Here is a 72,089-nt window from a genome sequence, read left to right on the forward strand (position 1 = left end):
CAATGAGACTCAGTGTGAAACGTACCCGGCCACAATGGGACTCGATGTGAATACCCAACTGATCAGTGGTTGCATAATAGGTGTCGTACCCAGCAGACTATAGTGCGGCTCAGTGTGAGAAAATACATACATATATATAAAGCATACATGAGAGCCCAAAGAAAATCTACGACTCTATCGGAGTGACATAACGTCGGTAAACCTCCGATTATCATTATGGAACTATTATCATGGACATATCTCACCTTGAAAGAACAATAATCATAAGATGAGATCGATATCAATAATAAGATCAATAACCATAAAATGAGATCAATAACCAATAATCATGAGATAAGGATCAACAACATCATAAGAACATCAAGAACTTATGCTTCTAATATTTTAATAGAGGAATCATTATGGACATGCTTTGTGTAAGCTCGATGCAATGGAATCATGTCTTAAGAAAGAAAAGGACAGCCTTAACATAACTCAAGTTGTCCAAGAAATCCAACAATCAGGCTACTTACAACTAGCACGCCAATCCTATAACAAGGAATACATATATAAACTTAGATGGCGCTAATATATCACGTATATCAACCATAACTTGATTCTAAAGTAAAAGAGGCAGCATTTCCCCTTATTCTCCAATCACCTCAACATATACAACAAGCCACAATAACAACAACAAACTTACAAAATTCCTTAAATACTCCTTTCACTGCTCATACAAAGAATATACACCAAAAACCCAAAGTATACCAATATACAATAACAATATACACTTCCTTTCTTCCCAATCAAGGAGCATAATCTCATCAACACACCAACAACATTAGATACCATCCATATACATGGAAATTAGCTCAACAACACAGCCACAACATGCTCAAAGCAGTTCATGAACTCAACAATTACAACACAATACTTTATGACCTTTCCTCCATAACTATTTCATTTTTAAGACTTGCTAAACCTTCAAATCAACTCACATAAGAGATAAGATGAAGAACATACCTTACACTTGAAGAACTTTAGCCACACCAACTTACTCCAAAGCTTATTCACCACAATTTCATCTAGAAGCAAGAACCAACACCTTTTATGAACTAGTTTAGTGTAAATCTTGTTGAATTCTTAATCTAAGAGACTGTAAGTGTTTAGGAGATGTATATGGAGGTTTCTGGAGCTCAAAAGAAGTTTAAATGAAGATAAAATGGAGATAATGGGGTATTTATACCCTAGAAAGTCGGTGGAACCGCCTCACCAATTGGCCTTCGCGATCGCGAAGGTTTGCAAACCTCTGGAAGTCTTTCTTGAAACGCCCATAACTTCATACTCCGATGTCGTATCAACGAACGGTTTGTTGCGTTAGAAACTAGACTCAATGAACTTCAATTTACACTAGTTATGCATTCCATAACTATTCATATTCTAGGAGATACACCTCCCTCAAGTTGGACCAAAAATTCCGTCCGGAATTCTGCCAAGTTTTCCCAAAATTTCGACAAACTTAATTCCTTCATTTTGCTTGATCCCGGAACCCTTAGATACTCTCTTAATACTTGTTAAAGTTCTTTCTTATCCTTATAAGAGTTCCATGACCTCTCCGGCTTACGTTACTTTACTTACGACGCAAAAGTCGCAGAAATTTTTGAGGTGTAACATATTGCTTATCCTCGACATGCTTGGTTATGTATCACGATCACACCTGCTTTCCTATGGGTGAGCTCTTGCTGCAAATCAGGATGACACCACAACTATCTATCCCCATAGACGGCGCCAAATTGTTATTCTGGTGAAATCGGGTTTAACCAAAAAATCAGTTAGAGATTTATTTTCATAAGGGTTTGAAGACAAATGGGACGTATCTAATCCCAATAACTCCTTTTACGAACCCGGAATGGAGAAGTTTAGATCGCGATATATTTTATTGAACAACAGAAATAATATAATAAGATCAAGACAGATAAAACTGATCTGAAAGTAATGATTTCGTATATATGCCCCCTTCTCTTAAGAATAGTTTGATGTTTACAAAAGTATATGTTTACAAGAATGTGTGTGAGAAAGAAGATGATGCTTCTCTTTTCTCCTAAGTCTCCTTATATAAGCCAAAACAAGACTTTTCTATCCCTAACGTTCGGGTGATGTGATGTGATTGTGGCTCAACACGCGCCTCTGCTACGACACACTGATCGAGGCCTGCAGACATGACCCGAGTCAATGGGGGTGGAGACAGTTGTGTAGATACCCCGAACTCTGTGAGCTGGACATGCTTTTGCCCATTGCACCTTCCTTCTTCCCTAAGTTAAGTCTATCCAAGACACTCCCCCACTTTTCGTAATTCCCAAGGTACAGCTGACGTGACCTTTCTACCAACGTATTGTACATACCTGTTTTGGCACTCTGACAAGATTGCTGACGTGACAGGAGTTGGTGAGAGTGGAAGACAGCTGGACAACTCCTCCAGGTTTCCCACGCAACCGGCCACAAGTTTCAAAACCGAATACAATTTTTAACCAATACAATACTGGGAGTAGTCATTACCGTTATCTTAGTAACCTGATAATCAATATTCACTCAGTTTTAAGTGCTATTTACAGTGCCTACACCAAGAATTCAAAAAGCTAAGATGCATCTTTTTCTTTTTTTGGCTTAGAGTAAGATGCAACTTACTACAGCGTAGGTGGATTACTCAATCTAGAAAACACACGTTATATACATACACTCTAGACTATTTGGACCAAAAATAAAAGGCACAACGCAAGTAAAACAACAGGATGCATCTAGGGACTTCTTTTGGAATATGTTGAAATGCCGATATAGACTTTGATAACTAGCATCAATATTCATTTAGCTTTAAGTACTATATAGAGTGCCATACATCAAAAAGTCAAAAAGCTAAGATGCACCTTACTACAGCATAGGTGGATTACTCAAATGTAGAAAACACACGTTATGTACATAAACCTAGACGATTTGGACCTAAAATAGAAGGCAAAACGCAAGCAAAGGGGCCTTCTTTTGGGATGTGTTGAAATGACGATTTAGTCTTTGTTCATATTGGCAGCTGTTGCCATGGATGCTGCGACGCCTCCAGGATGTGTAGCCGGTTCAGCCTTATTTCTTATTTCCGCACCCACCACGCCTTCAGCATCTTCCTTCGTAACTGGCTTGTCCTCTTTAAGTTTGCTCGTTGCATCCTAAAGATAAAAACAACGAAATAGGGAAACTTAGAAACGAACTACACTAATTTTTTATAGTAATACTGGTAGGCTATAATGAAGTTAATAATACAACGTACTTATATATGGTGCTGAAGAAACCTAGTACAATTTTTATATCATCTTGGACTGAAATGAGCATAATTAAGTAAAGGGATACTGACAAATGGAGATTTGTATAGCCGACTTCAACTCAAAAATTTATTGTGTCAAGTCACTCCAAAATATGTATAGCTACTCTTCATAAAAAGGTGAAACTCATAATCTTGAAAATAAGACATATTAGCGGTTGCAATCACGACTTGATAATGTGAATCACCGGTCCAATATACAAGTTAAACTATATAAGTCAAACTCTTCACGGATGACAAAGAGTTATAATATGTTGACAACTTAAATATTTTCACACTATCACATTATTGACAATCATTTATTTAACGTGGAACTGATAACACGCTAGAGTATACGACTTTAGTCCATTAATCACATATGAGATAGTAATACTTACTGTGAGAACATCACTGAGCTTGGTCTTCTGCTCGTCTCGCGTGGTTCGGGTGTTGATGGCGGCTGCATGTTGAGCTTCCGCTCCTACACCTCCTGGCACTACATGTCCTAGTCCCGTGGCTCTCACCTCTGCTGCCTGTATCGCTGCAGCGTCGCTCTCGTCCACTGGTTTGTCACCTGCTGAAAGAGCAGCCAACTCCAGTGCTTCGCCTATGGTCACAACATCCGCGTCAACGTTGGGAGTAGGAGATTGTTCAGCTCCCACTTCTTTACCACCAGCACCACTTCCTCTGGTTGATGGATGAGTATATTGTGCAATAACCTAATAGTCCAATGTGAGTAATCGAAATACGTGACAACTACATAAAAGGTGGAAGATTATATACACCTTCCGTCCCAAGGTGTTACTCCCTATGTTTCAATTTATGTTGAACGTTGCTTTTATATCATTTGCAATTAATAGTTTAAGCAACCTTCTTTTGTAATTACTTAAAATTCGAGCAGTCCTACTATCTTAATGACATTTGTTTAAAATAGGAGTATATTTTTTAAATGTCCGAATTGAGACAAAAAAATTGCTATGATTCGATCCTTTTACAAATTCTTCTGAAATGAAAGGAGTATGAAACCTTTACTTTTCATGATTTAAACTACCTTAAACCACTGACCACACATTCTATAATGAATTAGCTTTTGAAAAATTAGAACTTACAGTACTCTTGAGGTAGTTTGTGAATAATTAGATTCAAAAAAAAAAAAAAAGATTGAACTACTATCAGGTTAAATATCACCTATTGAATCGGACCATAAGCAAACATGTCAACAGAAATTATTCCTTCGATTTTATATGACCTCACCTGTCCTTAGTTCCAAAAAGAAATCGTTAATTTGAAAATATGCTACCTTATACTTTTGATTTTACACTTGATGAGAGCTTTTCAATAAAAAAAATGTTATGATAAATTTAAGGCCACAAATTTATAATCATGATTAAAATCATAGGATTTGACAAATTTGTTCCACGTGACGATTCAAATTATGTCACATAAATTAGAATATGAAACTTACAGAGTATATATACCAAGATAATATTACTCATTTACCTCTCCACCAACAGATTCAGTAACTATACGAGTACCCTCAACCAAATCTTCTTGAGATACATCTACACCCTCATTTCTAGCAACATCCGTCATGTCATCTCGTCCAACACCTCCGAACCGCCGGTTCAATGCAGCAGCTGACTGCATAATTGACGCCGGACCGCCTTTCGGAATATGACCGAGCTCTTTGTTCTCAGCTGATTGCATAGTAGCTGCATCTTTAGGCAACATGGGCTTTGAAGCAAGTTTCTCTGAGACTTCAAATACGTCCCCATATTTAATAGGTTGTTGTTCTTGGCTCATACTTTAATTTTGTTTTCCAACAAAGGGAAACGTAACTAGCTAGAGGGAATTATAAGATTAGAACTTATTTGAGAGGAACGCAGCAATATATAATTTGTATTCCCTCCGTCTCAAATTATTTGTCATTATTTGGCTCACACGCTTTTTAAGAAATATTAATTAGAAATATTTGATTTATTTTACTTTTATTTATGGCTAAGTTATAATCTATTCCATTAAATATTTACTTTATTTATATGTCATATCCGCTAATAACAAAATTCTATCAAAAATATGATGGGAAAAAAATAATTGATTATGCCTTGAACTTCTAAAATGATAATAATTTGAAACATTTTTAATAACCAAGATAAATAATTTAAGACCGAAGGAGTAACACTTTTAATTAATTAAATGGTGATGAACCGGTGCTGTAAGATGCAACTGAGGTTGTAAATACACGTGTTGATGGGTTTGGATAAACACTTCGATCTTTTGTGTTACAGGTGCTGGTTTGTAGGTTACAGCCAGCCATTGTTCTCATCTTCAATAAATCATCCCGATTTAATTTATGGAATTATTTTAAAATATACCGTCCAACGTAATATATTATACTCTCCATCCCAAAAAGATTATTTTAATTTGACTTGACACGCAATTTAAGAAATAAAGGAAGACTTTTAAAATATGTGGTTCCAAACAAGACTTAGATATTTATGTAACTGTAATTTATCTCATAAAGTTAAATTATTTCTAAATATAAAAAAGTGTTAATAATTTTGAGACAAACTAATAAGTAAAGTAAAACAATATTTTGGGATGGAGGGACTAGCCGATAATTCCTGAATCGTAATAAACAAGCAACGAGGGAGTTTGAAATTTTTTGTATAAGCTTAATTATTATTTTCAGTACTCTCGGTAAACAATGACAACATAATTTCATACAATTCGATTTGATCTCAGTTCTCACACTAATTAAGGGGGAAAAGACAGTTTAAAATCTTTGTGATACACGGGGAAGAAACAAGTGGGGGAGTATTGTGGGCATATTACCCTTCATATGGACTGGTCTTTAATTTTGTGAAAATTATAGTCCAATATCGTTCGGGCATTTAGTTAAGGAATAATTACTTAGTATAGCTACATCTAAGAGGTAATTATTGATAATAACTATATTTTATTTATTTATATTTAGTAGCTAAAGTGATTTTGTAAATTACCATTCAAAACTATACCAAAATAAATCAAGCGGCTGTGGCTGGAGTGGTTATTTGGTGTGGGCTCTGTCCCTGCCCCCCAGGTTAGAACCGGGCCAACCACATTATTTTCCTACATATTTTTTCTAGCTTCTTCTCCTTGTATCTGTGAGTGTATTTCGTCATATGTATTTGACTCAGATGTATTTGCCTTCTTGACAACTCAAATTCATATGAGATACAAGACACATGAACCAAATACATATGAGATACATGTTGACACCCAATTTTGTCCCTCCTTTATTTTAATTTATTCGGGTTTCTAAATTTACTAACGAGCTAAATACTTTATTTTTCATGATATTTTATTGCTACTACTATTAATATCACTACTTTTATTTTCAACATTATGAGCATTACTTTATCATAAACTTTAAACAGTTAGTCATCGTTTCGTTTTCGGGTTCGGATTCGTTAAATTAATTACTAGACAACACTTTCTAAAATCCTTATTTTTCTACATATTAATTACTATTTATCTTCGCATAATAAATATTGTACTAGTTACTGAATTAGAAACCCGAAAATAATTAAAATAGCGGAGGAAGGACCAACAATTTTCAGCCAAATTAATGGCCCAAAATACAAATACAATATTATTTTCCTACCCAAATAAACAACCCACATTTTTATACCCAACCCACATTTTTCAACCCATATTTAAATTAATGGGCCAGCCCAAACGGACCAGCCCAATTCTAGTTTTTACCCGACCCGGTCCGCTTCCTCTCCTCTTCAACCCATCTTCCCTTTATTCTCTTCCCTCTAACCCTAATCTCTTTCTCTCCCTTTCTTTCTCATCCGCCTCCCTCTTCTCTCCCCTCTCACTCACGTTCTCCCCATGTTCCCTGCCATCCTCTCTGCCTTCCACCACGTCTGTCCCCCATGCTTGTCTCCTTCCTTTCTCCTCCCAACCCTCTCTCCTCACGCCTCTGTCTTCTCTATCTCCCTTGTCCCCCACGCCTATCTCTCCTACGCTCCACTCTGCTCCTCCTTCTCCTTTTCTGAAAACCGAATGGAAAACCCTATAAATGGGTGTGCTAGGAGTTGTCAAAAGGGGGGATTTTGGAACGAGCAAGAAACGGGGTAAGATCGAGAAACGAAATATTGAATCCCAAAACTCCTCCAACGTTCGAATCTCCAACAAGTCTTGACCAGATTTCGATTTTTCTAAAGGTCTTGGATTTTGTTTTAATTTTTTTAGAATCTGATCCTGAACCCTCTTTCTTTTCTTAAATCAGAAAGTGATTAAGTTTATGAGTTTTGTGTTGAGAAGTTAAGTTTTCACAATTCAAATCGACGGTCGTCGCCGCTCGGCAAAAGAACTTTAAATTATAACAAAGACATTTTAATTTTTGACTCGAAGTTTCGAATTCGTCAATACGAGAGTAGATTCGACGCGGTCGACGCCCCATTTCACTGCACCCAACAAAGGTAACTTTCCCTCCTTTAGTGATTTTGTTTGGTTTTTGTTTGGTTATGTTGTTATTTTGTTTACATTTCAGTTAAGCTCGTAGAAGTAGGGTGTTTTTCCTGTTTGTTACTATCAGTGGATTAGCACATCTGTTTGCGATGTATTTATCAATTAGCAAGTATACGATAAAATGTTAGTTTATATGACGCGTTGGTCAAATGATCATGTTTAGCCTAATTGTTGTTGTTTAAAATCAAGTAAGTTAGCTCAGAATCTATGTCGATGACGTTGTTATGAGGAAATCGCATCGTCGATAATGCGTAATATAAATATTCCGCTGAATCTGTTTGAGTATAATGGTAACCGCTTCCTATTCATCATGATGTTTGAAGTGGCTACAGAGATATAAATATCGAAATTTTGTCGCTTATCTTAATGTGCTATGGGAATAGAAGAACATGTGATGTTTTAACATTTAAACTGGAAATTTTCTCAAAGGTATGAATTCAATTCTATTTAAGAAAGAATATCAGGAAAATAGCTTTAGTTTTGACCTTGCGTGATCATATTTTTTTTTGAATCTTTCAAACCTATGTCAATATCCAGCTTCAGTTTTCATTAGCCATTAGTCAGCCGAGAATCATCTTGCATTAAAACTGGATAGTATTTCCTATTGAAACTCAGGAATAAATGTTGTAACTATTGGACCCAAGCTTGAGTTCTTCCCTGTTTGAGGAAAGTAGAAGTTCAATGAACTAGCAGGGAGTTGCTTTCTAAAAGAGAGGGGTTGGTCTGAACTTTGCTCGTTTGTAAATATGTTAACTTGTGCTTAACCTGCCTCCATTTATCTTAAGCATAAAATTGCTAGGAAGGTGTTTGATATTGATAAACAAGTCTTAATTCTCTAAGAATATCCCCAGTATCTGCACATGTTTCTCCTTCAAAAATGCTTGCATAAGCTTGGGTCTGTTTGCTATTGTTATGATCGGCTGAACCTGAAGGTTCTGGAAGTATCTTGACTACCACTTCAGCATGATAACTTGTGCCCCTTTAAGGGTTAAATTAGCCTACTATGAACTGTGATCATTTGTCGTTTATTATGGATGTGATCTTGATAAAACAGGTGCTACTTTTCGAGAGATCAACTATTTGCATTGTCGTCCTTCTCTTTGCTGTTGCCTTTAGTAATTTGGTTGACTTTCAATGCATTTTTCTGCTATTTTTTCAGAATCACAGTTTAGTTTTCTTAGACAATTCGACTAGTTTTATTTCTGCTTAGATTCTTCACTGATGTTTACGTTAATTTCAATGCCTATCTGGTTGGTTGTTTGAGTTAGAATAGGTTAAGGCGTCGAAAATGATTATTAACTAAATAAAACTGTTTGTCGTGCCCTGTTTTGCATATCTTTGTTTCTTTTTTTTGCCTACTATTCGCATTCAGCTTTCCTTGTCCGTTGTAGTGGTTCAATTGTTTGCATACATTTCCCTTGTCTATTCTTTACCCCTTTTTCATTCAATCATATCCCATAAGTTTTTTTTCTTTGCATTTTTATATCTGTTTTAGCTGATCCTATTCGATATAGGAATTTGTTCGTTGCTTCAGTTTGTTTACGTTATGGTGAATGTAATATTTTAAATTTGTTTGGTAGAAGTTCTTTGACTTTCATCTTTACCCTTCATATTTACTTTAATCGAGTTTTCTTTCTGATCCTTTTATCCTCTTTCTTTGCATGAACTGGGAGTTTCGAATCCCAAATATCCTCGAGTTGTTTCGATGACTTTGCTGCCACATTCACGAGACAACGTTGCTTATTGCTGCTATTCTCTGTGACGAGCGCTGCGTCTCTTAGGCAAAATTTGACGTGTTTATGGTTTAAGCCAACTGCTGGTCATGAGCTGCTGATCACGCCTCTATCTTCGTTTTTTTCCTTTCCAAGTTTGAACTGCCTTGGTTATACAGAAGCCTTGTACCTTGGCTGGATGTCCCATTAATTTGTTCCGTTTTGTTTACTTGTTTGTTCTATTTGCATGTGTGATATTTGTCGAATATTAAGACTAATAATCAACTTTAGTCACACTAATTTCATCTATAACTCGCAATTCAGGGAGCTTAATCTAATGGGGATGTAGGTAAAAAAGGATGAAGAAGAGTCATGGTAAACGTTGTTGAGTTTGAAGGCAAAAGGAGGAAGAACTTAAAAAAAAAAAAAAAAGAACCTGGGAGTTCAGTTGGGTCACATTGAAGAAGCACTTTTTCAGCTATCATTTACAAGAACTTAGGATAATTATTAGATTCAATGGAGAGGAGGTTTGTTTAAAATCCCACGGTACATTTTTTTTAAGGATATCAATAGGTTTTAAAATACAAACTTAGTCATTGCCTTTCACTGGTAAGCCTTTTCACTGGTAAGTATTAATCCCCACTCCTCTTAGCTTAAATCAATTACATTATAGGTTAATCCATAATTTTTGCAACTTACCCTTAGCCTAATTAATCATAAAGTCCGGTCGGTTAACCATGGTTAATGGGTCTTAAAGGATGCCTAATACCTTCCCTTTAGACTAATTGAACCCTTACCTAGAATCTTAAGTTTCGCAGACCTTAAACAGAGTTAACTTTAAACATGACTTTAATAAACTTTAGGTGTCCTAATTCACCGTAAATAATTAGGTGGCGACTCCTTAAAATAAAACAAAAAATAGGAATCACCAATATGTCGTACTCCTAATTTAACCTCCGGGTTAAAATGGGGTGTGACAATACATTCAAATACATTGAATATATTCAACTTCGCGGCAGCTCGAATACATTCAAATACATATGACATCAGTAAGGTTGGATACAACTGAACAATATATTCAAATACACTGAAATACATCAAATACAATGAAAATGTCTAATGTAGCTACGAATTGTAAATATGAAAAAGATAGTTATGGCTTTGAGTGTATTTTGAGTGTATTTTAGTGTATTAAGTCATATGTATTTTGCTCATATTGTATCTCATATGTATTTGGCCTGAGTGTATTTTGTCATCCAGATAGAAGACAAGACATATGAGTCAAATACATATGAGATGCATTCATATACAGTGAATACATGTAACTTCGCAGCAGCTCGAATACATTCAAATACAGTGACATCAGATAAGGTTGAATACAACTAAATAATGTATTCAAATACACTGAAATACATCAAATACAGCAAAAATGCCTAATGTAGCTACAAATTATAAATATGAAAAAGGTAGTTATGGATGGTTAATTACTTCTAGAAGACTATATGTGTAAGTTACCTTTTAGTTAATCATTTTTGGCCCAATTGTTGTTTCATCATTTTTTTTGTGCTGATTGTCCTTCTTTTGGGGGTGATCTTTAATCTTTGTCCCTCAAATTGCTGATCTTTAATTTTTCCCTTAGCTTAAAAAGGTGGCCAAAAATATCCCGAGGTTCGGGTTCGAATCCCCGCTCAGTAAAAAAAAAAAATCTCAAGGCAAGGCTATTGTAAAAAGTTTGCCGCTTCTGGCAGACTTTTAAGGCGTAACTACTAATTTTTTTCCTTACTAGGCAAAATATGTTGTCTTCGACATGGGTTTTATGTAACTTCGCCCAAATAGGCATATGTTCATAAAAAATTATGCCTTGCGAAATTATTATTATTTTTTACTCTGCTGGGTTTCGAACCCAGAACCTCAGGGTATTTTCAGCCACCTCTGTAAGCGAAGGGCAAAAATTAAAACCGGACAAAAATTAAAGACCAGTCCGTATGAAGGGCCGATTGCCCTTGTTTCATTACCTGATTTAGCCTGCTTCGTCCATAACATCAACCCTAATCTTTCTTTAGTCACTTTCTGTCCTTCGTCTCTTTCTTTCTGTCCTTCTTCTCTCTCACCACAAGATAAAGTCTCTTTATGTTTTTTACTATTGACAGGAACTCGTTGCTGGCGTTTAAATCTTATATCTGCTTGGGGCTTTTTCTTTACTATTGGAAGTCATCTTAGATATTGGGGCCTTCATCTCTGTTTCTTTTCATATGATTGTTAATTCATATTTGTAGTTATTAACTTCTTCTTCTTTATCTTTTTAATTTCAGGGAATGGCGATAAAAGAAAGCCAATAAATTGAATATTTTTTGTAGAATGGGAAAATCTTTTCAATTTTACGTGAAAATAGATTGTTGACAACTGAAATTGGTGCCAACTGATTCAAACAACTAAGAAATTAATGAAGATAACTTGATTCACCTTTAATTTTATGTATACCAGTGTGATACATTATATAGACCTTTACATTTTATGTATACCAGTGTTATACACTGTTATTTATGATTATACGAAAAATATACATAAGGGTGTATATGAAATGTATAATAACGTATACAAGTGTATATACACCATTTACATCATATTATGCATAGTTATAAATTGCTATTCATGATAGTACAAAATATGTACATAATTCATACACTGCATATACAATGTATATATAATATATGTGGGTGTATATGCAATGTATAATAATGTATAAAAGTATATATACATTATTATATATCATATTATACATATTCTAAAACTGAAAAGTATAAAAAAGAAGAGGATTTCATGGTAGCTAGGGGAAGAAGTTAAAAAAATAACATTAAAATAGATTTGGCTTCATTAAACTCAATATAAACATATTGGCTATTCTAGATGTAAAATTTTATTGGGATACGGGCATTGCAAACTTTTTGCTTGGAATGTACATATGTGTAACTATCCGGGCAATTTGCAGGATTTTCCTTCACTGGCGATGGTCTTTAATTTTTGCCCCTCAAATTGGTGGTCTTTAACTTTTATCCTTCGGTAAAAAAAATTTGGTTTTGGGTTTGAACCCCAGCTCAATTAAATATTTTTAAAAAATTTGCAAGGTAGGGTTTGGATCCACAAGGCACAACTCTGCCTTAAGGCAGAATTTGCATGGGCAGAACTCTGCCTTGCAATTTTTTTTTTATTGAGCTGGGGTTCGAACTCACAACCTCGGAATATTAGGCGAATGACAAAACTTAAAGACCACCAATTTGAAGGACAAAAATTAAAGATCACCCCAAATGAAGGATAATCCGTGCAAAAAAAATGTAACTATCCATAATTTTTGCCCCTCACATCCCTGGTTTTTAATTTTTACCCCTACTTCACATTTAATGAAAATTTGTGAGCCAAGTACCCTTATTCGTTGGTCTACGAAATCAGAGATTCTGGGTTCGAATCATAAAAAAAAAAAAAAAAAAAGGCAAGGTTTCATAGAAACTATCTTATTCGGGCAAAGTTAAATATATAGAAACTAAGCCTTGCCCGGCATAATTTTGTAGAAATTAAGTTATTCGGTATAAATTTATACAAACTATGGCTATTCGGGTAAGGTTACATAGAAACTATGTCTTGTCCGACATAATTCCTATAGAACTATGCCGAAAAAAAAATCATAGTTTCTACGTAACTTTGCCCGAATATGCATAAGTTTTATGAAACCTTGTCATTCAATTTTTTTTAATTTGCTCTACTGGAGTTCGAATCCAAAATATTAAAAATATTTTTGATCACTTATTTATTATTTTAAGTGTCGAAGGACAAAAATTAAAGACCACCAATTTGAGGAGCGAAAATTAAAGACCACCCTAAGATATGGACAGTCGTGCGAATTTCCCTATTGTGGGTTCCAGGACGTGAGAATTTAAGTTGGGCTGGGCTATTATGTGGGGATGAGTGTGGTGAAGGATGACATAAACAGATGGTACATTTGTACTTTAGTCTAGGCAGTCAAAAATATACTTTCTCCGTTTCAATTTATTTGACTGCACACGACATTAAAGAAGGAGCAAAGACTTTTAAAATTTGTGATTCAAAATAAGTCTTGAATATTTGCGTGGCTATAAATCATTTCATAAAGTAAATTTATTTTCAAATTAGGAAAAAAGTCGTTCATTTTGACACGATTAAAAAAAATATGTTCACATAAATTAAAATAGAGGAAGTAAATAGTAGCTACAGTAAGATTCTCTTCGGCCCAATCATATTACTCGATTTCTACTGAAATGATCGAAATGGCCCGCAAAAGCCAAGCTGGCATGTTGACCCTTATTTCTTTTTATTATGCCATTCATTTCAATATATATAACATTTTTTTTTTTAAGTCAATCTTAAAAAGCATGACATTTTTTCATATTTCGTAACAATTTAATTTTAGATATACCCTTCTACCTTTAATGAAATCAATTTTTAGCACACATATTTCTATGAAATTTGTTTTAGATTACAAGTTTTAAAATTTTTTCTTTATTTCTTAAATTTTATGCGTAATCAAATACCTTCGTATAAAATGGGACGGAGAGAGTAATAGAATATGAGTTCTGTATTTGCTTTAGTTCAGATAGAATAGCATGTGTTGACTTGTATTCGCATTACTCACAATAATATCTCTTACTAAGTTATCAAGATCAATTTTAAAGTTTCATTCAATAAGTAATTTTAAGCGATCAAAAATCAAATTAAATTATTGAGGTATATCAAACCTAGTCGATAAAAGAAAAGGAAAATGATAAGAATAAGAAGAAAGAGACAATGAAGAATATTTTTTTTATCTCTTTTGATAGTAAAATAACAATACTTGAGCTAGGAAGATGACATTTGGCACGATCAATTTGTATTACAGGTTTTAATTGTCTTATCCACTATCCTGCCAACTGCAATGCAGATACTCCTCGAGATAAAATTTAGATTCTAAACTCAGGCACTTAAATCGTTCGTAAAGTATATTTAACTAAAGAAATAATTTATTCTTATTTTTATTTTATATTAAAATATATTCCATGCGTTTTTAATTTTTTCTTCAAAAATTAAAAGTCATTAATATTTTGACTAGACAATGGCCAGTAAACGGATAAAGAAAGTGCAAACCTTTAAAATCTAGACAAAAAATGTTACTCCTTGAACCATAATGAGGAATAATATTCTTTTGCCTAGATTTTAAGACGTACTAATGCACCTCGAAGTTATATTTCAGGTTATTTTCATGATTAGAAATACATTTGGAAAGGAAATAGAGTAATGTTACTAATTACTTTTACCCTCATCATCTCATTTTAGAATATGGTTTGAAATATGGTTTGAGAAAAGGTTAATGTGCCACATGGCAACTTCTATGGAAGAAAAATTATAACCTTCTAGATCACAAAAGCTAAACTCGCCATGTGCACGCTTAGCTGTTTCGACGACTAAAATCCACATCAGATCTGGCACATATTGCATTTTAACATGGATTATGTTCGGAGGCGGAACCAGGATTTGACCGTAACGGGGGCACCATTATCTTTAGTACGTCAATTAAAAGCGATAAAATTAGGCATGCAACTCTTAAAAAACTTATTGATTACAATAGCAAAGAACAAACTTCAATATTATCAAATATAATAAATTTGATACTAATATAACAAAAGTACATATTTATAGATGGGTATTATTTCTCCAGGATCATTTTTAAGTGATGTCAAATCGAATACATCTATAAGTTGAGAGGAATTGCCTCTAATGCTAGAACTTGGTTGAGAAGAATTGCCTCTAACACTAGAACTTGGTTGAGAAGAATTCAACTTCGTCAAAAATTTATCCATCTTAATTCACAAGAACAACAACTTCCTAAAAAACATTGAAATAAAGATTTCATTAGTTTTGAGAGTCAATCAAGAACACAAGTAAAATAATATTCTCAATAGGGGAATCACACCCCTCTCTCTCACACTGTTTACCCCTAAAAGAGCAACAATTGAATTTGTACGCGGTTTAAAGGATACGTGACTTAAGCTTAATAACGAATGCAGAGAATTAGCGAGTGCGAGTAAAGAACGAAGTGAAAAAGCAAACAAAAATGGAGAGCCTGAGTTCGATATGGTAAATCCGGTAGGAGAAGATCCTTTTTCAGACTGCTCCTTAGGTCCGATCAGGGAATTCCCTCCTCGGACTGTAGGCGGATAGCTAAATCTTAGAACGGAACAAAAATGATTAAAATATTAGGGCAAAGGTATTTAACGAAGAAGAATTTCTATTAGCCTCTAGAATGTATTATCGAGATTGTGATGCCCTCTAATGGAGCTGATACATGTTTAAATAGTATAAGAGTCCTACTCGAATTAGGAGGCACGAACCTTCACGTGGATGTTAACAGCTGCGATATAGTCGGACACGTCCGTTGGTGGCGCGATCTTCGGCGATAAATCAGGTGAAGATAGCTTTCCGTTGATTTGGGTTTATCCCATTGAACATTCTTCGGGTTCTATCTTACGGACTCATTAGCTTGGCCTTACCTTCGGTTCGATATCACGGACTTACAATAAAACGGACCTTCGCCAAATCGGAGAGAATTAGGTTCTCACCGTACACAGATAGTCCCTCCATTTTCTGGAGTCAAGAAATGGAACCGGGAAATGGATCGAAAAGACCCTGTTATTCTCGTATTGAAACCCCACTATGATCGATCAACCGCATACGATTGGGTAACCGCCCGCGATCGGATAACCACCGGTTGCGAGCCCGAGCATAGTAAATGTTGTGCCATTTCATGCTTTAGTAACGTGCATTCCACAGCTTCTTTGGTCTTCCATATTTTACAGTTACTAGAAGTTACTAGAAGTTTCTAGAAGATGCTAGAAGTCTCTTTAACTTCAATTTCCTCCCTATATAAAGCCATGCATAGCATCACTTCTTCATACTTTATAAAATTTTGGCCTGGCTCTGCTTTAAGATGTCTTCTCCTTCATTGTTGTTAACCGACGCTGTTCACTCTCCTATCTCTCCCACATCCCCTACCGAACCAACTCCCGAACCTTCCGTCATGACTGACCTCGAACTTTAAGCGGCCTAAATCTCTCCGGCTTGGTTCAATTTCGAGGATGATTGTAAGGTTGTTCATCACTACGACCATGTGAGGAAGTTTGCATGCTTGGTTACCGAAGATACAGTACCCAAGGTTAGAATGCGACCTAGGTGCCGATATGGAGATTTTGCCTGTCGAGCAGGGAGTACGGATTGATCACCATATTCTAGGTTATTCCCTCGTGTATACTTACCCATTCGCTATTGGATTTATGCTCCAATTCCTCAAGTGATTGAGGATATGTCCCGACGTTATCGGATTTGTGTAGGGCAAATTGTTCCTCAAGTGTGGCGACTCGTTTATTGCATCTTGTTTCTGGCTGGTATGGCCGGAGTCCCGTTTACTCTAGACCATCTAATCCATATTTACATACCCCGAGTCATTTGTGGGGGTATTATACATCTGATCCCACGGGCCCCTCGGGGCCTGATTGACCCCGAGGATGACTATGACCGAGGATGGTTGCATCGATTCGTCGTTATGAGAACGGCCAAACTGCAATGCGCTAATACCGTTCCTTTATCGGAAGAATGGAATCCCGGACCAATTGCCTTTGAACCCGAGCTCCTGCTGGGGATATTCAAGTGGTTGACCTCCGTGTTGGGCGCTGCCGAACACGTAGGCCGGTCCTGGAGAGACTTAAGCCCGATCGGGTGGAGGGGCAAGAATCATGGCAAATTTCGATCCTTAATATGTATTCTACTTTGTACATACGTTCTCATTATCTTATTTCTCATGTCAGGGCTTCCTGTGAAAGCTTCGAAGGCAAGGGTTGCTCAAACAGTGACCGAGGATGTAGCCGAGGGAAGCACAAATATTTCGGCGAAGGTACCGAAAAGAAGGGTCATAACGGAGGAATTGGCTGACAGTTCGGGAATTGGTGCTAGGGTAAGATCTCGCCGGATTTTTTGAAGTGGGTCCTCCGGGGAAGGTTCGGCACCAATAAGGGAGATTGATGATGATGAGGAGGCTGTGCCCCGGCTAATATTCCCCCAACTCGGACACCTAAGAATTTTCTCGAAGAGATCACCCGTCTTCGAGCGGAGAATGACTGACTGAAAGCAACTTTATCTGGGAGTAGTGAACCCAAGATCGATGAAGCATAGAGCTCAGGGTTTTTAGATTTTGTTTTGTTCAATCCTTTTGACTGATAGTTATAGTTATGTATGGTTGTTTCGATCGGAGTAGGTTTGCTTAGTTTTCCTTTCTGGCTTCAGATTGATGTAAAATTTTATATTCAGATGTTTAATGGACCCATTTTCATGAATGGCAACTCGATTACCATTACCGAACTTGATTTCGATTTATATTACCGAACTTAATTTCTCTCGGAGGCCGACTTGAACGACCTTCCTCAGGAAAGCGCGGGATACATGAAACATCGCATCACGTCACTTCTCTGACACGAAGGATGCGCCGGTTCCCGATTAGTTGCCTCGTGGCACGTGTCACATTATGACCGGTCGGGCAACGCCGAGTGGGAAACGTTTCGTTCCCTCATATATAACTTGGTTCCTTCCTCATTTCTTTCACTTCACCATTTCTTTCACTTCACTTCCTTCCTTCCTTCCTCACTAACAGAATCCTTTTAACAATTCAACTCCACATTTTCCCCAAAAGCTCAAGAACAAACCTTGGTTCTTCGTCTGTTCTTGAAAAACTTTTGCCTATAGCCTCTTGATCTTTATCCCCTTCTTGTTTGTTGCTTTATTCATTTGGTTTCTGAAATATTTTTATAATGAGTTCTGGACAATCGTCGTCATGAGAAAATTCTCCATCTGATTCCCCTCGTGCCCCTGTTGCAAAGGTTAAAGTTCCCTACGAACCCCCGGGACAAGACGCGATGCCATCGGTCTTCAACTTCGACTCTGTACTTGCTTCAGAAAAGCCCCCAAAGGGAGACACTGCTAACCGAGGACATGATGTTCGGTGTTATCCTTCAACTATCACCGATGCTCTTATACCACAAGTTCGGACTGACTGTGGCTGGGAAGTGACTCCGACACCTCCAACTGCCCGCGAGTGGCGATATGGCCCTATGGAGATTGTAATCTCGGGCCCCGATGAAGACATAACCATATATAAGGAGGGGTATTTGAGTGTGTACACTTTCCATTTTACGTTTAATTTTGACCCACCGATTGACGAGGTCATTCTAGATATGTGCCGAACTTATGACTTATGCCTAGGACAAATTGGATCGAATGTTTGGCGCGTTGTTACATGCATTCAATTCTTGGCTAACGAGGTCAATGCTCCGTTTCCGCTTGATCATTTGATTCGGCTTTATTCTCCTCATTTCTTTCGCAGAGGAATCGTGAAACTGCTTAAACGTGCTAAGTACCGTATACTTTCCAGTGTGGACGATAAGGATCGGGGGTGGTTGGTATGCTACGTCCGCGTGAAGATCGAGGAGATTATCCCTCCGAGCCATCGTCCCTTCCCTGAGAAATGGAACATCGGTGTAATCTATTCTAACGTTTTGTCCTGTTGGTTTGTTTCGCGCTATTACTTATGCTTTCATTTTGCCTTGCAGCCCGGAAGTGGATTCCTCGGGTCATTGAAGACCTCGTGGACTAGCTTGAGAGCCTCATGGCTCAGTGCCCCCACGAATTGCGATGCTAGGCCGAACTGTCGAAGGACAGATGGGTGGTGAAAAGTCATGGGGGTGAGTTTTTGTCCGCACTTTCAAATATTATTTTTTTGACTCCATTTTATTTGTAATGAAACGGGACATGACTCAACCGTGAGGTCCTCCTCCTTTCTCTCTGAGAGGAAGTTCAATGTTCGATCCGGCTGACTCCGAACAACTCATAGCCGAGGTGGCTCCAAGTAGGAAGCGTAGTAGGCCTTCCAATCCCTCTACTAAGGCCCTAAAAAGAAGGAAACCGACCACGACTCGAGGTGATCCTTCACGGACGCTGAGAGATGACCAAGACGATGATTTCGTGATTGCCCGCCGGGTACACCAAACTGCTCCTGCTAGTCCCACTATGAACGGCATAGAGATGCCACCGGTAACCATCCCACAAGGATTACCCGACGTTGCCATTCAATAGCCCTCTCGGAGCCCGACCATGATTTCCGGTGATGTCATCTCTATCGATGACGATCACTCCAGGGTAAACCAGCTGCGGAAATTATTGATCTTCCCGGGACCTCTTCCCCTACCAGGGAAGAGCTTGAGCGCATATTGGGTGAGGCCCCGCTGGTAGATGTCGTTAAGGCTGACCTTATGAGTTTTAACCTGCCAATTCCTCAAGGCAGGAGACAGCCTCTGCACAGTACTAATTTCGGTTCTCGGCCTCATCTTGTAGGCACGTTTCCTGCTCCGAGTGTTGATCCAAGGAGGACGAGAAGACAGATGAGGTATGTCCCTATGCCCGAAGACACTCACTTTTTGTCCCGTCCGATTGGTGTGTCTAGCTACCTTCGTCCTTTGGTGTCCTAAGAGAATCGTGAGAAGATGGATGAGGTATCGTGGCTATGTCTTATGAACGAGAGTATGCATGCCAGCAATCAGGTATGTATCAGTTTTTTTTTTATTTTCTCACCGTATACTGATGTCATCAAATGCAGGCCGTGGTGCTGGCTCACGAGGGGTTTCTGCGGGGTTCGAGGGAATGTATAGAGCTACGGAATCAGCTTGATGATGCCCGAGCTCAGCTCGATGCTCAGGGTCGTGAAACCGATATGTTCAAGACCCTGTTGCTGGATGCAGAGAAGAGGCTTGCGGAGTCCCAGGGTGCCTCTGTTCTTAGGGCCGAGCTAACTGCTGTTAAGGCCGATCTTGATGTCGCCTAAGCTGAACTGGAGGTGGAAATAACCGAACTCGCCATTGCCAGGGAAGAGAACCTCCGAGTAGGAAATAAATTAACGTCCTTGGGTGAGAAATATGTCATCCTTCGGGTGGACAAGGATCGTTTAGCCATGGAGGCCGAGGTCTCTTCCGAAGCCTTTGAGGAGCGAGTAGCTGCCATTTCAGAGGTTAGGCAAGAACTTGATGCGATTAAGGCCGAATTTGGCAAGTTAATGGCCGAACATAATGCACGAGGTGAGGCTTTTAGAACGACCCAAAAGGGAGCAGATGATCAGGCTGAGGCTATGAAGGATCTCACCACCCGACTTGACCAAGCCTTGGTCGCTCGTTGCCGTATCCAAGAGCAGGACGTTGTCGATGTAGAAGCACCCACCAACCGTTCTATTCTCAAAGCCGAGCATATAAAGTGGTTGACTCGGGTCCACACCCTCCGTGAGATTCAGGAACAAGGCCTCAAGGGTATTGAGGATAAAATTACTAAGGCCGTAGAACTGGAATATAAGATTCCTTGATTCCACATTTCATGGGGTCATGCTATAGCCCCCTAGTGTTTGACCTTCGAAGAGAGAACACTATCGTTGTCACCGGGGAATCCTCGGTCCCGGCTCGAATCCAGTCTTCAATATTTCAAGTAACACATTGTACGTCGTTGCCTCGTTATAAACCTCATCGGAAAACCCAAATTGGGACAAAATCGGACTAAGGGAAAAAGAGTGCAACACGTGTTTTTCGTTAATATTGGTTCGTCTTCCACAACATGTATGGGTTATTTTTAAGAAACTTGAACGATGAAAAAGTGAAATTCTTACCTTAGCAATAGTATCTCTTTAGGTGTGCCACATTCCAATTGTTCGGTATCTGTTGTCCGTCCATCGTCTCTAGCTGATAAGACTCTTTTCCCGTTTCCGGGTGACCTTGTACGGTCCTTCCCAATTTGGCCCGAGTTTCTCCTCGTTGGGTTTTTTCGTATGTAATGTCACCTTTCTGAGGACTGAGTCCCCTATTTAGAAGTGTCGGAGGTTGGTCCTTTGGTTATAATATCTGCCCATTCGTTGTTTTTGGGCTGCCAGACGGACTAAAATGGCCTCGCGCAGTTCTTCTGTCAAATCCAACTTTATAGCCATCGCTTCGTCATTTGCTTTCCTCGTGGCATATTGGAATCTGAAGCTGGGCTTGCCTACCTCTACTGGGATTAGAGGCTCTGTGCCGTACACAAGAGAAAACGGTGTTTCGCCGGTACTTAACTTCAGGGTTGTTCTATACGCCCATAGTATTTCGAGGAGGAGTTCCCTCCATCTACCCTTGGACTCATCGAGGCGCTTTCCCAGGCTCTGAATGATAGTTTTGTTCGTGGATTCCGCCTGTCCGTTCGTACTTAGGTGATACAGAGTCGACACTATTTTCTTTATCTTCAATCCCTCGAGAAAATCGTTTACCTTGGCCCCTACGAATTGATGGCCATTGTCACAAGTGATTTCGGCTGGAATGCCGAAACGACAGACGATGTGGTCATATATGAAATTGATGACTTCTTTCTTTCAGATTTTTTGAAATGCTTGAGCTCTAACCCACTTAGAAAAATAGTCAGTCATAAATAATATAAAATGAGCTTTACATGGTGCCGATGGTAGAGCTCTAACTAAAGCCATTCCCCACTTCATGAAGGGCCATGGGGAAAGTACTTATCACAGCCCAACTAGGGGCCATGACGGGTACTCGGGGCTAACCACCGAGCACCTCTCGTTCTATTACTCATCGTACTCATCCTGCGTTCGTTCATTAATCTCATACTTATAATCATAGGGAAAACCATTTTTCATTTTGGAAACGTAATTATTTTTATATACACAAGCCATTTGGCTATCAAAATAGTACATATATATATATACAAAGGGGAAAATCGTGAGACCATACTACCTACACATACGTATCTACGAGCCTCTACTAGAGTACTAGACATAGGGACGGGACAGGACCCCGTCATGCCCAAAACATATATATACACAAAATAATAAATCAATGGCACCTCTGGAATAATGGGGTGCTCTCAAAGTCTGCTAGTAGCTCCTACGAGTCCGGATCACCTCCCTGCCTACCTGTGGGCATGAACACATCGTCCAAAGAAAACGAACGTCAGTACGAACATTGTACTGAGTATGTAAGGCATGAATGAAATGAACATAACAGAGAAATCATAAGACATGAGATGAGGATATAACCTGCTTAACTTTTAAGAGTAAGTGCATTTTCATCATATCACATATACCATGAAATCACATATCTCATTATATCACGTTTATCATATCACATATGTCCCCATCATTAACCCGCGTCCGGGTAACCATCATACGCCGCCCACTAGTGGTGGTCATGTCCGACCCTCTAGGCACGGTGTACTCATACGCAACCCACTAGTGGTGGTCATATCCGGCCATTTAGGCACGATGGAACTATAAGCAGCCCGCTCTAGCGGTGACATGTCCGGCCATCTAGGCACGGTGGAATCACATCATCACATATATCTCATAACTTATCATGAACTTTTCATAGAGCATGCATTAGAATTTAAAGAAAATCTAAGAAAATCATATCATATTCGTAGCATGAACTTCATAAAAAAATAATCGTATGATAGGCTTATAATCTCTAAACTTAGGCTCATCATTACCATTATCGTATTTATGGCATATCTCTTACCTTTATCTCATATGAAATCCTCTATGAACATAGACTCATAATTCTTCCGGAACATTTGTCATAGGGCATGCATTAGAGCTTATAGACAATCTATGACAATATCAGGGTGACATAAGGTCGAGAACCCCCCATTACATTATGGAGTGATCATATTCATTATATCTCACCTTGAAGGAACTAACATTTTAAGGTGAGTGTAACACAACGAGCAACCTCAAGGGATCGTAAATAAGGTCATTAGATTGTAGAAACATCATATCGTATTCATAGCAAGAACTTTATGGAATTAGCATATCATGAACTTTAGAACGTTTAGGCTCAACTCATAGTCATCATCGTCATACTCACATCGTATCTCTTTTCTTTATCTTATGAAAAGCTCTTCATAACCATAGACTCATAATTTCCGATGTGTAGGAAAGTCATGGAAATATCGGAGAATTCATGCCATGGAGTCATGCCTTAGAAAGAAAGGACTAGCCTTACATACCTTTTCGTTTAGCTATTCTATCGCTTGCTTGTTCTCCTTCAACCTCACGTTGTTACCTTCAAGAGAGTTCGCATTAACATTAGCTAATCGATCACATGAACATGCTCAACTAAAGCTAGAGAAAATTGAGCAGCATTTCCTTTGTTTATACAACTTTCCCCATATTGTATATCAACTCCTAAACATCTATAATGACATTCACAATATTATAACCAATAATCTTCATTCACTCTACCTTATCCACATTTCACAATTTCACTTCAATCCCTCCATAGTTATGGTCATAGTTCATTATTACATTTACTCACATATAATGCTTATCCCATGTCCTTAATATCATTTATAACATAATTATAATCACAACTTATCAAGAATCATGACTCATCCCAAGCTACTACTAAAAATCTCATTATTCTCATCTTTGTGACCCATTTCCTATTTCCTTTCACAATCTAAGTCTTTCAACCTCTCAATATCTCAAAAAACATGGACTAATCATAGACTTACCTTTAGATAGTGTGGGAATGATACTTGAGTGGAAATACTTCACTTGAGCCAAAACCCTAGTTCACTTCCAATGGGATGTCTTGCCTTGGATGAACTCCAATGAGTTTCTTACACTTGATTTCCTTGGTTTGATGAGGTTGATCATGAATCTTTCTTGAGTTCTTATGGAAGAAGTGTGGAGAGTTTTCTAGAGGGTTCTTGAGGTGTGGAGTGAGAAAATGAAATGAAATGAAATAATGAACTTGGGGTCTTTTATATTAATTTTCAAAGCTGCCCTGACTCAATTCTACGGACCAATATACGGTTCGTATAAATTATATGGACCGTATGTCTAGCCGTATATTTGGTCTAGTGGAGTTGCCATTCTGGGCAGGATATACGGTTGAACATATGGCCAGTATGTTTTATACGGCCAGTATGTTTGGCCGTATAATGCCCAGCTTTTTCCGAACTCTTTTTCGTCGACTCGTTTGATCTCCAATCCTTATGGAACCTTCTTAACACTTGTTTAACACCTCATTAACAATATAAGGGACATTATAACTCCTCTCTAAGACATCATTAATTCATCATTAACTTATTACTCGTAAATCTTTCTCGATACATAATGTATACCTTGCCTTTCTTGGCAAACTTTCTTCTCTTACTTCGAATGTCTTTAAAATCTCATTTAGGATCATCAAATGCTATTTCTTACTTATTGAAACATCGCATGCTTGGTGCCCTTCGTTAGACTATTCACTGTGCATCAACGAATTTTATTTTCGAGGTGTAACAGTATTGGATGAAGCAATTCATCCGGTTGATGTATCATCGGGGCGTGCCTCTGACAATGGTCACACTTGCGGACGAAGTTTTTCGCATCCATTTCCATGTGATCCCAATAGTATCCTGCCCGGATGAGTTTGCGGACTAGCAGTTCGGCTCTAGAATGATTGCCGCATGTTCCCTCATGTACCTCTCGCATCGCATAGTCGGCTTCACCGGGACCTAGGCATCTAGAGAGGGGGCCATAGAAGGAGCGTCGATATAGCTTACCATTGACTATGCAGTACCTTGCTGATTTAGTCCGTAATGCACGTGATTCCTTCGGATCCGAGGGAAACTTTCCATCTGCTAGATAATCATGTACTTATTCCGTCAATCCCAAGTTAAACTCGCAGTGTTAAATTCGACCTGGTTGCTTTCAATAACTGAATTCATTATTTGAACAACTGCACCCGAGCTAAGCCCTTCGGCTTCAACTGAGGAGCCTATCTTTTCTAGGGCATCGGCCTCTGTGTTTTGTTCCCTCGGAGTGTGCTGGACCGTCCACTCTTTGAACCGATGCAAGACTATTTGAACTTTCTCCAAATATTTTTGCATTCTATCATCCTTAACCTCGAAAGTCCCATTGATTTGGTTTACGACCAGAAGGGAATCACATATCGCCTCAACGACCTCGGGTCCCAATCCCCGGCCAACTCTAAACCTGCAATCAAAGCCTCATACTCGGCCTCATTGTTAGTCAATTTCGAGGAGATTTTTATAGATTGACATATTACTTCTTCTGTTGGGCTTCTCAGTGCAATACCGAGCCCGAACCCTTTTATGTTGGATGCACCATCCGTATGTAGGGTCCATACTCCGACTGATTTACTCGAGGTTAGTGCTAGCTCCCTTTCAACCTCGGGTATCAGTGCAGGCGTGAAATCCGCCATGAAGTCTGCTAAGATCTGAGACTTAATGGCTGCTTGGGGTTTATACTCAATGTCATACCCACTGATTTCTACCGCCCATTTTGCTAGCCTACCGGATAACTCCGATTTATGCATTATATTTCTTAACGGGTAAGTTGTTATTACACATATGGGGTGACATTGGAAGTATGGTTTTAACTTTCTAGATGCACTCAACAATGCTAATACAAGTTTTTCAAGGTGGGGATAGCGTTTTTCGGCGTCCCTTAAAGTCCTACTAACATAATAAACTGGCAATTGTGTACCTTTCTCCTCTCGGACAAGTACTCCACTTATTGTTATCTCGGACACGGCCAAGTATAGGTACAATTGTTCGTGGGCCTTCGGTGTATTTAACAAGAGCGGGTTCGATAGGTAACGTTTCAACTCATCCAAGGCTTGTTGACATTCAGATGTCCAAACAAAGTCACTCTTTTTCTTGAGCAAGGAGAAAAAATAATGACTTCTGTCAGAGGACCTGGAGATGAATCTGCTTAAGGCCGCGATCCTTCCGGTCAATCTTTGCACACCCTTCACGTTTTTAACTACCTTGATGTTCTCGATAGCTTGTATCTTATCCGGGTTGATTTCTATTCCTCGGTTCGACACCATGAACCCTGGAAACATTCCCAATCCTACTCCGAAGGCACACTTCTCCGGATTCAGCTTCATGCTGTACTTGCGCAGGACATCGAAGGTTTCCTGTAAATGCTTCAAATGGTCTTCTGTTTCCAGGGACATAACTAGCATGTCATCAATAAAAACTTTCATTGTTTTCCCTATCTGTTTTTCAAAAATTTTGTTAACTAGGCGTTGATAGGTTGCTCCGGCGTTTTTTAATCCGAAGGGCATTACGTTGTAGCAATAAGTTCCGTATCGAGTTATAAAAGAAGTTTTCTCTTGATCCTCCGGGTTCATTCGAATCTGATTGTACTCGAAGTATTCATCAAGAAAACTTAGGAGGGCGTGTCCAGCAGTCGCATCGATCATACGATCTATGTGAGGTAGAGGAAAGGAATCCTTCGGACACGCTTTGTTTAGATCTTTAAAGTCTATGCACATTCTGAACTTGTTACCTTTCTTCGATATGACGACAATGTTGGCTAACCAGTTCGGGTATTTTACCTCCCGAATGGATCCCATTTTTAACAATTTTGTTACCTCGCCTTTAACAAACGCATGCTTAGCTTCCGACATTGGCCTTTATTTCTTTTTGACCGGGCGGAAGCTCGGATCCAAGCTCAAACGATGAGTCGTTACCTCCGGTGGGATTCCTGTCATGTCTAAATGGGACCATGCAAAATAATTCGAGTTAGCTTTAAGAAATTCAATTAAATCATTCTTGAGCTCCGAGGTGAGACTCGTGCCCAGGTATACCTTTCTATCGGGGAGGTAGACGAAGAGGACAACTTGCTCTAGTTCTTCTACCGTGGGCCTCGTTGTATCGGATTCATCCGCCAAAATGAAGGATCTTGGAATACCGAAGTCATCATCTTCCTATGCCACCTCGTTCTGTGATTGCTATTTGGTCCCTTCGCTTGTACCCAAGGCATTGGCGCGGCCATTTGTATCTGCCTTTGGCCTATTCGGTGCGGCTTCCTCGATTGCGAACGTTTCTTTGGCGGCGGGATGTTCCCCTCGTATGATCTTTATCCCTCGGGGGTCGAAAACTTTAGCATCTGGTGCAATGTTGACGGTACTGCCTTCATTATGTGTATCCACGGCCTCCCAAATAGGGCGTTGTATTTCATTTCCCCATCAATTACATGGAACTTGGTGTGCTGTATAACCCCGGCTGTACTCACGGACAGTGTGATTTCTCCCCTTGTGGTTTCACAGGCCATATTAAAGTCGTTCAAAATCCTGGCTGTCGGCATGATTTGATCCAACATGCCGAGCTGTTCGACGACCTTCCATCGGATGATATTCGCCGATCTACCTAGATCAATTAAGATACGCTTAACGTGAGTTTTATAAATAAGTACAGAGATTACTAGGGCATCGTTGTGAGGCTGAGTGATGCCTTCGACTTTCTCGTCATTGAACGAAATGAATCCGTCCGGTACATAGTCCTTGCTCCTTTTTTCCCTCGTGATAGAGAATCTTGTTCTCTTCAGGATAGGTCCTCGTGGTATCTCGACCCCGCCAATGATTCATGTTTATCACATGCTGGGGTTCTTCTTTCTTAGCTTTTCTATCGGCTTCTCTGTTCTTGTAGTTGTCTTTGCCCCGTTCACTCAAAATTTCTCTTAGGTGTCCATTTTTGAGCAACGGGGCCACTTCATCCCGTAAACCTCTGCAATTGTGTGTCCGGTGCCTGTGGGTACCGTGGTAGTCACATACCAACTTCGGGTCCCGCTGGAAGGGATCAGTTCGGAGGGGCTTTGGCCGTGTCACACCTTTTATCTTTCGAATTGCTGCTACCAGGGTCGAGGGGTTGACATTGAAGTTATATTCTGACAACCTCGGATTTCCTCCTAGATGCGAGGTCGTCACAAATTTGGTTTTGTATTGGAGACCCCTGCTTGATGTGCCTCTATCAATCTGTCTGTCCCTATGATCGACGTGTCTGTCTCCTCGGTTACCGGATTTGATGCTGCTTTTCTCGGATCTGAAACCAGGCCTCATAGACGGGTAAGGGTGGTACCTCTCCAGTGGATTGTATGCCGGTTCAACGTTCTCTTCGATTTATCACCCCTCACTCGGTTTTCCAGACCTAGTGGAAGCCCAAGCTGATCATCTTCTACCCTGATTTTCGACTCGTACCTGTTATGCACATCAGCCCAAGTCATAGCACTGAATTCCAACAATTTTTCCTTTAACTTATTGGAAGCGTTGGAACTCCTCGAGTTGAACCCCTTTGTGAATGCTTGGGTGGCCCATTCGTTAGGGACCGGGGGTAATAGCATTCTGTCCCGCTAGAATCTAGTAATAAATTTCCTAAGCCGTTCATCGTCCCTTTGAAATATTTTGAATATATCCGTTTTTCGTGCTTGCACCTTACGTGTCCCTACGTGAGCCTTTACGAAGGCATCCACAAGTAACTCGAAGGAGGGGACGGAGTGCTGGGGTAGTGAATAGTACCACTGTATCACCCCTTTGATCATGGTCTCACTGAATTTTTTCAAACTCACTGATTCGATCTCATCGTCTTCGAGGTCATTGCCTGCAATGGCACACGTGTATACGGTGATATGTTCTTGAGGATCGGTCGTTCCATCGAACTTCAGTATATCTGGCATTTTGAACCTCTTCGGGATCAGCTTCGGTGCCGTACTGGGAGGGAAAGGCCTCCTCACGATGTATTTTGTTTCTTGTCCAGTGAGGATCGGAGGTGCTCCCGGAATTTGATCCACTCGAGAATTGTAGTCATCCACTTTTTTCTCGTTGGAGTCTATTCGTTTAGTCAAGGCTTCGAGTATTCTTACTACATCAGATTGCTCGTCGATCGACCTATCCTGGCTCTCACCGACCTCGATTTCCCTTTTAACATGGTCAGAAACCGTATCCGGATCTGGTGCCAGCGCATCGCTGAGGTCCCTTTGGAGTCGAACGATGGCCTCCTATTGCTGTTACATGGTTACATTATGTTCCTGTAACAAATTGCAAATCAAATGTAAGTTAATTTCCTCTGTTTCTCCTCCGGGAGCTCCATGCCTGTCCGCATCAACACACTGGTTTTGAACGGGTTAATTGTTGATCAGATCGATGGGTGCGTTATTGAGTGGTACCCCGTTGAGGTTAGCTTCGTGTCCGTTGCATTCATCTTCGTTAAGATGAACAAATCGGCTTGGGTTCGACATTGTGTAACCTAAAATCACAAAAACGATCAAAGCAAGTGAAAGTCGTTTATACAAGCCTGTCATTATTATCCTTAGCCCCATGGTGGGCGCCAAACTGTTTACCCCTAAAAGAGCAACAATTGAATTTGTACGCGGTTTAAAGGATACGTGACTTAAGCTTAATAACGAATGCGGAGTATTAACGAGTGCAAGTAAAGAACGAAGTGAAAAAGCAAACAAAAATGAGAGCCTGAGTTCGATATGGTAAATCCGGTGGGAGAAGATCCTTTTTCAGACTGCTCCTTAGGTCCGATCAGGGAATTGCTTCCTCGGACTGTGGGCGGATAGCTAAATCTTAGAATGGAACAAAAATGATTGAAATATTGGGGCAAAGGTATTTAACGAAGAAGAATTTCTATTAGCCAATAGAATGCATTATCGAGATTGTGGTGCCCTCTAATGGAGCTGATACAAGTTTAAATAGTATAAGAGTCCTACTCGAATTAGGAGGCACGAACCCTCACATGGATGTTAACAGCTGCGATATAGTTGGACACGTCCGTTGGTGGCGCGATCTCCGGCGATAAATCAGGTGAAGATAACTTTTCGCTGATTTGGGTTTATCCCATCGAACATTCCTCGGGTTCTATCTTACGGACTCATTAGCTCGGTCTTACCTTTTGTTCGATATCACGGACTTACCATAAAATGGACCTTCGCCAAATCGGAGAGAATTAGGTTCTCACCGTACACACACACCCCTACCATCAGTATCAAAAAAGAAAACACATAATAGGGCAATCACACCCCTCCAATCAATAGCAAAAATGATAACACATAATAGGGGAATCACACCCCATTCCTTATTTTATTATAACTATATTATTGTATTCCATACAAAAATTTTTTACAAAGAATACTTACCAATAAGCGAAAAGATAACCTTGAGATAACTTAGTGATTTGTGAGAAACTTGATAATGGAAGAATGGAAGAAGGGTTTGAGAATGGAGAGAGCCAAAGTGTTTCTTTTTGTTTATTACTTGGGAAAAGATGAGTGGGAAGTGGAAAAAATCTTTTGGGATTTGGAGCTTTTGTGGGGAAGGAATTTAATGAAAAAGTAAAATGGGAGGGGATTAAACAATAAAAAGATTTTAAAAAAAAAACATATTGTGTTAGAGCAGAGATTCGATCTCGGGTGACGACCAGTGAACACTTAGAGGCACTCCTACCAACTAAACTACTTTTGCAATTATGTTTGAGTTGTCCTTTTAAAATATATCATAGTTTTTCAAGGGGTATATATATATATATATATATATATATATATATATATATATATATATATAGGGTTTTTTCGGGAATTACAGGGGGAACGTGTCCCCCCACGCTTCACGTTGGGTCCGCCCCTGATTATGTTATATCGTATAAGATTTTTCATATTATCTGTATAGGATTAACTACCAAAAAATAAAATATTATCATAACATTGTTAGTTACTTCTTCTACTTTAATTTATGTGACGTAGTTTTGATTGACATGCAGTTCAAGAAACAAATAAAGATTTTTAAAAATTATAGTCTAAAATGTGTCATAATATTTGTATAGCTCTAGACTTGTGGTCTTCATTGTCATAACATTTATGTAATTGTAAAAACTTCTCGTTAAGGGTAAATTGAGAAGTATAAAGTTAAATATTTTCAAATTTAAAAGTGTCATTCTTTTGGAAAGGATTAAAAATAAAATTGTATCACATAAACTAGAATGGAGGGGGTATCTTTTACTTTCTATGTTCACTTTTACTTGTCTATTATACTAAAAATAAATATCCATTTGTACTTTTCCAGTTTGAAAAATTAAGAGATAATTTACTTTTTATCGTAAGATGTTGAATCATGAGTAAAATATAGTTCAAAGTATTAATAATTTTCGAATCTTCCAGTCTTCACTTGCCGCTCTTCCAATATAAGAACAACAACAACATAACCAGTGAAATCTCACAAAGTGGGGTCTGAGGAGGGTAGAATGAACGCAGACCTTACCTCTTCCTTGGGAGGTAGAGAGGTTGTTTCCGGTAAACCTTCGACACAAGGACAGAAATAAGGAAATCAAATAAGTCATGCTCAACGGCAGTGGCGGATCTAGGATACTCTCTGGGGGTGTTCAAAAAATAAAAATGTAGTGCTTGTGCTCGAGGCCTGAACTTGAAACCTCAAGGTAAATTTTGACCCCTCTAAACCACTGAACCAATCCCTACTCTTGTGTTCAAGGTGTTCAAAATCTATATATGTACATAAAATATATAAAAATATCTTATATATAGTGTAATTTTTTGTCGAGGGTGTTCGGACACCCTTAATGGGCTGTAGATCCAATAGGTGGATGGTAAGGGTATTTGGGGGCTGAAAGGTGGATGGAGGGTATTTTTGCTCCATTTTCAATAGTTCGAGGGTATTTTAGGCCCTTTTCCGTAAAATATATAAAAATATCTTATATATAGTGTAATTTTTTGTCGAGGGTGTTCGGACACCCTTAATGGGCTGTAGATCCGCCCCTGCTCAGTGGAAATTGGAGAAAAATTAAAAAGGAAAAAAAAGGGGGGGAAATGTGAAGAAAAAAAAGAAGAAGAAAAACAGAAAAAAGAAATAGGGAGTAATGTGAGGAACAAGTCCAATTGCCGTCTTTGGGTCAAACTAGAGAAAAAAAAAATTGTCTTTGTTCTGACTGAATGCATCGAAGAGTAGACAGATGTCAACTGATACTAGGGCAATTACCTCTTGCTAATTATTTATTCTCCTTGTTCTAAAATTTCTCTCTATTTTCGATAATCCTAAAGTAATGTTCTGACTTTTCTGCCAAAAGAATCGATACTTGTCTTTCATTCCGACCTCCCTTAACGGATTAACAAAAAAATAATATTATTTTTAAAGAGATAACTACACTTTTGGACCTCTCAAAGAATAATAATAAGCAGATATATAAGTTTTATATATTAAATATAAATATACATAAAATATACGTATTGTATACACAAAATATATACACTATATATATAATTAGTATATAGATTATATATACATAAACCATCTCATTAAGGATAAAATAGAAAGTTTAAAGTTATATTGTTACATAAAAAGATGTCATTTTTTTTTGGTCTGATTAAAAAGAAAAACGTATCTTATAAATTGGCACATGCTAAAAATCATTTTAAAAGGATCGGAGGGAACAACAGTTTTTTGAGAAATTTTCTTCATTGTATCAATTTTTAAAAAAAGCTGAGACTGAACTTTTGTGCTATGGCTTTTGATTCAACAACTTTATATAGAAGTCAGTGAATTCTTGGTGATTATAAAGAACTCAATGATAAGGTTCATCAATGGGATCTTTCAACATGGAGAAAACATGTCCAAATCCTCTAGCTATAAGCTTACTTGTTTGTCTTTTCCTTCTTGGTACCTCCTTCAACATGAGTCTTATTTCCCCATTTCACACAATCAGTTCAATGATCTTCTCACTATTCCCATCTTATGTTACTATGACAAATAATCAAGCTAGCTCATACTTTGTTGAATCAAAAATCAAGCAATTAGCTCCATCTCCTCCTGTTAATAATCCTTCAATCCCGCGATTCGCTTACTTGATATCAGGATCAAAAGGTGATCTTGAAAAGCTATGGAGAAGTTTGAGATCAATGTATCATCCATGGAATTACTATGTTGTTCATTTGGACTTGGAGTCAAATGTACAAGAAAGACTGGAACTTGCTTCAAGACTGGAAAAAGATGCAATTTTTTCACAAGTTGGGAATGTGTATATGATTAGTAAAGCAAATATGGTGACATATAGGGGACCAACTATGGTTGCTAATACTCTTCATGCTTGTGCTATTCTCCTTGAGGAGCACAAAGATTGGGATTGGTTTATTAATCTCAGTGCCTCTGATTATCCTCTGGTTACTCAAGATGGTTATTTCTCTGATCCTTTAGCACTCTTATTATTTGTTTAATTCTACCCTAGTGAGGGCAGAGCTATATCACACGGAGGGGGTTCAACTGAATCCCTTAGTCGAAAAATAATACTATGTAAATAAAGTTGGTCAGTTCATCGGGGGGATTGCTCGAAGTTTTTTCCTGAAAGATTGACTATGTTTTTTTTGTCTATATAAATTCTGTTGGCTTAGGGGAATCTTCTAAAACTGTAGAGGTAGTTCAAAAATTGCTATAGGTTGTAGGTTCAAATTCTGGCATTTCAAACTTCTTTTTTAAATCCCATGCTATTCTCTAGCTCCGCCACTGACGTCCTCAACCCTGTGGGATCGACGGGGTTTTCACTTACCTTTGTGTGACTTAGCTCACGACATATCATTGAAAGTGAGGGTTGTCGAAGATATAATTAAGTATATAAAAGTGTGTTTCCAAATAATATAAGATTTTAGATGAAATATGTTTTATTTTCCTTCTTTTCATGCAGATCTACTCTACACGTTTTCCGATTTGAAACGAGACTTAAATTTCATTGAACACACAAGTGAGCTAGGTTGGAAAGAGTATGTCCCTCACTCTCTCTCTAATTCTCACTTTATCCTCTTGTGACTATGAATTCACCATTTGAGTCTTAATTTTGATGTCACTATATATATATACTTGATGATTAATTGCAGGGCTAAAAGGGCAATGCCACTAATAATAGACCCTGGGCTGTATAAAACCACAAAGTCTGATATATTTTGGGTCACACCAAAGAGAGCTGTTCCCACAGCCTTTAAACTCTTTACTGGTAAGTTTGGACAATGGAATATGCATTTTAGCAATGGAGATGTTCCTTTTGGACCATATGAATATCATAGGCGAATTCAGGATATAGAGTCTGTGAATCCAGAATTCTTGTTATATCTGTAAATTTAAATTCTTTTTGCATATGCCATAAATCTGCCTCTAATGATCATGGACTTGGGAAGCAAATAAACTGCATCTGCAAAATCTGCATAGACCATCAGATGGCATTACCATTTCTTTTTCTTTTATTCGTTATGAAGCTATTTACATTACTAGTGTAATTTAACATGTGATAGCACATTATACACCACTTTTATTAGGTTACCAAATCATGCTAATCATAGAAATTTAGCTGAAGTTACCTTACAAGCAATCTAATTATAGACGATGCAATGTAGAAAGCCTATTTGGTTCTAGTAGTTACTTTGCTAGATTTTTCTCTCACTTTCTACAATGGAGATAGTGGCACGTAACAATAGAGCATGGCAGTATTTGATGCATCATCACATGGCCATCATATAACTCCTCGAGAATCATGTCATTCGCCCGTTAAAACCTTTTACATCATCGGTGCATAAAACTTAAACTCTAAAGCATGTTACACACTTGATTACAGGTTCAGCTTGGATGATCCTTTCACGAGCATTTGTGGAATATTTCATATGGGGATGGGATAATCTTCCCAGGAACCTACTTCTATACTACTCGAATTTTGTGTCCTCTCCAGAAGGCTACTTTCAGACAGTTGTATGCAATGCACCAGATTTCACTTCAACTGTTATTAACCATGACATGCACTATATCTCCTGGGATGTTCCTCCAAAACAGCATCCACACACTCTATCCCTTAATGACACTGCAAATATGATTGCAAGTGGCGCGGCGTTTGCGCGGAAGTTCAAGCAAGATGATCCTGTTTTAGACAAGATTGATATGGAACTTCTTCAGAGAAGTAATGGTAGCTTCACACCTGGTGGTTGGTGTGCTGGAAATCTTCCTTGTTCTAAAGTTGGAAATCCAACCAAACTTAGACCTGGTCCGGGGGCTCAAAGGCTTCGACGACTTATTGGTAGACTAGTATTGTCAGCTAAATTTAGTCAGAACCAGTGTAATTAGATTTTTGTTGTATTTGTGTCCCTGCTTGCTGATCCACAAATGCAGGAGGGCACAAGAATGTAACATTAAAGAGCCAGACAAAAATACCGGGCATTGAAATTGACCATTTGCCGAATGAACAGGCCAGCAGATAAGAATATAACACTATAAGATCACCATCAACATGTACACTGCCAATGTACAAGTTTTTCATACAATCAGGTAAAATATAACATGCAATGATAGGCCTCTCCATAGTAAACATAGTTTGGTAACATAATAATTATAGCAAATAACCTGTTATAACCACTTTATCGGTGTATATAAGTTAAATCCGTGAAATATAAAGAAAATAAACAATCAAAACTGCCTCAGACTTGAAACAGAAAATAATCCAAACAAGCCCAATATCTCCCACGGAAAAGTTGGAAACTTGCTATTCATAATTTTGCATGTTTTTTGTCAAACGAGTTGGCTGGTCATGACCAGCATACATATCATAGACAGAACATAGTGAAAAATGAATAATCTCAAATGTTACCTCTGCCTCCTTGCACTCGCATGTTTAGCAGCTGACAGATCAATATGAACTATATGAGATACAGCATGGATTCTAAGACGCTGCTTGTATTCTTCTACTTAACGTCATCAGGCCAAGATATTACATTCCTGAAATTATCATTAGAACTCAAAATTACAGAATATACAAAGAGAATAACACTTGCATCTCTTCTTCCCACACCCCCTAACCAATATTTATTTACAGCACGTTCCACCATGAGAAATATCTCATACTTCCATTGAGTTGCTTCCACTATGAACTAACTACAAAAATATTTGTTTCTTGATGGCAACTTCCTTGTTACCATGGTAAGTATCGAGTTTATCTCAGCTATGACAATATCTTGGTGTAACCCCCTCATTTACCTTTGCTGAACTCCTCTCCTTCACACCTTTCCTCATCTTGAAGTAACTAGTCAATCCTTTAGGGGTTTCAACCACATTATACCATCTCCAAGAGCTTGATATTCCCCATGGAATTTGCAGCAACTAAGGTAGGGGACTGACCACGCCAGCACACAGATGAGATGAACTGTGCACTGTCATCCACTTCATCACCAGAAAGAGGATCTGTGCAGTTAAATTTAAATGATAATGCTGGCATTGGAAAAGCTTTGTGGTAGATGACAACCTGCAGCATGACACAAAGCACCAATTCCACATTAATAATGGAAAAAAATGAACAGCGTTCAGCAATAATAATCAAGTGGCAATTAGCACATGGTGGAACATACACAAGCCCCAATGCATCGTCTAGAACATGCAGACTACACCCAGTGCTGAGGTGCCAAATTTCTTTTCATAGCAAGCATAAGTGAAAGTGTTGACCAGTTTGTGCTTTTTTCCCCATTGGCAGTCATATTGTATTTCAGCATGACTGGTCATATTGTATGCCTTCTGGTTAAAAAATTCATTTCATGGTCGTCATAATGTATTTCAGCATAAAATACTTGCTTTATTTTCTGTACAGTTATTATAGACAGCTATCCCTGCTAATGCGGGATGCTTTATGCACCGGGCTGCCCTTTTTGCAGGTGCATGTGTCTGATATGATACTCAGGGAACCAGATTTGTCGAGCTATTTTTTCCTTTAATATAGATGTGAACAAACATTTTCTATGTAAGCATTGCTCAAAACTCATTTAAAATGCACTCAGGGATGCAATTTCAGATTCAACTTTGTGGTAATAAATGATACCTCATTTGTCTCTGAGCCAGTTGCTATGTAACCATCAGATACAGATAGGCCGACAAAGTTCTGAAACAAAGAAATGCTTTTATCAGTAACAAAGCACATTCAAGCACAATTAAATTATCACGGGAAAGGGAAGACACAAAGTACAAGTCAGGAGTAAGTTGTACAAAGAAACTAGAGACATGATTTGGTTACTTTCAGTCATTTCTTAAAAAGAAGAAATGGGTGTAGTGCTGATGATACAAAGCATCTAAACTCTTTTAGGTATGGCTAACAATTACTTTGTAGATGCATAAGCTTCTATGTACTCAATATAAGTTACAGGCCAATAAGTACAAAAGACCCATGGTATATAAAGAGAGTGCAATATGACATAAGAATGCTTGAAGACGTGCTTTACAGGCTTGACTTGAACCCATGGTATATAAAGAGAGTGCAAGATGACATAAGAATGCTTGAAGACGTGCTTTACAGGCTTGACTTGAAATTAATTGTTTAGCTATTCTCTATAAGCTTGAACAAAGAAAATTACTAAAGTTAAGCTACGTGTACACATATTTAATCCATTCCTCTCTTCGTCCACCTCTTTTTCGTCCACTCATTCTGGTTAGTCCCTGTGTAGCTGCTCCCACCCAACTTTCTTGATTCTTAGTATTGGAACTCATACTCTCACAAATGAATGTCCAAACTGAGTCCAGGTCGAATAGAAATATTCCAGATCAGCTACTATACAGACCCAAATTTACCTATTGGTCTTGTATTAGAAAGTTGCAAGATCATGGTCGGGAAAGTGACATATCATTTGCACTCAATTTTGATTTCACAAATCTGGTGAGTAGAATTCAAAGTTGTTGGGGAACTTGCAAAGGATATAACTATTTGGATATAGGGTATCACTCACCTTTCTTTTCCTTTTTTTGTTAGAAAAAGAAGGAAAAATTAGAGAAAACCGACCTCCCGAAGGACAAAAATCAGATAGGATTTTAGAATACTGGATTCAACTTAACTGTGTGGGCAATTTAGATCTCTCTAACTTTATCACTACGAATGTTAAAAGACTAACATACTGTTCGATGAGGTCACAGAAACAAGATCTCTATTCATGTGATAGGATCAAAGTACGATACCTTTGCATTCATATGTCCAGTAAATGACTGAAGAGGAGAATCAAGAATACGAGACGTGCAGGTTGACAGATCCCACAGCTTTATTGTATTATCCGTAGATGCAGACACAAGAGTTGTTGAATCTATGAACTTGACATAGCTCACTGTCTTGTTGTGTCCAACTAATGTGCATAGAGGCAACTTTGAGTTCCGTAGGTCATAGTAATATATCTTATGATCTGCTGAACCAAAAGCAAGGACCCGTCCAGAATCAACAGGGAACTGAACACAGCAGACGTTGGCTTTTGTTTTTATGGTTCCAACACTTACTCCCTGTGGAAAACCAGGTAAGAAAAACCAACTTATTACACATCCACATTCAATCTACACAGCAATAATAACTAGAAGACAGTAGTACATTTAGTTTTAAAGCTGACATCCACCAAATGCAAAAGTAGAATTGCCTGATTGATATTCCAAAGCTTAACAGAACCATCATCGCTCCCGCTTGCCAACATGGTTGGATCTGCTACTGAAAAGTCAACAGACCAGACGCGTTTCTCATGCTCTCTCATCTCCATAAAAAGCTGACTTCTTGTGACATCCCATACCTGTATTATAATTCTGAGCAATCTTCTTTCTGATTCTGTTAAATAAACAAGATTTAATGATCATGAATTTGACTTACCTGCACCACACCTTCAAAGTTACTTGAGGCGAGCTGGCTTTTGATATAGCCATTCCAACATATACTGCTTAACTTTGATCTATTAGCCATCTCAGTGACTGGATAGTGTATATCACGATCGGCGTTTAGAATTGAGTTATATTCAAAAACTTTGATCTTCTTATTTACACCGGCAGTTGCAAAAAATTCACCATCACGATCAAAGCCAAGAGAACATACGAGATTGGAAGAGTTTAGAAGATCCCCTTGCTTCAAATCTGCCTTCACTTCTAACTTGCTATAAGAAAAGTACTTGCACAAACCCTCCAAGTACGAATTGATCCATCCACTCTGTCTATCCCCATTGCACCCTTCCTTTGATGACAAATTACTCAGAGAACTCCTTTCAGTACTTCTACATTCCGCACTTGTTTGACAATTTCTTCTCATAGATTTGTCCATTGATTTAATACCCCTGCGTCTTGTCATGAAATATGCTGCCTCCAATTTTCTGAAGTTCTTCATCAACCGGGAACTTTTTGCCGAAATGCTGCCTTTATATTCAATATACCTTTCAGATTTCTGGCTTTCATCTGGATGGCCATCAGATTCCTCACCTGTGCTGGGCCTAGATCTCTTTCTAGATCCTGAGCTCCCAGAATCATGATCTTCAATAGTATTTGTCCTCCGAGAACTCAAATTCTTAGCTGGTTTTAAGCTTGAGCCTCCTTTTAACTTAAGGGTTGTCTGCATCTTAGTGGCCTCTTCTACTGGTTCTAAGCTTGAGCCTCCTTTTAACTTAAGGGTTGTCTGCATCTTAGTGGCCTCTTCTATATCAGATGATAAAAAAGACACGATTTCGTGCAAATTTTCCATAGCCTCCTGCTTTTTCTGTTGGATTAGCAAAAGGAACTCCAGCAATAATTCCTGCTCATCTATTTTTTCTCTAAGCTCTATTGCTGCTTCACGTTCTTCCAAGTCATGTCTTGGAGATTTAAGGAATTCACTTTCTAGCAACTCGCTGTCATCAATTTAAAGGACCGAATGAGGAGAGAGTGGCAAAGACTCAAGGATATTGATGTTAAAATCACAATGGATTAAGATGATCAACTGCATAATATAAAATTCAGGAGAATGGTGGCATGTCTGAAATGCATTTCATGATTAGATAGAAGGGACTCATTCAATCAAATAGTACTCATTAGAAGACTTTATGTCATCATTATATATTTCATTTTACCATCAATATTAGAATTTGTTTCCCTTACTCTTCTTTCTACTACAGATGAAAGTCATGAAACAAAGGACGTCTTTTCAATAACTAATAAGGTTCAAAGATGGAAATTGTCCAGGATATCGGCAATGATTTTGCAGATCGTAATTAGTTTATTTCTCACAATGTAAATGGTCTTACTCCCAAGACTGAACTAGATCCATTCTTTACCAAAAAAGACTGAACTAGATCCATTACAATGATCAATTTTCTTAGAAAAAGGGATACTGCTGTTGCAAGGCATCTAATGTTTTTTCCTAGTTTAATAGCAAAAAGATAAGTTTGGATTGCTGCATTTTCCTTATTTTTTTTTTTTTCCGACAGCTAGAATCTTCATTCCTGCAAAAACTAAGGGTGTGTTCGGTATGGAGGAAAACATTTTCCAGAAAATGTTTTCCAATTTTCTCATGTTCGTTTGGTCAAAAATTTTGGAAAACATTTTCCTCAAAATTGGGGAAAATGACTTTCCTAATAAAAGTAGGGAAAACAAATTCACAAGTTCATTCCACCAACCACCAAACCCCAACCACTCCCCCACCACCCCTCCCTCCGTCAAAAATAATTTTTTTTGGAAAAAAAGTTTTGACATTATTTTTGGTTTTTTGCACCCCCAAATGCAAAAACCCATACCCTACCCACCCACCCCCCGCCTCCCCTCCCCTCCCCCCCCTCCCCCCCGCGGCAAAAAAATTATTTTTTTTGTAAAAGAAAGTTTGACTTTTTTTTTTGCACCCCACCCCACCCCGCACCCTACCCCCTCCCCCACCCCCGCACCTCTACCCCCTCACCCTAGGGCTGTGCATGTTAACGGTTAAATCAATAACCCGAACCGATAATTGGGTTATTGGGTTAATGGTTCGGGTTAGTGGGTTAATGGTTCGGGTATCGGGTGGTGTTCTATAGTTATTGGGGTATTGGTTCGGGTCTCGGGTTCACCACTTTTGTTAACGGGTGAACCGATAACCATTTATTTAATTACAATTATACCCTTCCATATATAACCTTTCATATATAATTTGTGGAGTCCAGCCCAGTGAATTCATTCCATTATTACCCTTCCATATATAATTACTTAGTAAATCCTAAGTCAATTTATTTCTCACTAGTGAAGTTAGCTGTAAGGTTTTACAAGAACTTAGCCCAAATGTCAAAGCTTCTAATTGCTTCCAAAGGTGTGAAACAAACTTTACCAAGCATCAAGTACCAAATGCTTGTGGAAATAACTTGCAGGCAGCTAACAGCTCCTCTCTACAAGTTTGTGCCACTGATGCAACGGGTAAAGAGAGCAAAAATGAGGAGAGTTGTTGAGGACTCGGATGAAGAAGCATAAAAAGACAACTTTGTCAAATTGGAAAGCTGTCAGCAGCGGTCTGGGAACTAGGATTCATGTAAATATGAAGAAAAGGTTTCAAGTTTTAAACGTCTTGGAGATGTCAGCCAGCTTCCAGTTTCAAACTCCATTTATAGCTAGCTGCTGCAGGCACTTTCTTTTGTAGCTACTTTATTCATTTTGCATCTCGTTAATTTGTTTCTGATTCTGCTTTGAAAATGGGTTCTTTGTTCTTGAAAAAATTCCGTGTGATATCTTAACGGTTAAACTGATAACGATCAAAAATCGATTAACCAATAACCCATTAACCGATATCTTAATGGTTCTTTAAAGTTTTAACATGTCTGCAAACCGATAACCGATAAGTTTAACCGATAACTTTCAAACCCGAACCGAACCACCCGATACGCAGCCCTACCTCACCCCCTGCAAAAAAATTATTTTTTTTGAAAAACAAAGTTGACTATTTTTTTGCACCCCACCCCACCCCGCACCCTACCCCTCCCCCGTACCCCCTACCCCCTCACCTCCACCCCCTCCCGTCACCCCCTTCCCCCCGCAAAAAAAATTAATATTTTTGAAAAGAAAGTTTTGACATTTTTTTTAGTTTTTTGCACCCCCCAACCCCCACCCCACCACAAAAAATAATTTTTTTGAAAAAAACGTTTTGACATTTGTTTTGGTTTTTTGCACCCCACCCCCCCCCCCCCCCCCCCAAATCCAAAAACAAATTGAAAAAAAGTTGACAATTATAAAAATTGAATGTTTGCGTGGTTAAAAATTAAAACTTTTGGAAGGGGTGATGTGGTATTTTGGGTGGGGGCCGTGGGAGTGTGTGGTGAAAAGATTTTTTTTGGGGTAGGGGGTGTAGAAACCCGCAAAAGACAATAAAAAACTTCAAAAAAAAATGTTGGGGTTGGGGAGGGGGCGTGTTGGTGTGGTATGGGTTCCACGCAAGGGGGGAGGGGGGTGATGAGGGATGTGGTCGTGTAGAAAATTTAGAAAAAAAAAAAAAAACTTCAAAAAAAATATTGTGGGATAGGGTGGGTGGGTGGGGGGTAAGGTGCGGGGGGAGGGGTGGTGTATGGGTTAAGGGAGTGGTTGGGTGTGGGGGTGCAAAAAATAAAAAAATAATAAAAAATGGAGGGGGTGGGGGCGTAGGGGTGGGTGAGTGGGAGTGGGGTGTGGGTGGGGTGGGGTTGGGTTGGAATTGGTGAGGGTTGGGATGGAGGTGCAAAAACAAAAAAATCAAAAGAAATTTTTTTTGGAGGGGGGTGCGTGGGTGTGGGTGGGGTTGGGGGTATGGGGTTGGTTTGGAGTTGGTGAGGCTTGAATGAGTATTTTCCGAAAAACGTTTTCTATCAACCAAACGAACATGAGAAAATAAGTAACAAATTCACTTATTTTCCAATACCCAAACGAACATGAGAAAATAAGTGGCAATTCACTTATTTTCTAGGAAAACATTTTCCTCCATGCCGAACACACCCTAAAAGCCCATGATTCTTCTCTGCTACCACAAAGGGAGATAGGTACTCTAACATAAACCGTAAAACAGTATACATATTGGAACCTTAATAAGTAAACACTTTGGAAATCATGAATTACAGGACCACAATCAAGGCTCTCAAGGATATTGTTATAATCTATAACTCAGAAGTAAATATTACTCCTAGAAGACTTCAACAACAAACTGATCAGGTTGCAAACAAATAAAAAATAAACCAAGTGGACGCGAAAAAAGAATGCTCACCCCATTTTTGGCCGACTACTTGGTTCCGGGTGTAGTAACCATAAGCAAAATGAAGCTTCTTTAGGCCATTTCAACAACAATTGTGGGGGTAGGACACGATGTCTTAGACATGACATATTTGCAATTTTCTCATCTGATGAGTTGAAGGTACAGAATAGCTGCCACAAATTATAAGCATCATTATGATAAACCCTAAAATTTAACTGAGCACACACCTCAATGCCAAACAGATTTGCTAATTGCTACTAACCTCAAAGAGAAGCACTCCGAGTCGATAAATATCTGAAGCACAAGTGCCTGGAGCACCATCAACCTCTTCTGGACTAGTATACCAATTATTTTCCAGGTGCAATATCCTTTTCATAGGAAAAGTATGCTTGTTTTCTTCCACTTGTCTATTCTCATTAGCTTCCAAATTCTGCACCATATTATGACCTGAACTTGACTGCAAGCAACTACTTTCTAAACTTTGCCTTCCCCTTTGGTCAGAGTCATGAGGCAAAGGTGAAGATGAACTATTTAGCCCATCTTCACATGAATCCGACCCCGAATCAGAACACGAAGCAGATTCAATAAACGCAACACGGTTAAAAGAAGACATAACAAAACATGATGGCCTCACATTATGAACAGCTATTCCCTGACTATGAGCCAATTTTACAATCTCTACAATTTGAGTGAATATATGCAAACATTCAAGAGCATCAACAGTTCTATCTGAATTATCCAACCACTGTCTCAAACTAACATCTTTACGATCGATTACTCGACCCCCTTGATCTTTAAGACAATTTATATCAGATGACTCAATTCTCTCCCACTCCTTTGAAACAAATCCAGATTCATCATGAGAGGCATCACTTGCACGAAGTCTTGAATTCCAATCCACAACACCTGATGAATTCAAACCTCTAGAACTTTCAGACCTCTCCCTACCAGACTGAGATGAGCCTTCCATTGTTAAAGGGCAGCCTGGTGCACTAAGTTCTCGCTATACACGGGGTCTGGGTAAATGTCGGACCACAAGTATAATTGAACGTAACACAATGCACAGAGCCACACAATCAAAGGATTGGGAAATCAAGAACTCATCTTTACCACATGCCTTCACTTCCAACATAGCCATTTTGAATCAAGAACTCATCTTTACTACACAAAAAGGTCAAACCATTACAACTCTGTTGGTATCAGTTAATATATACTTCAAAAAAAACAACCTATTTAACTAAGAAACCAATATGACCCCAAGAGTTAAGCTGAGGTTGTATACCACTAGAGCAAACAAAAAAACAAGAACCACACAACAGATACTGAAGCATTATTAAAAAATACAAAACAATCTATATATTTTATTGTAAACAAGTACAGCCTCTCAAAATTGCTGAAAATCTTTTCCTTTTCTGACAAGATATGTGAACAGAAAACAAGTCTTTTTTTCCATATATGGAAAATGGAAAAAGGAAAAAGAAAATACAAAGGGGTATAATTTATAATTCCTTAGGAAAAGCACTGATGTTAGTGTACTGTACACTAATTTAATGATGTCAATTGATTTTTCTATTGCTTGTGGGAGTCCACCACATTATCTACAACTCACTGATTTTAGCTTCTATTACATCTCATATACGTGGCACATTCATATCCTCAAAGCTCTCTTTCAGTAAGCAGAGATGCCAAATAGTAGTGCTCCCTTTTAAGTGTGTTATTTTTTTTATCCGTCCAAAAAAATATTTCTTCTTATATTTAGCAAGATCACAATTCAACTATTCTATTTGACAAGTTTATAACCATAAGATTAAAGAATATTTTAATACATTATACACATTTTTAATTGAAGGCTATAAAATTTCAAAAAAAAAATTATTTCTTAAATTTCGTGTCTCATCAAACTAAGATTAGACGGAAGGAGTAGTAACGTAACTCATCTCCATGTGGACCAAATACGTAGAAAAAATATAAATAAATAAAAAACATCAACACGTTAGTGCTTTGTTGCTTTGAATAAGGACCATTGATTTCCAAGATGACCAAGTACTCATTTACTACCTTGACTATACTTTCTGGTTTTGTATTATTAAATTAAATTCTGGTAGTCATAATGCAGCGTACCAAGCAATTTAAAAATAAACGTGCGGGTACCATATAAAATTCTGAGGCCTAGGTGATATAAGAAATTAAAAATTATTCCCTCCTGCCCATTTTAGTTATCGCCTTTACTAAAAATAAATGGGCCAAAATAATTTGTCATTTTAGAAAATTATGATATAATTAATTATTAGTTTTCACCTTTATCCTTACTCCATAAATGTGGAGAGAGACTAAAGTAGTGAAAAAAAACTGCTACCTCGGTCCATTTTTTACTTGTCATGTTTCGCTTCTCGAGAGTCAAACTATATAAATTTTGACCAACATTTAATATGTATTATTTAATCATATTAATATGAGAGGAATTGCAACTTATAGTATTTTACGTATAGTTTTCATACATCTAAAATGTAGTTTTAAAATATTGAATTAATCTAATTTAATTTAGCTTCGAAGATTATACAAATTGACTTTCGAAAAACAAAACATGACAAGTAAAAAGTGGATAGAGGGAGTACTATTAAATTGAGATTAAAATATAAATAAGAATAATTTAGTTAAATTCCCTTTTAGTTAGAAAATTTCTTTTTTTTTCTTCCTTTTTTTAACCCCCCATTTTGAAAGATTTATAATGTTTCCACACTTTCTCTCCAGCATGACTCGAATCTGGACCTACCGATTGTGGGTAGACGTGCTTCACCAACTAAGCCACCCTCATTTATTTGTTAATATTTTCTTAAGAGACCTGGAAAAAAAATGAACTCGCAAGGGTGGTCAGTTGGTTGAGCATGAGCTTTCATAATCGAGGTCCCAGGATTTGCCTTTTGGGTCGAGCTTGTCGCACGGAGCTTGTCTAGTGCGTGTTATCTCTTCTGTATAGTTTGTGAACTATTGCACAGAAGCTGAATTTACTCTGTAGACACCTAGCTCCTATGTGCACCCGAAGAATAACGGCTACGGGTTCTCATGTCATTAAAAGATATGGGGGAAGTAAAAATAAAGTACCAACCTTTAGGTCATCCCAAACATAGAAAGTTTTCAGCCACTTGAAAAATCCCTAAAGATAACGCAACTTAAACTGAGAATGGCACTCTTTTCCTTGAACCCTTTGAAACCCTTGTCAGCAAATTCGAGCTTAGGATGTTTACAAGTTTAACCAATCGAACCAGTCTCGTTGATAGAATTGGGGCTGACAGTTGATCCACCACCAATCGAGTTTGAAGTTGGGTTTTCAGATTTCAACCTTAGAAAAATTGGCCCAAAATAAATTTCTTTGTTATTAACATATACTACTTGTTGATCATGGAATATGTGTAAGAGGAAAAAGGGAACAGAATTACCTCAGTCTATATATGTAGGAGATCGTTTAGGTTTGGTGAAACAGTCCAGCAGTATATTATAGCAAGACATACCATGCATTTCGTCGTATATAATCAATTCTGTAGGAGAGGGAATTCTAGTACCGCCATTTTTGTGTATAAATATAAAGCTAAATAATGATTATGTTGAGTTGGAGAAGGAAGATAGAAACTGTAAACTGTGATGACGATAGAAAGTTAAAAAGACATCATGCATTTTGGAGCCCACTTAATTGCCGGAAACTACTCTCAATTGCTCAACTTATGATATTCACTCCCTAGTCTAAGTCCTCCCCCCCCCCCCCCCCCCCCCCACTCACACCATACCTTTCCCATTTTAAAAGAAAAGAAAAGGGGTTAAAATAGTCACTTAAATTTGGATTGTGAGTCAAAACATCACTTATTCTAACTATATAGAAGAGCCGGTTGGGCTCCTTTTTGGTCGTCCGTTGTGGGCCTCATAAATTAAAAAAAAATGTGGGCTCCAGAGCTGGTTGGGCTCCTTTTTCGTCGTCCGTTGTGGGCCCCATAAATTAAAAAAAAACTATATAGAAGAGCCGGTTGGACTCCTTTTTCGTCGTCCGTTGTGGGCCCCATAAATTAAAAAAAATGTGGGATCCATATATATTAAACAACAACTAAAATAAATAAAAAATTGTGAGCCCCATATATATTAAACAACAACTAATATTAAAAAAAATATTGTGGGCCTCATATATATTAAACAACAACTAATATTAAAAAAAAATAGTGGACCCCATATCAAACAACAACCAAAGAAAAAAAGTGGAACTCACCACATCCAAACTCACGGGAAAAAAAAAGTGGACCCCATATTAACAAAATCAAGCAATATTAAAAAAAAAAGTGAATCCCATATTAAAAAAATAAACAATGTTAAAAAAAATTGTGGGCCCCATATTAAACACCAACCAGTATTAATCGTCGTCCGTTGTGGGCCCCATAAATAAAAAAAATGTGGGCCCCATATATATTAAACAACAACTAAAATAAAAAAAAATTGTGGGCCCCATATATATTAAACAACAACTAATATTAAAAAAATTGTGGGCCCCATATTAAACACCAACCAGTATTAAAAAAAAAAAAAAAAAAAAAAAAGTGGAACCCACCACATTCAAACTCACGGAAAAAAAAAAATGGACCCCATATTAACAAAATCAAGCAATATTAAAAAAAAAAACGTGCATCCCATATTAAAAAAACAAACAATGTTAAAAAAAAATACTTAGAAAATCAAACAATTAAATCAATAATGATGGACTCATTGCCACATGCGTATCAACTCATTAGTGAGAGCAAATGAAATTATTGTACAGCAACATACTTAAAATACTTATATATTAAAATAAGATAGAATTTAATTACTTTTTCACTTTTTCCTTACTCTAATAAATGTGAAAAGAGATTAATGTCATAAAAGAAAAAATAATATTAAATGGAGATCAAATAATTAATAAGGTAAATTAGTGAAATTATAATTTTAATTGACGTTTTCTTAAAAAATCGTGTAAAAACAACATGATAAGTAAAATGAGTTAAACAAAAAATATTTACTAAAAATTAAAAAATAGAAGTTCTTCATGGCCCCATATTAAACACCAACCAGTATTAAAAAAAAAATGGAACCCACCACATCCAAACTCACCGGGAAAAAAAAAAGTGGACCCCATATTAACAAAATCAAGCAATATTAAAAAAAAAAGTAAATCCCATATTAAAAAAACAAACAATGTTAAAAAAAAAGTGCTTACAAAATCAAACAATTAAATCAATAATGATGGATTCATTGCCACATGCGTATCAACCCATTAGTGGGAGCAAATGAAATTATTGTACAGCAACATACTTAAAATACTTATATATTAAAATAACATAGAATTTAATTAATTTTTCATTTTTTCCTTACTCTAATAAATGTGAAAAGAGATTAATGTCATAAAAGAAAAAATAATATTAAATGGAGATCAAATAATTAATAAGGTAAATTAGTGAAATTATATTCTAATTGACGTTTCTTTAAAAAACCGTGTAAAAAACAACATGACAAGTAAAATGAGTTAAACAAAAAATATTTACTAAAAATTAAAAAATAGAAGTTCTTCATTTAAATAGAAAATCAAATTTCTACTTTGTTTCATTTTAAATATGTAAAATTAATATAATAATTTGAATTAGAATTATCCAAATCAAAATTTGATAAAAAAATTATATGTATTACTTTACTATTACTACTATATAGAAGAGCCGGTTTATAGAGGCAAGATCGTCGTCCGTGTTCGGTCCTACTTTTTTATTTAAGGGTAAAAAAATCCTTTGTGGTCCCACCCACTTTTTTATTTAAGGGCAAAAAAAAGACGTTTTATACTTTATATTACCAACTCTTCTAAAGAGTAGATAGAAATACTTTATTATATTTCTATTTTTCTACTATATAGAAGCATCGGTTTACCCATGCTTCGTCGACCGTCACTCTTAAAAAAAGAAGGGTGGACCCCACCCTCTCCAAACTCATGAAAAAAAAAGTGGACCCCATATTAAAAAAAGAAAAAGAAAAAAGGCAACGTCAAAAAAAAAAAAAAAAAAAACGTGCACCCCATATATTAAAAAATCAAACAATATTCATGTAATTCCCAAAGTATCCCCATCAAGTCAATAATAGTGGATTCATTGCCACATGCATATTAACCCATTAGTTAGAGCAAATGAAATTATTGCACAGCAAAAAACATGGACCCCATATTATTACTTTTCTTCAAAATATTTAATTGTTGTATTTGTTATTCCGCCATGTCATTTATTTGTTATGTTTACTAAAATAAATATATATATATATATATATATATATATATATATATATATATATATATATATATATATATATATATATATATATATATTTAAAAAATAAGATACAATTTAATTACTTTTTTATTTTTATTCTTACTCTAATAAATGTGAAAAGATATTAATATCAAATGAAGATCAAATAATGAATAAGGTAAATTAGTCAAATTATAATTCTAATTCACGTTTTCTTAAAAAACCATGCAAAAGACAACATGACAAGTAAAATGAGTTAAACCGAGAATATTTACCAAAAATTAAAAAATAACATTTCTTCGTTTAAATAGAAAATTAATTTCTACTTTGTTTCGTTTTAAACATGTAAAATTGATTTAATAATTTGAATTAGAATTATCCAAATCAAAATTTGATAAAAAATAATAAGTATTTTACACTTTTAAATTAATTGAATTAAAATTGAAAGTATCAACTGATGCTTAAATATTGCTATTATTTTATCTCAAAGAGAGGAAAATAGTTTTCTTTTAAACAAGTCTTCTCTTTTAAAAAGTATTAATAAATTTTCGTAGCAAACACGAATAAAATAAAGTTTTAGATACGGAGCACAAACTACAATGTTATATTAATCGTATTTTGAACATAGTATATATATATATATATATATATATATATATATATATATATATATATATATATATATATATATATATATATATATATATATATTATCACTATCTAAACACAACTACATATACATGGATACACTATAATCCGAAATGTTGGGCCCGTGCGCAGCACGGGTATAAGCCATCTAGTTTTTTTAACATAGAACACTAACGACCTTTTAGTTATACAAAATAGTACAAGTTTAGTTCAACTCTAACCGTGGTAAGAAAAGTAACGAAACACACAAAAAATTGTGACGGATAACCTTAGAAAAAGAAAAAAACATTTTCATTTTATCAATGTTAAAAAAAAATGAAATAGCCTATACTCCATTTGCTTGGAAATTTAGGAGTTCAACAATAAAATAATGTGTTCTATTATTCATTTTATGAATGATCTTTATTTTGGTAAAATAGTTTAAATTAGTTGTTACTTTCTTCTACTATAGAAATTATTGCCAGGAAATTCATAATTAATAAGGAAGACAATGAGTTCCTTCAAACAAAAAAAAATAGGTCCTAATAGAAAAAAATCACATATAAGGATTAGAAAAGGTTTTCGTAAAGAAAAAAAGAATATAGATGCATATTAAAGGACATCATCATAATAATATAAATCATTTGACATCACATAAAATGAGGAGATTATCTATCACCATTGCGTACTAAATTTTTTAAAAGTTTTCAAAATTATTTTTGTCAATCTTATAATATTATTTGGGTGAAAAATATTTTCCCCTTCAACTCTGCTAAAAATTAAACATCTACCCCAATTTCAAACAATAGTTGTTCCTCTCCTTTTTCTCATTTAAAATTTTAGTACCTATTTTACCCTCTATGTTAACACTCCCATTTCTTTTTTGACTTTTAAACATTATGTTTTTTTTTTTAATTCTATATTATGAACTTACTTATAGGACCAAAACAATCTTATTTACGAAGTAAGAAACTGATAAATAGTTGATGACTATTATTATTCGGTATTAAAACATAAGGGATGTTTTAACTCAAAGTCCAAACTTAAAGGGACTATTTTGGCCCCTTTTATTTTTGAAGTTACTTTTAGCCCTAGTTACTTTTAAAGACAAATGAATAAATTTGAATGACCATGTGAGGAACGAAAAATAAATAAATGACTTTACTGGGTAATTTGCTTAGTTGAGTGACCATACGAGGAATTGACTCCTCCTACTTGTATCCTTTTATCTTTGAGTTGTTAATACCCAAAGTTCTCTCTAAACTATTCGTAAAGTTTAATATTTAAATTACGAGGTATTGCTGTTATTTTCTTAACTACAATACTTTCTCCGTTCCAATCTATATGACACTTTTGTTTTTTAGTTAGTCTAAAAAGGAATGACACCTTTTTGTATTTAGTAAAAGTTCAACTTTAAATTTACTTTTTTACTTTAATAAAATGATTTCTAGTCACACAAAATTCTATGGTTTGTTTTAGACCATAAGTTTCAAAGTCTTTCTTTATTTTTTAAACTATGTGGCTAGTCAAACACCTTCATATAAAATGGGACGGAGAGAGTATTTTTTTTTTGTCCAAAATTTCATGTGCAGTGGAGCTTTCATTTTCTTTGTAGTGCATAAGAGATAGAAAGTAAGCCAAAAAAGCATGCATATTACATTTTACATTGCTTTTATAGAGATAATGTATCAAAGCCCCTCTAAACTATCACAGTTTTATTAGTTTCATAATTAAACTCTGCCCAATTTATGTTATCCCCTAAATTATAACTTTCATGTGCTTAAACCCCTCTGGCTTAACCAATAAAAAAGTGTGTGTAACCACCTCCTTAGAGCAGTAGGAGGCCAACTTGCTCGCTTCGCAAGCCACGCAAGCCTGCCAGATGTGTCAGAAATTTGGCAATGTAGTGAAGTACTGCGAAGGCTACAACCATAGCGTGCAGCTACTGAACTTTGGCGAGGAGGTGCTCGTCAGCCTCCTAGTGTTATGAGGCCACAAGCTTGCAACTTCAGTTTTTGTTTTTCCTGTCCAATTTTGGATGGATTTGAACGATTTCCTATACAATCTGGGTCGTATATACAACCAAGAAACGTCTTTTGAAATGATACAAGCATTACTTTGGAGGCAAGAAGACGGAATTCGGCTTAATTAGACTTTCAATTTCGTTCATTCTTTTACTTATTTATTATGGAATTCTATGCTATGTCTTAAACAATCTTATTAGTAACTTGATATCTTCTCTAGGACTTTAATTTGATGGACCATATGTTGGATAAATCCGTGATTGTGTTCAAATATAGTAGAGTTGTAAATCTGTGATTGTGTTCTAATATAGTAGAGTTGTTGTTTTTCATCTCTATTTGTTTAACTACGTATTTATTGTTGTTAATTGAAGGGACCTAGATTAACAGAGCCGCTATAGCTTGCATTATTTGAGAAAGATTGTGAGATTGAATAATCTCAATTCTAAGTCATTAAGAGATTAACTACTTGAATTTAAAAGCAGGTTTAGAAATAACGAAGTTTTGATGTGCATCCTCTGAATAGCGTATGTTCAAGAGAATAACTTTAAAAAATTACTACATACACTTGATCAAAAGATATTTGTGGTGCGGATAGATTCATGATTGACATAGAATAGTTCGGCAAGATTAAAGTTAAAAGGTTAATAATTTACTCCGACATTTGGAAAAATTATTACCCTAGGTCTCTTAATATCGAAAGAAAGTCATTTCATTTAGTACTTAATAACTTCATTACTCTTGTTATTTAATATTTATTAGTCTAATATAAAAATCTAAAGTATTATACCTCGGAAAGTTAATTGATTAAACTAATATTCTTGGTGATACAAAAGTTTAATTGAAATAGTTTTATGCGGGATCGATTCCAGACTTAATAGGATTATATATATTTGCGACGACAGCTTATCAATCCCTTTTACATGAGTTTTGAGCGTGATAATCTATGCACAGAAATCTCGTTTATATAAAACATAACAAACAAACAAAATCAAGCGTTCCATTTCCAGTTTAATAGAAACTTTTGGCGCTTGAAAGTGCAAAAGGAAAAAGAAGCAGGTGAGAATATGGTGTGCTATAGAAATAATCTATTTAACAATGAAAGTTGTGCTACAAACTTGACCAAAGAGACAGACAGACGGACTAGCCTGACTCCTTACATTTTCTTTTGACTATTAAGACTTAATTAGCACAAGAAGTTTATTTCACCACAGATAACAAAATAGTACTGTTATTCATTAAACACTTTATTCATAGTTATTCATAGTTCTTAAAAGGGCTTAAAGACCACAAGTGCAGTTCACACAGGCGCAGCTGCTGCCGCACTTGCATTTCCCATCATGCTCCACCGCTCCAACGTCCATCACCACGGTCTCGCTGATGAAAATACCGGTAAAAAAGTCAGTGGCAGAGATAGAAATTTCATCAGAGGAATTCAAAACATACTAATTAGCACCATGGGCAGACATACTGTCCAAATTATGGTGTACGTGAATTCATGGTTTCTCGGAAAAACTAGGTATCACAGATACATATTTTCCTGAAGTTGATTTAATATTATCTGTTGGTTCCTATGCTCTAAAAATGGTGAATGTTCACTTGATTGAATGTTGAGTCATTTACCCAAAAGAACAGGGTTAGCGTTTATTACTTTCTTTTTCTCCTTTCTATAGTAGTGCACTCATTTAGAAATCTTAAATCCACGTCGGAGTAGCACATGTGGGAACAAACCCATGACTATATATATAGTATTTTTTTTGAACCCCTTTGTCGCTAAATTAGAAGTTTTTTTAAATATAAAGAGATTCAATAGTTTATATATGCGCATAAAAATTTGACCTGTATACACAATATAATTTTCTCACATAGAAGGATTCAATTGAACCCCTTCAACAACCTAGCCCCGCTGCTGCCCACAATCACCAAGCATATCACAATTTTTTAATTCTTCCTTTTTCTTAATGAAATAATTAAATTACACCACAATAACACAAGAAAAAATGTGTACATACATAAAATTTGTCTTTTGGTCTAAAAGAAATGAATCAATATATAATCTTATTATTTTGTTATTTCAAGTGATAATCTTGTTTTTGGAGAGTTACCTCTTCTCGACGATGATGAGATCATATTGGCTTTCCTTCCTCCTGCAATATTTACAAACATATTGCTTTGCATCAATATATTTAATAGGCTAATTAGAATTCTTTAAGGCCTTAATATATACTAATAACGTTTAACATTATAAAAAAAAATGAATAACTATCTACTTGATCGATGGAGGACGTAAAGATCGATTTGACATTGAATTGGACTGCATATTCTTGACTTGAACTATATGTAGATAAACATAAAAATTGCCAAACTATATAATTATATAGATTCGCACAAATTGTGACAAAGAATTAGATGTGGTGGTATAGTTCACACCAATCAAACTTAAAATATTAAATCCACCTATAGCTATTTGGAAAGTAGGAAGGTGTTTGGTTTCCTTAGAAATGATAAACCGTAAATACCAACTAATATTAAAAATTAATCAATTATATTTTTCATCCGCATTTTATGTTACACTATTTCCTTATTAATTCGTTTGAAAAAATTGATATTTTATCATATATCAAAATAATTTAACTTCAAATTTTTCAATCCTACCCTTAATAACATATTCTTATAGTCACAAGATTCCTATTAAATGTTTAAGATCACAGTTTTTTTTTAAAAAAATCTTCATTAAACTTCGTGCTCAGTCAAACTAGGTTACTTAAATAAAAAAGCGGAGTAATTACTTACATGCACTGACTGACGTCAGCACAGTCATAGCTGCCGCACTTGTCCGACATGTTTAGGAGATATAAAGCTAAGGATGAAATAGAGTTTTTGGTATGTAGGAGAAAGCGTGTTGTAAATTTGCTATGCCTTGAATTAAAACTATGAGATCGAGCTCCTATTTATAGATGGAAAATGAAGGACAAGTTGTCATAGGGCTAGAAAGGAAGAAAAGTTTGAAAAAAGAATCTTCAAAATGTGAGGGCCTTGGGCCTTGTTTTTTCTTTTTATCATCATCTCATGTCACCTTCATGTTCTCCATTTCCCAATTTCGAGATCAAATTCAATACGCACAAGAGTAGTGATTCTTTTAGATATGGTTTAAGTTTAGGAATTTTATTATAAGGGCTTTTAACATATTAGGCTGCTCGGCCAAAATAATTATAATCATTAACCAAATATGTAAAAAATATACATTAACTATGTAACAATTATATAATATACAAAAAATATATATTTATTGATTATTCTTTTGGTAGGCGATTATATATTGTAAAATTCACTTTTAGAATACATAGCAGGCTAGCAAACTAACAAGGTTATAACAGAATTTAACCCTAATATACAAATTTTAATCAGTATAGTCATTGGTTATACACTTGTTACGCACCGAGTATACACCAACGACGACTGCAAGCCATTATGATTAAACGGGTGAATTCTTTTTTAACCAACTGGTTAAAAGTGTCAATATTAATTAGCTTCTTTAACTCCAGCCTTTTATTTCATTTTTTTATACATATAGGGGGCAGCCATTAGACAAGGTTGTAGACGTCAATTCGATAATCAAGAGATCAATAATTCGACGAGTATTCGTGTACGAGTTCAAATCCCAGCTGACCTAATTACTACTGCTATTTAGTTAAATGTTTATTACAATAAGTTAAACTTATATTAGCAACTCATCATTGGCTAAAATATCGTTAAACACAAAATATGGCCATATGGGCTGCGAGATAGTCCTATAAATAAATTTAACATTAAGATTTTTCTTTTTCTTTTTTTGGGTGGGTAAACATGGATATAGTTGCATCAAACCTTGCATAGTTTCTTGCTTAGAAGTTAAAAGCGAGAAGCATATATAAATGTTTATATTCAAGAGAGACTATCGCATTTGTCTCAAAAACATGTTAAATTTTTTTCCAACTAAAAACCATCAGAGAAACAAAAACAAAAAAATAGTACCAAAAATGGTCCTATAGATAATTGTTCTCCTCCTATTATTTTGTCTCTTCTTCCTTCCTTTTCCCTTCAACCTTCTTCAGTCATCCAGATTCTTGGAACTCTACGTGAAGAATCAAAACACCATAACAACACGTGGTGGAGGCGTAGAGATCAAGAAAGAATTTTAAAAAAAATTATATGTGTGATTTAAAATATATTGTAGACATTTGTATGATCATAAATATTATTTTATTAGGTATAAAATGAAAATTTTAAAATTAAATTGTTTCTAAATAATAATAAAATAATATCTTTTTTATAAATTTTAAAAAATATGCCACATAAATTGGAGCGAAAGGAATATTTTTTGGTCATGCGAAGGAGAAGTAATAGATTCGACGGTCCGGAACCTTAGCAATTCTATCTTCCTTTGGAAACGAAATTAAGCAATTTGTATCCACATTGGACATACGGAAAATTCCAATATTCTATTTTCTATTTATCATTTGGTGATAAAGTTAAAACTTAAGAAAGCTCCTTTTAATTATATCTTGCAAGCAGTGATGGAGTCATAAATTCTAATAAAGATTTTTAAAAAATGAAGGAAATATCATCTTTTAAAGCTTTCTTTAATTAAGGGAAAATTCTATCATTTTTTTTTTGGTAACTAATCACTTGTATTAATCACCAAGAATGAACCTTTTAGCATCACAGCTAAGCCACAACCCATCTTGTTGTTCCTCAGTACACACTCTCCTATACTTCTAACCTCTTCAAGCTATCTAAAGTAATAACAGAATCAAAATAACAGCTTTTGAAACACATTTCTATGCTTCTGAGAAGCTCTAACATTGCAAATGCAAGCTATTTCTCTGGCTAAGTTATTTACATCTCGGACATAGTGCTCAAAAACTCTAGTATTTCTTTCAGCCCAAATAGTGTATATATACTCTGTATAGACCATCTTCAATATCTGAGCTTCTGCAGTCTTCCTTTTAGCTTGTTTCCATTTCTCTTGTTGCATATGTACTGGCATCCTTGTTGTTCTGGTTAACCATAGTGGCAATCTTCTCCGCAGGGACCTAGCATAAGCACACTCCATGAACAGATGTTCATTTGTTTCTAATGCATTATTGCACATCAGACACTCAGGGTTTACTTCAATATTCCAATTCAATAGCCTATCAGTTGTATTCAAATGACCCTGCAAGTATATCCAAAGGGTGAATTTAGCTTTTGGCCTTGCTTCGTTTGCACACATCAAATGTTTCCTCGGAACTTTAGGGTGAGTGCCTATCAACTGCAAGTACATGTAATTAATTCTACTCCGCTGATGTGAAGGACTGCCCTGGATGTGTTGTAAAGTACTCCTATGTTCAATGATTTTCCTTACCATCCTACTGGCTTGTTGTGGTATAAGAATGTCCTCCAAGTTGTCTTCTTTCACATAATAAGCATGAATCCATCTTATCCATAAATTGTCCCTCTTATGTGCTAGATCCCAGCAGACTTTGGTCACAGTTGTTGACACCCAATTTTGGCCCTCTGTATTTAAAAATTAACTTCTTTAGGCTTCCTAGTCATTAAATAACACAATATACTGTTTTTATACATTTTTTAACTTTAATATAATTTATTGATGATTGTCCTTATTTTTAAATAATAGGAATTTTTATCAATTTATTTTCATTTTAAATAATTATTTTGTTACAGTCGTTTGTATATAATAACATGCTAATACAGTTTTACTTCAATTAATTAGCAGGTCTCCTTAATTCAAATCACATTTTTTTACTTTATTCATGAAATTACCTTAAATATATTTTTATACTTTATTATTTTTAGTTACAGTCTATTATTACATGAAAGTCGGAAGAACTAATTTTAAACACAGATAAGATTTAGCACATGGTTTTGAGAAGCCATGGTTTTGTGAAGCCCATGGTTTTGGCACATGAGTTTGGATAAAAAGTGGTTTACCTTTGCCTATATAAAGGAGGACTTCCCCTCTCATTTTTCTCATCACTTGCACACTACCTCACACATTTTTCTTCTCTCTACACTCTCTAGATTTTCTTTCTATAGGAAGACTACCAAGGCTAGCACTTTCTTCCTCTTTTTATATTTTTTTTAAATTGTCTTTATATTTCATTCATATATTGCTTCTTTACTTATTCATATATATTGTCTTTACATTTATTTACTTGCATTGTCTTTATATTTTTTTATATATACATTGCCTTTATATTTATTTATGTATATTATTTTTACATTTATTTATATACATTGTGTCTTTAAATTTCTTCATATATTGTTTCTATATTTTTGTATTCTCTATACATTTTTCTTTACATTTTACATACGTTTTCCTTACACTCTCCACACTTTTCCTTTATATTATCTTACATCTATCTATTCTTTTATATATATATATATATATATATATATATATATATATATATATATATATATATATATATATATATATATATATTATACAAATACGTTATATACATATACATGTACATATTTACATTACTTAACTACTAAGAAAAGAAGAGAGAAACTTTTCATTAAAAGGAATGCACTTATTGTCTCTACATTTTTTATGCATTATCTTTTGTTATATTGTCTTTACAACTTTATTTATTTTCAATACATGTATACATTGTCAAGTATTTTCTTTACACTTTTGTCAATACCATCACACTACATGCCTATTTTTTTCTATATATTTTACTATTTACATTTACTCTACATTGGCTATACATCATATTTATATTTACCTATATTTTCATTTGTATTCTTATGTTCTTTTTACATGCATCATTCACCTATACATTTGTTACATTACATACACTACACTAATCCTAGGGACAAATCAAGTTTCATCATTCTTTTGTCAAATCATTTTTTCAAAAAACTTTATGTCAAATCATCTTTTCAATAACTTTTTGTCAAACTACCTTTTCAAGGACTTTGGTCACATTACTTTTTCAAAGAATCTTTATCAAATCACTTTTTAAAGACTTTATGTCACATATCTTACTTTTTGACCTTTTCAATTTTTTTTTAACTAATACTTTTTCTTTCATCTTGCAATTTATTACAAATACTACGCTTTTGGCCGATGAAGAAATTTTCGTCGATTTCCAAGGCCTCCCATGTACAAAAGACGGGTTTTTTATTTTAAGTTTATTCATTATTTCTTTAATTCATTCGATAGTTATTTATTCTCTTACTAACACTTTTACTAAGTGTTTATACAGGTACCCAGAGATACATTCCGGAGACGACACTCGGAAGGAACCCGAAGATTTCATCGAATCACTGTTTGTATTTACTTTCCGCATTCCTTTTATATAACTGTACAAAACGTAAACTCATAGTATAGTGAAAACTTTATTTTTGGAATGACGGGTTGATATATTTATTTACTTGTCGCCTTGTTTGTTAAACTTAAAATTGTCATTCGCTTTAGGCAAGACTTAGGCCGTCAACACTTTCATAACTAGATTAAATTGACTTGGTATAAATACTTTGTTAAATAAATTCACACTTTTGACGATTAGGCAAAAATACTAGTCCATCCTTTATTTTATATTCTTTATACACTCTTAATACAACTTATATTTTATATTGTTTCGTGTACACTAATACATATTTTAATTAAGTTAAATCCACGTTTTGACGCTAGGCAAATATTAAGTCGTCCATTTACAAATCTTTTATTCTTTAGAGGCATTACACATTTTCACTCATCTTTTTATCCACAATTTCTTATACTTATTTTTTACCAATACTTTTTACAATTATTTTGTTTCTTATTCTTTTGATAGGATATTCATTAAACAAACACTCTATTTAACTAAACGGTAGAAACAAGTCAAATAAACTTCACTTTTCTGAATAATTTCGTTATATAAAATCTTTACACCAATGAATATTCATAAATTATTTTTACATTCTTTATGCACTAATATACCTAGTTATACAATTCTTTATACATTTTAGGTTTGACGTACACTCTTTTACACTTGAAATATGTTCTTTATATGTTTAATATACATACATTCTTATAATATACATAGACGCACATTACATAGACGCACATTCTTTATATCCTTGATATATTTATTTTTACATAGTCTTACATTTTTATTTTTTTATATATTCTTAATATAGTTATACATTCTTTACACTAACATATATATACACTTTTTGTACTAACAGATATACTTTTATACTTACGAGGTACATTCTCTTTATACTCTTTTATATATTCTTTTTTACTGTACATTCTTTAGGAATACTTGATACTTGATATAAAATACATTTTTATACACTGTATATACTTAGTATATTATCACCTAATGTAGCTTTTTCATGAAGTCATAACATTTTGAAAACAAGTAATAATAATGATAAACAGATAGATAATCCCCCTCTAGTGTTCAATTAAGCTAAGTCTAAGGACTGTCTTCTTACAGGCTCTGAGGGATGCTTAATACCTTCCCCTCGGGGTAAATAAAACCCTTATCTAGAATCTCATAGGTTTCGTGGACTAAAATGGAGTAGCCACACAAATACATATAGGTTTCCCGATTTTCCTAAAAAATAAGGTGGCGACTCTAACCCTTTTATACCAGTTAGAAGAACCGGAAAGTTGCAAACTATCTTGGACCCAGTTCAAAATAAGGCGTAACAGAATGGCGACTCCGCTGGGGATCACGTAGGTTTTGACCTTAACAGACATAGTTTAAGTGAGCACTTGAGGGATATGTGATTATTTATTTGTTTTTATTATTATTACTTGTTATATATATCGTGAAATGCTACAATAATATCTTTGAAAGGACGCAAGCCAAAGCCAAACTTGTGTTCCTTAATTGTTTGAAGACACTAAATGTTACTGCTTTCTTTATACTGTCATCACACTTTCAATTGAGTCTTTGGCCGTACACATACACACATTTTGCACGCGAGTTGTGCTTTTGCACTCCTCCGAACCTTCTTCAAACTCCTTAGTTTCAGAGATTGGTGGGCTAGTCTTACTACTCGCCATCTCGCAGTTTTTCGAATATTCTTTATCAGCTTAGGTAAATCTAATCTTAGAATACTTAGGCCGTTATATGTATAATTTTGATCACTTCTCTAGCCGGATTAATTTCATTCTTTATTTGCTACATGCTTTTTGCATCTTACATATTCTTTATTTTTTTCACATACTATATTTATTAGACATTCTTTAGTTATACATATATGCTAGACATACCTTCTTCCGCCTCGTCTGCTTTATCGGACAATTTTGGTTGACTTGTGTTGAGCTTGGAACATTTCCAAACCCTCACACCCATTTTTTGGTCTTTACGACCACCCTCACAACCACATTATTTTTCATACCCATTTCCGGCCTTTGCTGCCATCATTTTGACTTTATCATTCTTTTTTAATACAAAACAGCCTTGTACATTCTTTCCATCTCTGGAACAGACTTTTCCAGGTCTGAATTCTTGTTCATAGCCTCACTTCTTTTCAATACAACCACCAATTCATAGAAATCATACAAATCGCATACAACACCGTATCTGTCCGAACTACGTCTGACCTGATTCTTGTCCTGGCAAGATACGTAGGCAACCCTACATAAGGATTCAGTCTCCCCACTATCTCAAAATAATTCGCCGGAATAAAAAACTGGGATAATTATTTTGGAGCAGTTCAAAGACGCTCTCCAATGAGGCTTCTAAGAGCGTCAATTAACCCCTTGAAATCCAAAATCCAACAGCGCCAATACCAGGCTTACCCCAACCATCACCCGGCTTTGGTCCCAAAATATGGGATATAAGCTTTTCTTCTTCTCCCAAGCATAGCAGCAGGCCATGGAACTTTGGCTTGTCGGTGTTTATTTTTCAACCCCAAGGGTTCAACACATGTAAATTCTTCCCCCCTCAACTATACAATAATCGTGCCAACTGACAAGGAGTAATGTCAAAGCTCTGTAAATAGTTTGGTACCCAATCATTGAAATCTTACCGATGGGCGCGGAGTATTTTTAGAAACTCCGTAAAGGTCGGCATCCCCTCTTATCACCTAGCCAGCGGGCGCGGATTGTTGTTAAAGGTCCGCTGACGTTGACATTTCCTCATAGCCAACCATGCCAATGGATGCAGAGTAGTGTCAAAGCTCTGCCAACGTCCGACCTTCTCCTCCATAATAATCTTGTCAGTGTACTGGAGTAATGTCAAGGCTCCATCTACGGTTGACTTCCTTCTTCTCGGCCGCCTGGCCATAGTATTGTCCAAGCTCTGAGCCTATGATTGGTCCCTTCCTGGATAATTTTCAAAGCCCCGTGCTTACAACACACCCTTCTGCCGTCTGTCGGAGTACTTACAAAACTCCGCCTTCAATCGGCACCTCTTCTTATATCTTATCTGCAAGAACTAAGCACACCTGATTCTCTTCTTTGATGAGATACGTAGACAGCCCTTTTGGGTTCGGTATTCATTATTCAAAAAAATAAAAAATAAAAAGTCTAAAAATTATTTGAAAATAAAAAAAAAATCTTTGTTCTTACCTCTCTGAACGAACTACGCGCACCTAATTCTCATCAAAGATGAGATACGTAGCCAACCCTTCTTGGGTTCGGTACCCCTTATTCAAAAAATACAAAAAAAAAAAGATTCATATCTTTGGCTTGGTTGGTACCAACACAGTTAGGAATGTGCATAGGAAATAAACAATTAAAGGTGTGTGCCTGACTGAAATTAAAATACCCGCATTAGAAGGTGGGTGCCTGACTGAAATTGAAGATATAGATTTGGTAAAGAAAAAAAAAAGATATAGATGCATATTGAAGGACATCGTCATAATAATATAAATCGTTCGACATCACATAAAATGAGGAGATTATCTATCATCACTGTGTACTAAATTCTTGAAAAGTTTTCAAATATTATATTTGTCAATCTTGTAATATTATTTTGGGTGGAAATTATTTCCCCCCTCCAACTCTGCTAAAAAAAAATTAAATATCTATCCCAATTTCGAACAATAGTTGTTCCTCTCCTTTTTCTCATTTAAAATTTTTAGTACCAATTTTAACCTCTATATTAACGCTCTTTTTTTTTTTTTTTACGTTTAAACATTTTTTTTAATTCTACACTATGAACAAGCAATCTAATTTACGAAGTAAGAAAGTGATAAATAGTTGGATGACTATTATTATTTGGTGTTAAAAAATAAGGAATGTTTGAACTCAAAGTCCAAACTTAAGGGACCATTTTGGCCCCTTTTTCTTTATTTTTAAAGTGGCTTTCAGCCCTTGTTACTTTGTAAGACAAATGAATAAACTTGGATGACCATATGAGGAACAAAAAATAGATAAATGACTCTACTAGGTAATTTGCTTTATCATGTGCTACAAAATTATGGCACATTTGATGCTTATTCCTTAGACGTTTGTGACTCTTCAAGTACTTTTGGTGTTACATTTCTTGTGTTTGTATCGTTTTGTAGGATAAGACGTTCGGAGAGTATAACGAACCAAAATGGAGCAAAACAAGCCAAGGATGTTGGGAAGCATGACCTGCGATACGTAGATGAAACGCAGAAGGTGACAACTATTTTGGAAAATTTGGGAAATTGGAAGCAGCACCTGCGAGACACAGGTTCAACCTGCCAGCCACATTTGGTGCCGCAAATGTTGCCACCCACACAGTGAAGTTGCACGACCTAGAGAAGTTTGGCGCATCCTGCGGTTCGTAGGTTGCACCTGCGACACCACCTGCGGCTCGCATGTCATGCACGTAGGGGTATTTTTGTCCAAAGCTGGTGCATGTTTTTGGGATGTTATAAATACTCTCCTAAGGTTTTGTAAAATATATTCTTTGTTTAATTTTTGTTGTCTCTTAGTGTTAAAAGCATTTAGTGTTAGTTGTTGAAGACTTTTAGAAGAATTTCGTACTTTTGTCATCATCTTCCATTATCTTTGAAAGCATTATGAATATTTAGTTTACTCTTGTCTTTTATTTAACGAAAATGAGTAGCTAATCCCACTAGCAAAGGTTGTGGGACTAAATGTGTTAGTTATGTAATTGAATTTTTGTATTCCAACAAACTTTGTACGTTAAAAGATGTTTTCTATTAACTCTTCAAGCTTGAACTACTTTTAATGGTGACCAACATTATTTGTGCCTAAATACTTTTACTTTGCTTGGAAAAGAAAGTAGAAGATAGGAGAAGAGTTAAATAACAAGAATTTGAGGCTTTAAACCTCATCTAATTGCTTGAGTTAGGAATAGGAAAGTTACTTGAAACTAAAATGGGTGTTCACATGTGTAACATTCTAAAGCTTGGAATGAGATTTACCAATTTGGTTGAAAGACTTTTGGTAAAGTTAAGTAACCCATTGTTTACCACATCTAAGCATATAGATAAGTTGAATTGATACCTAGTTGCATTACTTTCCTTTGGAACCACAACCTTAGTCCTTTTGCCGATAGATTAAATTTCACAACAAGATTTCTCTAGCAATTAGTGTGACAAACTTAACATCAAATATTATTTATACCCCCTTCCCTATAAATATAGACTATTAGTTGAGCATTACACTTGCTAAGTACATTTCTTCGTCGTATTCCCTGTGGGATTCGACTCCAACCTCGTTGGGTTCTATATTTGACCAACGACCGCTTTACTCCTATTTCAAGGGTGTAATTTGGGCATATCACTTTAGTTGAGTGACCATAGCAGGAATTGACTCCTCCTACATGTATGGGTTGTATCCATTTATCTTTGAGTTATTAATACCCAAAATTCTCTCTAAACTATTTGTAAGTTTAATATTTAAATTACAAGGTATTGTTGTTATTTTCTGAACTATAATATTCCCTCCGTCCCAATTTATATGACATTATTTCCTTTTTAGTCAGTCATAAAAAGAATGACACCTTTCTATATTGACACTGTTGACACCCAATTTTGTCCCGCCTTTCCTCCGAAATACCTATTTACGCTTCTAATATTTTTGGCAAATTAAAACATATATTTATATTTTACTATAATTATTAGCCTCTTATCAATACCGGCGTTTCATTATTCTATTACAGTTACTAGCTATTATTATTATTATTATTATTATTATTATTATTATTATTATTATTATTATTATTATTATGTTACCAGTACTATTATAATTCACATTTTTATCATTTCAGCACTCTTTTACCAGCTTACGCACATGCATCGCATTTATCTTCGCATAATTAAATAATAGTGTTTATTTACTGTGGACTTTCAAAGTATTATTGCACGGCTATTACGACGGCATATAATTTTATTATCTGAGCACTAATAATTGCATATTTTATATTAAGTAACATTTTAACACACTTTAGTATAGAGTTATTTAAATAGGTCTTTTATTTAAATGCAGTAGCCCAATCAACTTATAATTATTTTCGGACCAGGCTCTCAATGCCCAGCCCATGTTTTAATTTATCAACCCAATCTTTTCGGACCAAACCACCAGCCCAATCCGTATGAGGACATTTTAATACCCAGCCCACATTTTAAAGTCCACAACCCAGTCCAAAATTCGACCCAGCCCACACATCTGACCCGACCCGGGTCAATAAACAAAGAACCACTAGGGTTCATCTTTTTCCTCAGATCGCACTCACCCCCCTTCCTCTCTCTTCTCTCCTCTCCACCACGCCGCTCCCCCCCCCCCCCCCCCACTTTCGTTTGTCTCTCCCACGCCACTGTCACCCCCACTTCGCCTTGCTCCCCACGCTCCTCTCTCTCTTCTTCACAAGAAACCCTAAATCGCCTTATAAATAATCGTTTCCAAGTCAGTTTTAGGGGAGATTTTTTTGGGATTGAGAAAATTCCCCAAGAACTAAGTTCTTAGCCGCACAAAAATCCCTTGAAAAATTGAGTTGTTTAGCCTGAAAAATTCCATAGAAATTGAAAGCTTTCGTTTTTGTCGCTAAAAAATCCCCTAAGCACAATTTCAGTTTTATCAGTCTTTTTTTATTTCTGGGAATCGAGTTTTGAAGTGTTCGAGTGTATATCGAAGGCTTCGCACCCACTTCGCTGCACTCAAAAAAGGTCAGTGAATCTCCTAACTCTTGTGTTTCTTCCTAATTTCCAGTTTCTGTTCAACCAATGTTATATATTTAACTAAGCTTGGTTTTAGTTTCTTTAAATATTCGATCTCTGTTTGTTTGGCCGTTAGTTTAAATCACAAGTGGTAGGCTTATAACTGTGAGCATGAATACTGTTTTAGTTAGTTATCAATAATCAGCTATGTCCTCCACACGTTTCTGCTATTAGCTTCGATATGATTGATTCTCGGATGATGTTATTGGTTAGTTATTACTGTTAGTGAGCTAATCACAATTAGTTAAGATTATGGGGCTTAAAGAAATGATCATTTGGACCATAAGGTGTTCATCATTCATATTTTCTGTTTGGTTCGTGTTTTGTACGAAAGATGATTCAACTCCACACGCATTAACCTAAATGGACATGACATTAAGGCTTGAAGGTTATGTGTGTTGTTTCCCAATGTTTGGATGGGTTCATGTTTAAAAATGAGTTGTTGAGGTATATATTTTATCCCTTTTAAAAAGAATCTTAATCTGGTTCAGATCTGTCGGTAAGTTATTTCCATTGTGTGTTCTAAGTTTGAGTTTTCTTTTGCTTAGTCTTAATAGTGTTTATCAAATATTTTGGAAGGTTATTTTCCCTATGTGTGGTTGATTTTTCCAGAATGTTAGTCCCTTATGAGATTTGCAGGTTAACTAAAGTATGTATTTAGATGTGTTAGATAACTCGGCATGAAGCATATCTCAAACATCTTGAATTGACCCTTACTTGCTTGAAATACATAGGCTAAAAATCTAGATGCTGAAATGTTTCTCCTGCACTATCTAGGCCCCAAAGTCTGAGTTACTTAAAAGATAGTTCAATTATGCCATTTGTCTTAACAGTAACTCCCAGTCCTAGTACTTTTAGATTAATCTGAGTTTTGGTTGCTAAAAGAAGTGGTAGACAAAATGATCTTTTGGGGGCTTATTATATGATTTTCAGTGTTAATTTATATCTTCAAAGGGGCTTGAACCTGTTTACTTTCAAAATTGAAGTGTAGTAAAGTAATGATTCAATGTTGAATAAGAACACATCATGTGCTCCCATGTTCTCTCAAAGTAGGTTGTGGCTGGATTTTGTGTTAACTTAATTTCTTAAAAAGAATGTTGGCTTAGATTCAAGTCTGTTGCTCTCCCCTGTCTGTAATAGATTGAGTTTGTTTTGGCAAAACTTACTGTTTGAAGGCTTAAAGGGGGTGAATATCCAGTTTATCAATTTCTTGTCTTAGACTATTTATTGAGGCATGGTGAATGATCAAAGTCATAAGGATTTGGTGGTCAGCTCTCGTTCTGATAAGAATAAGTATTAATTGTTGTGTTGAGGATTCTTCAGAAGACTTGCTTAAAATGTGTGTTTATGTATATCCAACACCTCTGTTTTGGAAAGCGACCTTAGGATTAGTTCCTTGAGAACTTTAATAGAGAAAAATGCATCTTTCTAAACATTTGAATTCAATACTGAGTACCATTAGTATGAATAATTAAATGGATGATTGATTAATTGAAGAGTAGAATGACTCAATTTTGAGTGATAAGAAATTTCCAATAGCTGAACCTGTTACCTAAGTTTTCTGTCATCTGAAGACTACTATCTGAACAAGTATGTGTATGTGTCCATCTACTCTTAATATCTGAACTTTATTCTTTATTTGATATGTTAATCATGACTAAATCATGACAATACTTCGAGAAGTCGAATGTTTTATATTCTATTTATGTTTATTTTAAATAGGATTTGTTTAGTTTCATGGGATTAGGATTAGATCATCCTAGGTTTAGTTTTCCTACTGTTTGGAGTCGACATTCTCTTAGTTGTCTTTATGTTTCTTTGAGGGCGGCATAGCTAACGCGCTTTAAGATTTGCTTACCTTATTGGAAGTTGTTTTCTTCTAGTTAAGTTTGAATATGTCAAAGTTTGCTCTCGTTTATTGATTATGTGGTACCCTTTTTTGGCTATTGCTCTCCTTATTTAAAATTCAGATTATCCTCTTATAAATCCCCTTGTCACTAATCTTTATCCTTTTTCCTTTCGTTTGATGCATGATCATCGCATACGAGTCCGAGAGACTCGTTTTCCTATGCATTTGGCATTGAGCTAAAGCCCAGCATGACTCATCTCCTCATCCAGCCCATCCGCAGCATATATATAAAAAGAAAGGAATTCTGGGCTAAAGCCCAATGGCAAAACAATCTGCAGCAGTTGGGCCCTAAAATGGGCTAGATCCATTCAATTTTCTCCCCATCTACCTTATTTTCATTTGTTGTGTATTTTTTTATTCTTTGCTTTGTATGACTAACACCTTATCTTATTTTATTTTCTTAACTTAAATGAATCCTAGTTAAATTAGTGGTTTAGTTTTAATATGATGGGTAGCTAATTTAAAAAAAAAAAAAAAACTAACATTAGTTCCATAAGTTTCATTCCCTTTTTATGTTAAAATTATTTATAGTATTTATTTTTATTAGAATAATTGATTTTCAAAATAGCATGACTACATATTTTGAGCTAAGAGAATCATGATTTGTTCTTGCTATCTTAAAATTTAAAAACGTCACTAATATTGCAGAATATGAGTTCAAGTATGCTTTACAAACAATTTTTTTCAAGAGTTACCTAACTATGCGTCTTTTAGCCAAGTGTAGTTAATATAAAAGAAAGAAAATTCATACCCTTTCCATCACATTTTTAAGAAAATAAGTCTAGGTATTTTTATATCACCATATTGATATAATACAAATTTTGTCTAAAGGCTATAGGCGCGTTGTTATATTTTTGCAAATCTTATTTTTAAGAACATTACTACATTTTCATTCAAGGTTTAGCATGTCCAAGTTTTATTTTAAATAGTATTTAAAATCTTCTTTTTATGCAATACATCATATTTTCTACAAGTATTATTTCAAATGACATCATTATTACTTTCATTTAAAGTCTTAGCGACATTTATAAGTCCTATTTTAAAAATGGCATTCAAAGTTTTTTTTTATATTATATTTTCTGTAAATCTTCTTTTTCACTAATATTATTTTCCTCTTTAAAACTTTAGCAACATTTGTGAATCATTTTTTAAATCTAAGCATTATATTTACTCTTAATTAATTAACCTAAGTTTGGTCGGAAAACCGTAGTTAACGGATTCTAAAGGATGCCTAACCCCTTCCCTTTAGGATAATATAGAGCCCTTACCTAGAATCACATTGGTTAAGCAGACTATTAACAGAAGATTAGTTTTAACTTTACTTTAGTTAACATTTAGGTGTCCTAATTCACCGTTAAATTAATTAGGTGGCGACTCCTTAAAATAAAATAAATAGGAATCTCCAATATGTTGTACTCTAATTTAACCCGGTTAAAATGGGGGAGCCTTGTGTCATAGGAAAACAACTCCTAGTCAGCCTAAGATAGAGCTAAGTCAAAACCCTTTTTAAGGACATGCACGAGCCTAGGCTTAATACCCTTGGAGTATTAAGTTCATTAGTTAACCTTACCAAATGTCCAAATGAGTCTATGACTCTAAGTGACAGTATTCACTATCTATGTGCATTATTTGAAGGACAAATATGTGGAATATGTGGACCTGGTACTCTATAGATAAATATTTCAGGAAAAACTGACATTTTGTTGCAGGTTGTCATGGAGCATCCAATTAATGTCGGTGGATTGAAGACGACTAAAAGAAATTAGTGGAGATGAAGTGTTAGATATCTTAGATTAACTTTGAATTGTATTATTAAACTGGAATGTAATAAATTTTTATTATTCTTGTAAATTAGTTTTAGGCAGAGTTATGGAATGATACATAAAAGGCATGTTTGTCCTTCAAATGTTCGTTAGGCCTACCTCTAGCATAAAGAGGTCCCTTGCATTATAGAACGCGATGTATTATGTGTAATAATGTGTTTATGTGCAATAACATGTCCTTACACTATACTGACTCGTTTTTTTTTTCTTTCTTGTTTTATCTTTTTTCTTTTAAACTCATTTTCAAAACAAAAAAGGTTGACTTGTGCTTAAGGGGAACTGGCGGAGCATCCATATTTCACACGGTCTAGAGCCAAGAAATCAGACTCTGAATCATCACTAATCACCTGGTTAACTAAAAAGACTCGTTCTAAAATGGAGCAAAGTTTGATCAATGCAACCACTTCATCTGAGCCATCTCTTAGTTTACCGATCACGAGTGATCCCACATCCTCTAATGAACCAGAAACACATTTGGAGATCATTGCTCGTCTGGAGCGACGAGTTGCTGAACTAAGTCACATGGTACTTCAAAATCGGTCATTTTCTCAAACTCCGCCACATATGACTCCATCTCATGGGGTTCGTCAGACTTTTCCAATGCCACCTCTATTCCCGAACTTGGATGAACTTAACCAAGCAAACTATTTTACCACTTCTCAACCAGTTCGTTCCGAACCCCTTGCCCACCTAGTTACTCAAAATGCTCCTCTTTTGTTTACAGCCGCTTCTTTAAAGGCTCAGTTCATACCGCCGACACATGATGTTACCAATGCACATCAAGTTCCGCCGGTATATACCTATACCACAGCTCCACCCATGACACAAATCCAAGGACAGTGTCGCACAGATATTGATCATTATGTCGAAGTCGAAAATGAGGCACGATCAGTTAATGATGAAATGATAAATAGAAAGCTCAAAAGTCTGGAGGATGCTATGAGAAGTTTGCGTGGACTTGGTAATAGTCAAAGCGTGAGGTATGAGGAATTATGTGCATTTGCTGAGGTAGAATTGCCACCAGGTTACAAGATTCCAAAATTTGAGAAGTTTGATGGGTCGGGAAATCCTTTCTTCCATTTGAAGGTCTATTGTGAAAAGTTGATTGGTGTGGGGAAGAATCAAGGGATAAGAGTCAAACTATTTAATCAGAGTTTGAGTGGAAAAGCTTTGGAGTGGTATTCTAAGCAAGATACAACCAAATGGCGTACTTGGGATGACTTGGCAAATGCTTTTGTGGATCATTACAAGTTTCATGTTGAGATCGCTCCTGATAGAATCTCAATTACAAAATTAAAGAAGAAGTCAACCGAATAATTCCGAGAATATGCTATACGGTGGAGGGAGGAAGCATCTAGGGTACACCCGCCCATAGAGGAAACAGAAATGGTTACTTTCTTCATTTAGGCACTAGAACCGGAGTACTATGAACGTTTGGTGACAATGGGCGGAAAAACTTTTGCAGAAGTGATCAAAGCTGGGGACATGATCGAAGATGGCATTAAGACAGGGAGAATAACAAGTCTAGCAGCATTGCAGTCTACTAGTAAGGCCATACAAACTGGTGCTCTCGGAAATGGAAAGAGAAAAGAAAAGGAAACGGCAGCGGTAATGGCTCTGGGTAGCACCTCATACCGCCATCAACAACCTCCGCGGTACCAGTCTGATGCTCTCCACTCACAATATTTTCAATATTCGTCACATCCATACAACCAAGCTTTGTCATCTTACCAACCTCAATCACCACAAATTTCCTACCCCGTCTACAACATACAACCAACATACCGAGCTCCACGACCACCAACACACCAAGCTCCAC

At 36.1% G+C, this 72,089-nt stretch overlaps 3 protein-coding genes and 1 long non-coding RNA gene across 6 annotated transcripts; 1 reads left to right on the forward strand and 3 right to left on the reverse strand.

Annotated features, from left to right (window-relative positions):
• Nucleotides 1-2,811: 2,811 nt before the first annotated feature.
• Nucleotides 2,812-5,184, reverse strand: LOC132636472 (late embryogenesis abundant protein D-34-like). The gene is made up of 3 exons (XM_060353352.1): nucleotides 4,823-5,184; nucleotides 3,721-4,041; nucleotides 2,812-3,191 (listed from the first exon to the last, which is right to left on the reverse strand). Exons 1-3 carry the CDS (start codon nucleotides 5,123-5,125, stop codon nucleotides 3,036-3,038), a joined length of 780 nt encoding a protein of 259 aa, XP_060209335.1. The 5' UTR covers nucleotides 5,126-5,184; the 3' UTR covers nucleotides 2,812-3,035.
• Nucleotides 5,185-32,916: 27,732 nt separating this feature from the next.
• LOC132636474 (beta-glucuronosyltransferase GlcAT14A-like) lies at nucleotides 32,917-35,601 on the forward strand. The gene is made up of 4 exons (XM_060353356.1): nucleotides 32,917-33,656; nucleotides 34,162-34,237; nucleotides 34,352-34,467; nucleotides 35,083-35,601. Exons 1-4 carry the CDS (start codon nucleotides 33,068-33,070, stop codon nucleotides 35,580-35,582), a joined length of 1,281 nt encoding a protein of 426 aa, XP_060209339.1. The 5' UTR covers nucleotides 32,917-33,067; the 3' UTR covers nucleotides 35,583-35,601.
• A 372-nt stretch (nucleotides 35,602-35,973) lies between these two features.
• Nucleotides 35,974-47,136, reverse strand: LOC132636473 (protein SPA1-RELATED 4-like). Of its 3 annotated transcripts, none has more exons than XM_060353354.1 (9): nucleotides 46,872-47,136; nucleotides 46,541-46,774; nucleotides 43,697-44,590; nucleotides 43,447-43,604; nucleotides 39,112-40,111; nucleotides 38,888-39,034; nucleotides 38,445-38,756; nucleotides 37,321-37,380; nucleotides 35,974-36,753 (listed from the first exon to the last, which is right to left on the reverse strand). In XM_060353354.1, the coding sequence occupies exons 3-9, from the start codon at nucleotides 44,402-44,404 to the stop codon at nucleotides 36,565-36,567; spliced, it is 2,574 nt and encodes an 857-aa protein (XP_060209337.1). In that variant the 5' UTR covers nucleotides 44,405-44,590; nucleotides 46,541-46,774; nucleotides 46,872-47,136; the 3' UTR covers nucleotides 35,974-36,564. The 3 variants fall into 3 exon arrangements, with proteins under 3 accessions (XP_060209337.1, XP_060209336.1, XP_060209338.1); XM_060353353.1 differs by having other exon boundaries at nucleotides 43,697-44,595; XM_060353355.1 differs by lacking the exons at nucleotides 35,974-36,753; nucleotides 37,321-37,380; nucleotides 46,541-46,774; nucleotides 46,872-47,136 and having other exon boundaries at nucleotides 38,561-38,756; nucleotides 38,842-39,034; nucleotides 43,697-44,986.
• A 6,318-nt stretch (nucleotides 47,137-53,454) lies between these two features.
• On the reverse strand, nucleotides 53,455-55,407 carry LOC132636475 (uncharacterized). The gene is made up of 2 exons (XR_009581285.1): nucleotides 55,175-55,407; nucleotides 53,455-53,758 (listed from the first exon to the last, which is right to left on the reverse strand). It is a non-coding gene; the product is annotated as an uncharacterized LOC132636475 (long non-coding RNA).
• Nucleotides 55,408-72,089: the final 16,682 nt, after the last annotated feature.

Source organism: Lycium barbarum, chromosome 4 (assembly GCF_019175385.1).
Source record: "Lycium barbarum isolate Lr01 chromosome 4, ASM1917538v2, whole genome shotgun sequence".
Classification (NCBI taxonomy): Eukaryota; Viridiplantae; Streptophyta; class Magnoliopsida; order Solanales; family Solanaceae; genus Lycium; species Lycium barbarum.

Bases quoted from the DNA above. Each gene is read 5' to 3' on its own strand.
- LOC132636473 (XM_060353354.1), bottom strand. From the start codon at position 44,404: ATGGAAGGCTCATCTCAGTCTGGTAGGGAGAGGTCTGAAAGTTCTAGA. The intron at 43,605-43,696 runs GTTAGTAGCAAT...AATTTGTGGCAG, and splicing joins TCGGAGTGCTTCTCTTTGAG to CTATTCTGTACCTTCAACTC. The intron at 38,757-38,887 runs GCAATTCTACTT...GGTTTTCCACAG, and splicing joins AGCTTTGGAATATCAATCAG to GGAGTAAGTGTTGGAACCAT.
- LOC132636474 (XM_060353356.1), top strand. From the start codon at position 33,068: ATGGGATCTTTCAACATGGAGAAAACATGTCCAAATCCTCTAGCTATA. The intron at 34,238-34,351 runs GTATGTCCCTCA...GATTAATTGCAG, and splicing joins AGTGAGCTAGGTTGGAAAGA to GGCTAAAAGGGCAATGCCAC. The intron at 34,468-35,082 runs GTAAGTTTGGAC...ACTTGATTACAG, and splicing joins AGCCTTTAAACTCTTTACTG to GTTCAGCTTGGATGATCCTT.
- LOC132636472 (XM_060353352.1), bottom strand. From the start codon at position 5,125: ATGAGCCAAGAACAACAACCTATTAAATATGGGGACGTATTTGAAGTC. The intron at 4,042-4,822 runs GTAAATGAGTAA...TTGGACTATTAG, and splicing joins CTGAATCTGTTGGTGGAGAG to GTTATTGCACAATATACTCA. The intron at 3,192-3,720 runs GTAAGTATTACT...TTTTATCTTTAG, and splicing joins AGCTCAGTGATGTTCTCACA to GATGCAACGAGCAAACTTAA.